This window comes from Lichenostomus cassidix, chromosome 3 (assembly GCF_008360975.1).
Source record: "Lichenostomus cassidix isolate B80296 chromosome 3, HeHo_3.0, whole genome shotgun sequence".
In the NCBI taxonomy this organism is placed as follows: Eukaryota; Metazoa; Chordata; class Aves; order Passeriformes; family Meliphagidae; genus Lichenostomus; species Lichenostomus cassidix.
In genome coordinates, this window is record NC_139483.1 from 56,430,968 (window position 1) to 56,503,056 (window position 72,089).

Below are 72,089 nucleotides of genomic sequence, written 5' to 3' on the forward strand. Positions count from 1 at the left end.
CATTGAGAGATAGGTCAGGGATTTGTCTTCTGGATTTACAAAGCACCTGCTTTGGGGAAGAGCTTCTGGGCAGAACTATAACAACATAATTCTGGTTAGAGCTGAGGCATAAAAGCAAAGTCACATCTGTGCAGCCACTTTGGGGTGTGAAATCTCATTACTTTTTCTTCTTTTAACATTGAAGACATTTTGCATTCTGACTTCCCCAAACTGTCTTTGCTCAACGCCTGCAAAAATGAAAGTATAGAAATACACAAGGTCTTTAGGAGAGGAGATAAAAAAACCAAACCAGCAAAGTCTGTTCCCAGATGAGTCTTGTGATAGCTCTGCTGGAAGGGTTCCTCCTTGGACCACTGTACTGGTTATTTATGAATAACGAAGAGAAAAGTAGACAAGAGGTCACTGTTGCACCTGGCCTTGCTTTGAACTTATCTCTTGCTCTCCTAAATGTGAAAACTTTATGTTTGGGATATGGAGCTTGTTCATACTGGTGGGAGAGAAAGGGAGAGGACTGGGAGGAATTAATAATCCTTTTAAAATTTCCTGATAATGAAGGCAGGAACAAACACCAAGGCAGGCAAAGGCAAAGGCAGGCAAAGGCAGGCAAACACCAAGCAGAATGAAGACATTTCTCTAATGATTAATCCACTGTTTTTTTTCCCCAAAAGCTTAAAAAATAATTGTTAAAACTGGACTAGTTTCTGAGTCAAAACTTCACAAGTATTTGAGGTGAATGGAGAGGTTTGGCAGAGGAAGCTGATGGGTTGGTCAGGTTTTTAGGACTTGTATTAGTAACTTCTGTTTTGTACAGATAAATGAGTATCAGACACTGATAAGCTGATAGCTGACCTAATAATAATTTTCAATATTTATGATATATCTTTTGCAATTGTCTCCCCATTTTTTTCCCAAGTTGAAATTTGTGAAATGCTCCATGCTTCTTCACTGTCCCCTGACAGGATGGATTCACTCTCCCCTGATAGACGGCAGTACTTAAAAACTTGCTTTATTGGACACATTATCTGCACAGGTAAGAAAGTGACTTGTCTATAAACTTAATACTGGCCAAGGAATGGGTTGCTTCACCTTGGGTTTTGGATTTCCTTCAGCACATAGGTGAAGGCTTTATCCTGCTGCCTATGAAATAACTTCTGAGCTGTTCTTGATATTTTTCACCTCAGTTTCACAATTTATAAATCTTAAAGGTGTTTCAGTATGGTTTTTTTTTTTTTTTAATCTTTTAAGGAACACTTTGTTCAGCCTTGTCTAGCATTGCTTTGTAAGAAGGTCTTTGGAGGTGCCTGGCTGCAAAGAGAGAGCATCTGCACCCTTTAGAGGGGCAAGAAGAAAAGGCAATGACTTTAGCCTCTTGCTGTCTTTTGTAGTTCAGGGTGAGCCAGCATATTGCAGTCCCAGGGAACTGTGTATGTCATATTCTGAACTAGGAAACTGGAAATTCATGCAGTCATTGAGATTCTTAATTTTGTAATAGAGATAAGACTTTGCTAAGACTATGTCAGTGGGAACATGTCCATTGTTTAAGATACTACTACTTTCTGTGTTCTTGCTACAGCTATACAGCTTGCTAACTCTGTGAAATAGTAGTGTACCAAGTAGTCAGAAAGAAAAAGACTTCATGAGTGAAAGATGAAGTGGAAAAAAAAAAGGATTTATATGTGTGTGTATATATATGCACATAAAATAAAAATCTATAGAATTACATAGTAATCAAATAAATGTCAGGTTATGTAAAAACCAACAAACAAAAATATTAGGGAAACAAAAGAAAAAAGAGAAAAGCAAGTTCCATGAAAATGAAGGATTAAGAGCAAGAATACTTGAGCAATAAGGTAAATTTTAAAAATTAGGTGACACATTACTAGGTGGATATTTGGAAAGTGGAGAGAAACCCATTAAATATACCTCTGTGCACCTGTAATGAAGAATACATTTCCACCTGATGGAAAATCTTACAGACCTTTAATGTCTGAGCAGGATGACAACAAATATCTATGGCAAATCTTTTAAAGCCAGTGGGCATAGTTAACTTGTACTAATCTAACATGGAAAAGTTGGCTGAAGAGATGACTGATGTACATCAGTGTGATCATTGACTGATTATATGTTTTGTCAGCACTATATTAGTACTGTTTTTTATCAGAGCAATGTTATAGGTCAAAATCAAGGGAAATGAAAAATCCTACAGCTGCTTGCAAATGAGGAACTCTCATTGATTAAGTGAGATGTTGTCAAGACAGTCACAAGAGTGAAACTGGGGCTTATTTTTAGCAACAGTCTAAGTTCATTACTGAGAAAATGTGGAGATAATACAGAAATCAGCAGACTGTTAAATTGAGGGATAGCAACAATGTGATAAGCAAGGCTGTTCAGCCATTTTCAAATGACAGTTTATAATCCAGGATCAAACAAAGCTGGACATGACTGCAGAACACAGGCTTTGGACCTGGAGAGGTGTCTGGGCAGAGATTTCAGCACCAACCCTCTGCAGAGAGTGGCAGCTAAGTCAGTGCTGGGCTGTGCAAAACAACAGGACCAGGGAGATAGCTTCCCCCTCTGTGACAGTGCTGAGGGGCTTTGGTTGTCAACAGAGGCTGTTTGGGAAACAGAAGAATGGGAAACGGAAGACAGAAGAATAGACGCATGCAAGTGATTTGAAGGCTGAAGAATATACCCTGCAGGTGGATATAGAAGGGTCTGGGAGATGGTTTGATTGAAGTGTGTCTTCACAGGAAGCACATGCCAGCTGTAAAAAGGCACAGGGGAGGAAGGCAGCCCAATGAATGCTAGCAGCTGGAATTTCCTGTACAAATTTTAAGGAGGAACAACTCATTAGTGAGATACATAAGCCTTCAGGACAAGCTAGGAAGTGGATTTGCTGCCCTTTAAATTCTTCAAATCAAATTCCATTGCCTTTCTTTTGGCAGGTTCATGAGTTTAGCACAGGGACAATTGGATGAAACTTGCATGCTATGTACTAGAGGGAACAACAAATAACCTAGTAGTCCCTTTAGGCCTTAAACTCTGTGAATAGAGTATGTGGATTTTTCTCACCAGCTGGTAAGAGTGGATGAGGAATGATCATATCTCGTAATGTATTTTGAGAAGTCTTAACTCATTAGTTCATATCACCTGAGATACTAATTTGAATAGTGATGGCAAATGGAGTCCTGGGGATATAAGCTGCTCCTGGTTCCAAGTGTGATTTTTTACCATCTTATTTTACATTGATTACACTCATGGACTGCTACAGCCAGCTCTCCTGACACATATTTTTTTAAGAATTCACAATTCATGAGGATATATTTCAAGTTTTAGAAAGCTGCTATTGTTTATTCTGTACGTTTGTATTCATTAGAGTAAAAAAATACTTTGAAAACCAGCAACTGACTAGTGCTATACTTTATAATTTCTGGCCTCAACTAGGAAAGCAATCAGCAGGACCAGTTCTAAGGCAGACTATATGAACTGTGACAGAAAAATGTTGTTGGAACTAACCATTTGGTGGGTTACTTTTTATGAATATAGTGAGAACTTCCATGACTTTTGGAATTGGAGGCAATTAATCATAATGACAATGTAAGAAGACAGGAAAGAAAAGGAAAAGAAATTATATTTCTGCAGATAGCTGAAACAAGTGGACACTGATGTCTCTTAAGCAATACCTCTTCTTGAACACATCAGTCCTGGAACTTGGCTCTGGGGTTTTTGCATGGCAAAGATACTCTACTTTCCTATTCCTAATTCCTAAAATTATTAGAAAAATGAAGCAAAGGTGGCATGCTTTAGTTTCTTGGTGCATATACTTGTATGGACAGCTGAAGTATCAGATTAATGTTGTTAAATATGGACCTGAGCCTGAATATTTCTGCATCTGCTTCCATTTGAGTGCATTGCCATAACATTTAACCTATTCAAGACTTGCATGACTTGTTTTTATACATGTCTGTATGCAAATAAAGATAAATGTGCTCCAGCAACAGAGGAGAAAATAATAAGAATCAAGTACCTATCAAAATGTACAAGATAAACTTAGTTTTCAGCATGGCAATGGGGTTCTGTAGGTAATTTCTATGTGTATGTGGAACTCCCCTGCAGTGCTGTTATGGATGTACATAAACCATACAACCACTAAGGTGGGGTTTCCCTACATTGTTTGGGGGTGTCAGTATGAACAGATATGAAATGGTCCTCTGAAAGCTTGACAGCAGCAGTATAAAAACATGTTTTTCAAAAATGTCTGGAATGTTTTGTGGTCTGATATGCTGGTACATTCCATGCTACTGATTCAAAGAAATGCAAACAAACAAGAACCCCCATCATGCAATTACTTACCCAGGTAAAGTTAAAGTGTTTCCAAGATGCTTCCATGCTAACACAGTGGAATTCATAAGCGGCTTTTTGAAGATAATTGTCAAAACAGTAAACTTAATGTACATATGTGTGTCTGTTATCTCTTCTATGGTGTAGCTTTACATACCATATGTGGGCACTTCACTATGATATTGCATGGCAGACCTACAGCTTCTCTGTGAACTTTTTCTCTTTTCCATTTGGCTTTCTATACTGGAAATGTCAGGTCCTGGTTTATCTTTATTGCCCTTGGCAGCTTTTGCAGGAAATTTGCAAGATAACATCACTTGTATCCAAACCTTGTGATATACTTTTCTTATCATTCTCAAGGACTGACAAAAAGGGATGAAGAGATAGGTTCGCACTCAGTGAAGCCACATGTGTTTCCCATGCACAGAAAGTACATCTAAGTCGGGGGCTTAGGTAGGGTAGGAATGCAAGGTATGTCTGCAAGCACTCCACAGCACACCAAACAGACACAAAGACAGCTTTTGTCTAAGTGAATTTGGTTGTTAACATCACGGTGACCATGCCTTCATATGCTGCTGCAGAATACAGAGGATCTGAAGCAAGTTTTGTCATAATTGTGCCCATGCAAACCAAGTCTGTGATTTTTAATGGGTTTCATTAAAATTTTGGTGTTTACAGCAGTATTAGTTTGATATTGCGAAAAATAATTTGTATGGTCTTTCCAAGCAGTAAGAGGAAAGCAAAATCCATATTTATGTTTGAGGTTGTTTAAAGCTAAGCACCCTACAGTCTTTCTGTTGAGTGCTACCTACAGCATTGTGTTGATGGAGTGCTGCTATCAGGAGACCCAAGATCCCCAAATATATTAAACACACAACATACACTGTCTCCTGGCAGTTTTAGGCATCTGGGTATGTTTAAGGGCATGACCCATATGCAAAAGGCCATTGTTTGCAAAGAGACTCTGGCACTGGTCTCTTTAGTGTTGTGATGCTTAATTGACTCTATTTAGTTTTTTTTAACTTACTCACAATTCTATGGTTGAGACCTCAAAGGAATGGAGTGGTTTTAGTCAGTGGGTGGTCAGATTTCTGCTTGTTTATCCAATAACTCTCCAATAAAAAATGTAAAAAGCTTTCATAGGTATGAGGATTTCCTTCTTCCAAGATGAACCTGGAAGAATACCCATTCCAAATTTTTCCTTTGTCATTTCTGCCTCAATGAGTCTTGACTTTTTTGTCTCATTGCAGGGCTTCTGTGGAGAGTTGGAAAGTTTTTCACCTCGGTTCCAGGAGATGTGGGTTTGCAATCTGTTATGCACAAAAAAATGAACTAACCCTTCAAAAATGAGCCCTAGAATGCAGAACTGAGCAGACTCATGTCTCTAGAGACAACTTGAGATAGTTAGAAATAGATTACTCTGTCTCTGAAAACTGCAGACTTTCTTGATTTACCCTGCATAAATTTTCTCAGTAAGTGGGTAAAATGGTACCCAGTGGCAGAATAATGAATTCACTACGGATCTCCAAAGTTTCAAGTGAGTACTGTGAAAACTTGACTATTTTCTCTCAATCTAAAATAGGTTTTTAATGTGCTTGAGATCAGTGAAAAGCATTCATGGGGCAAAAAAAGCTCGTCAGTATCAAAAATTTCATAATTCTTTGAAATATTAACCTTTGGCTCTGCTCTTTTCATATAGTTCCTAAGACTCATTGAATAGTGTTGCAAGTTGAAAAATTTACCCATGCATTCCTGAACACAGTAGCTGTGTAATTAGGTAATTGAGACATTGTAGCTCATAGCATTTAGGGTAACTCCCTCATCTCTTAAGATTAAATATCGAGATCTCTCTGATGGAAGCAATTATTTAAACCATCCATCTTTATGGTTACCTCAAAAAATGTTGAGAAAACACTCGACAAAAATGTTGAGAAAACAACTGTGTTGTTTGGAGGGGGGCTGTTTGTTTTCATCATGTGGCAGCTTCTCAATTGCACCTCTCTTTCACAAGAGCTTTTAAATTTGAATTATTTCTGGTAATATACTCCAAGAATAATAAAACTCCCCAAGTTGTATGCTTAACTAACTCTGTGAGAGGTCTGAGAGAGTAATTTCAAGCCAACTAACTGCTTGCTAAATCACTGGTTACCACCTTTGTCTTTGTCAGACCAAACTTCTTGAAACACATTTAATTATTAATAATTTAAGAGATGCAGAGAAAATGCAGGAAAGCCTAGGATATCTTCAGCTGATGGGACCAACACATGAAACATAGTCCAGAAATGGCTCTAAAGAACTTTCAGCATCAATTAATATGATAGATGAAGAGGAAGAGAGAGGTAGCACTACTTGCACATATATGAAGTCAAGAGGTCAGTGACAGAAAAGGGAAAAAAATATTTGTATTTAATTTGTTTCAGATTTATATGATTAATATGCTGTATTTAAAATCAAACTGGATTGCTTTGTGATGATCAAATAAGTAACAGAGGTAGGATGCTGAGTATTATGAAATTTACATAACAGCCACCTCCCATCACACTTTTAAAACACGAACCAATTTGTCTCCAGCACATTCCTGGATGAATAACTGCACTGTTGTCTAAAGGGTGGTAAGCTTGAAACACAAAAATGAAGGGGGAAAAAAAGCCCAAGATTGCATAGGAACAGTTTTCCTGCCTTCTGTTTCATTCTGTTTGACAATAGATCATATACCATCCCTTGCCTGCAGCCTACCATGAAAGTATTTTTTTAAAAGCTTCTTTTATTGAGTTTCAAGAAGATGAGAATGTCTATAGGAAAGACAGTGTAATAGATGAAGACTGGACAAAATCACATGAAGCATTATATGATTTAGATTTTATACTGCTCAACGAGTCACATCTTTCTTCTCCTTTGAGACAGATGTATTTTGAAAGGGATATATTAAGTTAAAAAATCTATGCCTTGCCTTAACTCTGAGTTTTATAACCTAACCTTTCATATGAGTGCTTGAGATTACTTTATTCATTGCAAAGAAAACATCCTTTAGGGATTACACTAAACCTTTCCTTTTGCAATCAGTGAGAGGGCATTTCAGATGATATCCAGTGATATTTATAATATGGCTTTTGTTGCTCTAACATCTCACCTATTCTGCTCCCATGCAAGAATAATATTCTGGCAAAAGTAGACCTCACCTCTGTTACAAGACAGACAATGGAATAAAGGAACTGCTTGGCTAAGACCTGGAATTCATATGGAAAGCTTTTGGATAAGCTCTAGGGAGGGGAAATACTTTCCTGTTATATGTCTCATTTCTACTAAGAGAATTTTCCAGGATAGGTTGGCTAGTAAGTCTCCTCTAGAGTAGTCAAGGACAGTAATGTGGACTCTGTATTCTTGTCTAGCCTAAAAGTATACAGAGAGCTGTTAGGCTTGCAAAGTGGTGTTGCTACAGTGCCGTGGTGCTGCCTTCAGCTTCACAAGAGCTGTATCTCAACAGAATTTACTATTGGAAAAGGACTGGATGTACTGAATGTACTAGAATGATGGAGAGAGTAGAAAAGTAACTCACTGTGACTATAATTACTCCTGTTCATGTGGACATAATGCATGCATTGAGTATATCAAAACAAAGGTGTACAGAAAGAGCAAAATGAAGGATTATAGGGAGTTTGAAATCAAGGTAGAACCATTGCATGGAAATTCAAGACTATAGAGCAGTTGATTTCAGTAGAATTAACTCTGTACCCTTTGTATATGGGTTACAGTAAGCTCAGCTGCCAAGACACTCAGCTTTAAGGATGTAAATTGTCCCACTGACATGGCATATTTGTGCAGCTTTAGCTGAACATATTACTAAAGCTTTGCCAAGCCACAGCTTTACTAGGGGTCTGTCCACTGAGAAAAACATGGTTTTCCATCTTAGGAATTAAGCTCTCTCCCAGAGTGTGTCTATTGGTGGCTATTAGTGGCTATTCTGCTTAGTTTTATATGCAATGGCATTGTGTTGGGTTAGGTAGATCCCATCCTGTCCTTCTGTCTACTTGTGTGTTTGGTTTTCATGTCTTTCCACAACAGCTTGCTGCTCCTTTAGTTGTGAAACTGCAGCTCTTTGTGAAGCTGCCTGGGAAACTGAATCACTGAAGTGATTGAGGAGAAAACATAGTGCTCTGTAGTGAGAGCTTCTCCACACCTCTGTTTGCCATTTTGCCCCGTGAAGTCCCCACATTAATACCCATATAGCTCCTTAAAAGCCACAGAGAAAATGATAAATATTTTAAAAATTTCCTTTAAAATTTAATTGGCGGTAAAACTGAGACTCCTCAGAGAACTACACCTATGCCGCAGTAAGAAGTATTTGTGTTCATACTCCGAAGATGACAGCTATATCCTTCTACCCTGAGGATGAGTTTGACCCATTTCCTTTAACAGAGAGAAAGCTCTTGTACCCTTCTTTCTTCGGATGTAAGAATAGAACAACTCGCACCCAAGAGATGTGGGTTTTAATTCTGTAGACTCAAGTTTTCCATGGCTTTTCTGCCTTGCATTTCTCCTGCCGAAGCACAGAAGGCGCTCTTACACTGCCGTCTGCCTCTGGGAAAAGCTGTTCCTAGAGCAACATGCTGCTTGAAGTGTTGGTTTTGGCCGAGTAAAGCAGCCAATGCTCCTGTCCCAGGACGTAAGGCAGAGCCGATAACAAATAAGCAAACACATTAATCTGTATTTCTGCAAAGGTAAATAGCTCTCTGCAAAGGTAAATAAAGTTATTTGCATTTAGGGAAAGAAAAAGTCCATTGAGAATACCATTGTAAAAGGCTGTGGGTAACTCTAAGCCATGATGTCTTATCCGTGTATGAAATCCTGCCAATCAATCTATGTTTATTGATATGTTTTCAGCTGTTCAAATTGGCTCCCTTGCACTGGTTTGAATTGTCTGAAATGGTTTTGATAAGCACATGAGAATGCAATGTAATATGTAGATATACATGTGCATGCATATGCACGTGCACATATATATGTGTATGTATATCTGTGTATACACTGAAAAATAACTCTTCCTTACACTCATGTTGAGAGCAGTAAAAAAATTAAAGTGGGTTAGAACTAGTTTTGGCTTGTGACAAATCTTGATTCAGTCTTAAGTGGGTTGGAAAAGCAGTAACCTCCCACTCTCCCTCCTGCTCTCCTGGGACACACCCTGAATATGTCTGCAGAGCAGCACATACCCGTGAGCCAGATCATACCAATGGAAGATGTAGTTAGAGGTTGAATAAAAACACCAAACTCTCCTCTCCTCTCCTCTCTCAGGACATTTGACCAATGACTCCCTCTTTCCCATGCTTTTCTTTTATGCAGATCTAGCTCACTTTCTTTTGCTATTCTTATTTCAATCAATTTTAACTCCTGGGTGTGTAGTGCTTACTGGACTCCAGTTTTGCCCTCTCTCACTGAAATGCTCCTTATCCTTGCATAAACTGAGCTAACTAGACATATTTTGAAATTTATCTGTTTCCTAGATATTTTTATCCCAAATCACTGAGAATCTCCAGAAGAGAAGGACAATCATCCTTCTATGTGCAGAAATGGGATAAAAAGATTAGTGAAAAATCATTTTATTCCTGGGCCATCATTTCTGAGGGAGCTCTAGCCCCGAGTCTGACTCTTCCCCTAATCCTTCTTCCCATGAATCCTTTATTCCCAGCTCTTAAGAAAGGAGGGTCCCATTTTGCTTTGTAGGCTTCACCTCTGGTTTCTCTCAGGATTAGACGTGAAGGTAAGATTGTATCTCATATCCAATCCACGTGGGGAAAAATCTAAACATCTGCAGGACTTGGCACCCAGAGCAGCTATAAACAGAAGAGTCATTGCGCATGCTGGTGAGCTCTATCACTGCACACCATCAAAAGTTGGCAGGGAAGTAATGGAAAATGAGTTAAGTGTCATTCTGCCTTTCCGTAGCTTGTCATTATGCTTTCTCGTCAGAGACATTAGGCAAGTTTAGCATTAGTCAACTGGTGCTTGATATTGACAGGGGCATTCTCAGGTACACTAATCTTTTTTGGTTTGCTGTCCTTATTCTTTACGAAACTAAGAATGTGATGCACAGATGAGCATCTTGGAACATATCAAATATATGCATCGCTTTGGACCATCAAATCTTTTTTCATGTATTTGGAGCCTTTGAAAAGAAAGTGGAGAATAGGAAAATGAGCAGTTGAACAATAGATTCGGAGAGAAGCTGCTTGTGAAATGAATACAGATCTGCATAAATGAAGAGGGGAACAATACGAAAGAACAAAACAAATGCATCTACCACAGAAAGACTGTGTTGTGATCATGCTAATGAAAAGTATCACAATTAGCACTTACACTAGTCTTCTGAGAAGCTATTAAACCAAATTGAAATGGACCTCTCTCCTTCAGCACTAGTGAAGTGAGGCAGCTTTCTTGTAGGATGACATTTGTTCAGTGTAACAAAGTGAGGAAATGATAAACATAGGTATAATCTTTTGCATTGTAACAAAGCTATGGAGTACAACAGGAAGTGAAATCTAAGCATACCTGGGGATGAAAAAAAGGTTTTAAATATTAGGATCTTGTGTGTTTTCTAATGTTTTCAGATCTTTCAACTTCATCTTCCCAAAATGTGGGATGAAGATATGCTTTTTTATAAAGCAGGAAACCCAAACAGATTCATTCTTGTTCATATGACTCCAGGAGCTGTTGTTACTACAGAAAAAGTATATCATGGATTCAGGACAGCATTTACAAAGCTTGGTCACACTGGGTCATGTGAAGTTGTGATCTGGTCACACAGCACAAATCAGTGGCTGTTGAGTGCAGAGGAAGCTGCCTGGATGTCTGAACCAACAACTTTTTATTATAGTAAGATGTTTTTAAAAGTTTACAGTAGAATCTAAAGAAGTACAATGATTATATCAGACTTTTTTTAAAGAATATGCACTTTTGTCATGTGCTTAACCTAATCTACATTCCAACAATGCTTTGATGATATATTAATTTTGCTCAATTGTCCATAAAATATACTTTTAACTTGAGATGTTGATTTTTCTCCCTCATCACATTTTTTGACGTTGTTGTAAAGACCAAGAACAAAATTTTTTTAAGGCACAAGTGATAGCTAAGAACCTCACTATCAATGTGAAACTTGTGAAAGTTAGGTGTGCAATTGCCATTTAGTTTTTTGGGAATTCTGGCAGAGATTGTAAAACAGGCAATAGTTTCTGGCAGACAGCAGATTGCTCCCATTTGTTGTTATTTTGATTTGTTGCACCCCATCTTCCAGCCTAAAGAGGAGTTTAAGAACAGTGTATGTTCTTTGGATGTCTTTATAAATAGCAAAATGCAGCAAGGTAGCACGTGAGCAATTGTGAAGCACATCACAACCCCCACAATAATTGTTAGCAGGGTGTGCTGTAAAATTGATTGTGTGAACTTGCTGTCAAAGGAGATGTCTGCAAACTCCTGCCTGACAGATGCAGATGGACCCTGAATTATAATGCAGTAATGTGGAGGAGGTTGTGGGCCGTGGAGACAGACATAATTGTCTTTCAACAACATCCTACCAAAATATTCTGAATTTGCTAATAACTCTCTGCTACTATGTGCTTGTAACTTGAGAAGGTGATCTGTAAGAGTGCTGCACTCCTATTCCTATGGATTTCATAAAGCACAAAGTCCTAATGTTCATCAGAGGTCCTGGCTTTATTCATCGTCTTCTGGCTCGCTTGGAGGGAAATTCCTCTCCCAGTGCTGTGGGGATATAGACACTTTGCTTTCTGGCTATGTTTCAGCAACTGGCTCTGTGCTCAACAGCTGATTTGCTTCTTCCTCCAGTGCTGTGTCTTGTGCATGTTCATCACATGATGTTGCCAACTTGTTTTCTTGCTGTGTCTCCTGTTAAAGTAAATGCCTGAAGAATAGTTATATTAAGGACCTTTGACATTGCTAGATCAGAAAAATAACAACTGATATCCATCTAAGAGGTACCATTTTTTTTCCTCCATGTTCAGTGGCTGGCAAGGATGCTGCCCACTGTGAAGCTTCACGTGCTTGGAACTGAAAGGGTACGAGAATTTTTTTACCCTTCAGCTGTGTGTCTGTCTATGGTCTTTGCAAGGGATGGGCTATTGAATGGGATCCAGTGACATTTCCACTCAAGGAACAGCTGAAAAAGTTTGGGCCTCCCAGGAAATAAAAGCTGAGTTTGGTTGAGGTGAATGCTGCCTGCATCACTAGCTCAAAGGGGGGACATTTGGCTCCAGACAGGCGGCACAGGTTAAAGTGACTAAAACATCCTGAAGTGCTATGGGAAGTTCTGCTCAGCAGCAGGGAGGCGATGGCAGCCGTCGCTGACCTATAAACAGGATGAGGGAGCAGCAGCAGCAAAGTGCAGAGACAGTCGCTGGCGCTACGCTGACAGGCAGACACATAAACAAAGGGAGGGAGGAAGCTCTGTTTATATCTGGAAAAGAAACCCCAAACTATAGGATGCAAATGATGGACGTACATGGCTATAAATAGCTACAAAAGCATAATGGGACTTAAAAGATTTAGTTGTGCCATAAAGACTCCACGCAGAACGGACTACTTAAACTCACTACTTTTTATTTAAGTGATGTGGTTTTTTTTCCTCACATATTTAGTATTACCTATCATGCTTCAACTGGGCTTTTCAAACAGGGCGGAGAATATTCACATAAATCAAATAAGAACATTGTGTTCTTTTATAAAAATGAAGCAGCTAAAAAAAGTTGGGAAGCTGCCAGACTTTTCAGTCAATTGTGTAAGAGACCCAGTCAGCAGTAGTTTTGTGTTTGGGTATGATATAGCATTTTATTAGATTAATAATAATACTTTGGAAGCCAAAGGGTAAGGACAACATAGCAATATTTTTTGTGTTCTCAACATTTGGAGATATTAATCAGATGTCAAGTGAGAGTGTCATTCCCCATACATTATTCTGCCAGAGGAAATGTGGATTGGAAACAGTCTGTATGCAACCACTTTAAGATGCAGATTGGTATTGTCTTTCTACTTGTTGCTTAGGTACTTAGGGAACTTCACCTTCAACTTTTGCTGAGCCACCGGATTCAGTTCAGTGGATTTTTGTGCCACTTGTGATAGTTAAGAAGGTTGTGAATGGTAATAGGTAGAGATATTTTTATTACAAAAAGTTTTTCTGCTGAACTTGGAGTGGTGATATAATGCTGACAAAGTACGTATACTTAAAACATTTGTGGGAGTGGTCATTTGTTTCTTAGTGGAATTATTTGTGCTAGAAAATAAGAATTGTATTTTAAAAACAAACAATTACTTGGAATAATATGCCTGCTGGCACTTTTTTTCCAGATAACAGTTTGGTGACCTTTGAGGAATTTTGTCTAGAGGTCCTGCTATGCGTTACTCTGCTTGTAGATTTTAACTTTCCATTTTCATTTGTAACACTCAAACTGCTTCCACAATGGCCTTTCTGGGCTTTCTAAAAAACCTAATGGGCATTATTGTTTATACACACAACATAAAAAACCTGTGTTTAATACTTTCTGATATTGTGTGCAGACAGGAGTATGTGAAGAACAAAGGAAGGTTTTATCCAAAAGTCGAGGAGAGGTAAACATTTTTATGCCCTCGAGTTACCTGCCCTAATAGATATTGCATAAGAACTCCAGTTTCATTCAGGGTGGCACTGTAATTTCCAACTTGACTGTCAAACTCATTTCTTTCACAGCAGGGCATGCTGTGCTTTCTGCACTGTGCAATTTCCACAGCCGAGTTTCTTCACTCAGTTCAGAGAGGAAATGTCAGAACCTCTGGAGCAGTGGGCTTCTCCATCCTACAAATGTCCTCAGCTTGTCAATTCTTTCTTTCATGGTTTCAGGATCAGGCTAGGAAGAAGTAAGACTTTCACTGTTAGATCTCGACCGGAGGTGTTTATAACCAAAAAATTAATGTCAAGTGAATGTCTTTTCTTTACCACTGTCTTGTCTCTGATGGAAGGAGAGTGTTTTGTCCTGTCCTATCAGCAGTTCCATGCTCTGCAGTGCAGTCACTGTTGTGTAAGCCCACTGCCTGAGCTCAAGTGCTATATTCCTTATAATATTCTAGGGAACAAGCCCACTTGGGAAGTGGGAGACCACTGCCACAAGCAGCAGCATTACCTACTAACCAAACACAACTTGCAGAAATGTTTTTACAACATGTAAATTTATGAAAGGCACAGACTGGCAGATATTCCCCTTCTATGATGTGCTGGAATTTTTCAGGGACTCAGTGAGTCCCTGCTTGCAACCTTTGGGACTTCTTGACACAAGTCAGTACTGACCAAGCTCTTTTCTGAGGAGTTCACCTGGTGCTGAGCATCTCTGAATAGCTCTGCCATGTTTCTCAGTTGCCTGCTTGAACAAGCCAGTGTTTGGAGGACTAGGCTGACCACTGCCATTAAAATAATTCCTGTTGCTCTGCTGTTGAAAGGAACAATCCTGTTGCAGTGCAGATGTAAACTGTGGTGTTTGCATCATACTTAAAACTTATTTTAATTCCCTCTTTGTCATTGCATTTATTGCCTTAAGCTGTCTTAGAAAATTCAAAATATGAGAGAAGAGAAAGTGCAAAGAAAACGCTCTGAAAATGAATTAAAATTTTCTCTTCTGTTTTTCTCAGATGGAGGAGTCAGTGATTACGTGCTGCACTGCTTGGTGGATAGGCGCCTGGCTATAGTAGGTTAAGAGGAAATCAAGGGTGGTGCTGCTAACATTCCACCCTTAGCTCCCTATTCACCTCTCATCATCCACCCTTGCATTTGAACTCAATCATTTACCCACCCACCTAGTTTCCATGTGAAATTGTGCTCATGGATGCCTGTCCCACAATACACAGCGAGACTTAAGAAGTTTTTGTAATTTCCAAATTTTTTTTGAATTTCAAGTGTTTCCAACTTGCGAAGTCCTGATTTGGATCCACATCTGGACTCCATTCACATGTGTGTAATTCAAGGATCATAGCACATTGAAATAAGAGGTTGATCATGCATCAAATCAAAACTTTCTTGTGGTTCAGGGACATTAGATACTGGGATTTTGGTATAATTCTGTGTCTACCAGGAAGGAAAGGGCCAGAAAGGGAACTGATAATGATTTCAATGGAGTAGGACCTTGGGCCTTTGTGCTCTGCGTGCCCTGCAAGCTCTGCACACCCATTAAAACTGATGAAGCATTAGAGACATGCCTGGTGCCAGACAGAGGTCAGTCCTTCCAGGAGCACTTGCTGTATTTTTATGCCCTGTCATCTCCTACCTGTGTCTCGGCAGAACTAGAGCAGCTCAATGGAAAACCAGACTTTACACACTTTATCTATGTTACCCTCTTCCAAAGGCATTTCACTTTCCCTTCTCAGTCTAAGCTTCCCTTTCTCTTTGTTTTGTCTTCTTTCAGTTTTTCTCCTTTTCCTTCGTTCCTTTGCTCTATTGGAAATCTCCCTCATGCCAGGAGAGACCAAGATGACTTGTATCAACAGGGCATCTTGCAGGAGATAAGCACCAGGTTGCTTTGAGTATTTTTATGGTACTTGCAGCATGGCCTGCTTTACAATCAGCTGTCGAGAAATGCTCAAGAGGATGTGCTCAGCAGCAGCTCAGAGCATAGCAGCCAGGTGAGATTACTGGTGCAGAGCTGGCCAAGGCTCCCTGCCTAGGGAAGGAAAGACAAGTTTTATTCTGGGCTGGAGAGGACTCTTCAATTCTGGCTGTTTTCTGGTGTCAGGACCTCACTGAAATGTGCAGGAGAGGAGCTAGGCAGAGGTGACAGCACTGGTACATTTATATCAGTGGTCAGAGCAAGCCTGGCTGCATGTGAGGCAGCAGGGACTGGCCTCTGTTTCTTTCCTCTGTCTACTGTGAACTTGCATTTTACCTTACTGCTAAGTCAGAGGCTGTCCCAAGTTCCTAGGTTGTAGGTTTGTTTTCTTGCTCTTTCTGGTCTAATAATTGTTCTATTCTGGTCTAAAAATTAGTGGAATTACTCCAGGCAGAGCTGTCCCTTTACGTGTTTTGAGAGAGTTCACTGGACTCATGCTGCTTTAGGTATATTCAGGCTGAGGAAAGACCCTAAATCTAAGTGCTGCTCAGATGGATCAAGGATCTCAGCTACTGGCAGGGAGGTTGGAACAAGGACAAGGTCCTTGTGCATTCACTTTGAAGACACTAACCTGTCTGGGTTTTGCCCTATTACTACAACTCATGGAGCTAAAAAGCTGTTTAGACACATGCAGTCTTGGCCTTGCTTTGATTTTTATATGCCTGGAGAATTTAATTGCTAGAGGGTAGTGAGTAGCTGGTAGAAATGCGGGGGACTCAGATTCTCCAAGCCTATGGATGGGGTCTTGAGGAGAAAAGACAACAGACAAGCCCTTTTGTATTTTCTGTGCCGGGTGAAAGAAAAGTCACATACTTCATCGCTTCACAGTTAACACAGGAAAACTGTTTCACTAAATGGCACATCCTCCTATTTCTGAGGCAAAGCAGAAGAATATGAGTGAACAGAAACAATGGAAACTGCAACAAATTAATAAATATCATTCTGACAGAAGGCCTGGACTTCAGAAGTGTTTACTTGATCCTTAAATCCCTCTGCTTTCATCCTGATCCTCTCCCACTTTTTTTTTTTACCTAGCAGAGCCCCAGCTGTATGGAGTAAGATAGAAATTCATCAAGTCCTGTCACACATCAGCTGTTTCTGCAGAATTGTAATTGTCAAAAAACTCTTAACTGAAAAAGCATTAACTTAAGTGCAGTTTCTTATTCTGACACTGAAACTTGGCCATGTGTTTAATGCTCATAGCCATAGGAGGGTATTTCTGTCACAGGAAGCGTTTAAAAACATGACAAATATTAAACCAAAGAATGTGACAGAAAAAACCCCCAAAATAAAAGAAGCAATATCATAATTTAGGAACTGTCAGACTGTTCTGTGAAGTTTTGGTTCAAACTTTAGTCTTTCTATTAACAAAACCATAGTTCAAATTTTGCTTGCCATTTCTTTTGATCAATGTGAAGTGCTCATGATCCACCTGATTCATGTATATTATAAGCATGGCCCATCATATTTTGTAAGAGCAAGCTTTCCTAAGAAAACTATTTTCCATTGCTTGCTGTAAATATAATGTTGTTAGCCAGTCTCCTCAGCCATAAAAAACTGCTTTTATAATGTATGTTGAAACTATTAGGATAGAATAAGAAACCAGATGGGTTTTTTCCTCAGAACAGTTGAAGCTGAATTGTGGTGATTAATGTTGCTGTTAGTCTCATTTTGCCATAGATTTTGTGCCTCCTGACTCAACAAATATGAAAGACATGTAATAATCTCTAGCATGTGGCACTTCACAAGTTCCAAATCTCCTGAACTGGGAGATTTTCTGGAGTGACCAAAGTAGTAGATGAACATCACTGACTCCCGCAAATCTAACTGACACCAGCCACTTTATGCAAACTCAGTTACTTTATATAACTGTGCTAAAAACATTCACAACTAATAGGCTGCAACATTCTCTCTCCTTTGGCCAACAATGACATAATTTTTTTAAAATATGGCTTGCACGTATTGCTATGTGACAGCAGAAAATTATACTCTGTCATTGTCATTATCTGTTGTCTGGCTTTTTTCTCTCATGTGCAGTAGTTTTTATCCACATTCTATTGTATATTTTCAAAAGCCAAAGGGAAAACCACAATGGTTGTGTTAGACATGCCTTGCTGCAAAGAAGGCCAAAGGTATCCTGAGCTGTGTTAAGGGCAGGTGATTCTGCCACTCTACTCACCACTGGTGAGTCTGTACTTGGAGTGCTGGGTCCAGTCTGGGGTCCCCAGTACAGAATGTATGTTGAAACTGTTAGAATATCCTTGAAGACATTCAAAAGCCATTTGGACATGGTATAACTGACTCTAGATAACCCTGCTTGAGAAGGGGGTTTGGACCAGATGACCTCCAGAGATGTTTTCCAACCTCAGCCATTCTGTGTTTCTGCCTTCAGTAAAGCTTAAGGAACAGAAGCTGTATTTTTGTCTTCAGTGAGATTCACAAGCATATATTAGGTAAGAACTGAAAAAAAAAACTATCAATACACAGGTACCAATTTTAAAATTTTCTTTCTTTCTTTCTTTCTTTCTTTCTTTCTTTCTTTCTTTCTTTCTTTCTTTCTTTCTTTCTTTCTTTCTTTCTTTCTCTCTTTCTCTCTTTCTCTCTTTCTCTCTTTCTTTCTTTCTCTCTTTCATTCTCTCTTTCTTTCTCTCTTTCTTTCTCTTTTTCTTTCTCTCTTTCTCTCTTTCTCTCTTTCTTTCTCTCTTTCTCTCTTTCTCTCTTTCTCTCTCTCTTTCTCTCTTTCTCTCTCTCTTTCTTTCTCGCTTTCTTTCTTTCTTTCTCTCTTTCTTTCTCTCTCTCTTTCTCTCTTTCTTTCTTTCTCTCTTTCTTTCTCTTTCTTTCTTTCTTTCTTTCTTTCTTTCTTTCTTTCTTTCTTTCTTTCTTTCTTTCTTTCTTTCTTTCTTTCTCTCTTTCTTTCTCTCTCTCTCTCTCTCTTTCTCTCTTTCTCTCTTTCTCTCTTTCTCTCTTTCTCTCTTTTTTTCTCTCTTTCCCTCTCTCTTTATTTCTCTCTTTCTCTCTCTCTCTTTCTCTCTCTCTTTCTTTCTTTCTTTTTTCATTTTTCTTCCTTCTTTCTTTTTTCATTTTTCTTTTTTTTTTCTTCCTCTATCCCTTCCTCTCATTTCCTCTTCCCCCTCACTCCCTTTCTTCCTCTCTGTCTCACTCTCCCTCTCTCTCTATCTTTTCACATATGTTGAGGAGAAACTTCCTGAAAATTTTCCCGACACTCCATCAAACAAGTCACAGGGAGCATCTACTGGCCTTCTTTTCCCTGTTTCACTGTGACCTGATATTTATCTCCTATCAGACTGTTGTACTGTCCCATGGAGACCACAGTTAACTTTGGCAGACTTTGTATCAGTGACTCAGTCTGCCCTGGCCCCAAATCAGACTAGAAACAGGAATGTCAGGCCCCTAAATTAGAAATGATAAAATGATGAAAATGAAGAAAGGAAAAGGGTTAAAAATATTTATTCTGGGTAGGAGTCAGAGAAGTCTCTGACCTTGACCTCTTTGCTTACTGGAGAGGACACTGTACTCAATCCAGTTATGAGATACAGCTGAAATGCAATGTAAAAGTGATTCCAAATATCTGTTGCCAGGAAGCAGATGACACACTAAATTGCTCAGTAGATTGAGTACTTAATTCAGTGATTTCCTGCCGCAGGAGTTGCCAGTGTGCAGCCATTTTGTCTTTTTTGGCAAGGCAGCTGCTTTTGGACTGCTGTCTCCAGTAGTCTTTCCTAGGCTTCCTGTTGTAGGAAGGCCTGTTTCCTGCCATGAGATTCCTGATTAGGCTCTGCACTATTTTTGTCTGCAAAATGCCTGTGTAGCAGGTTGCTTCTCTGTATTTGATACTGATTTGTGGGAAGTGAAGCCAGATCACAGTCTGGCCACAATAGAGCATCCAAATCCTTTGAGAAATCTAAAAAAATGCTGTCGCTCAGCTGAAAAGAACTGATGCTTAATGTAGCATTCAGAGGTACAATGGAGATCCAAGTATTTATTTTTGTAGTGAAGTTTGATTCTGTTTGTTTCTTTTGGTATTGGAAACCAGACCCTATCAGCTGTACATTGTCTTTTTTAAAGCATCTCCCAAGGTTAGTTTTCTTCCTTCATTGTTTGGAGGATCTCTTGGTCCAGGTTCTCTGTACCTCTGTAGGGATAAAAATGTTTTCCATCTCCTACTCAGTATATTGTAAGCTTAAATTTATGTTTCTGCTGGTAGTGGGAAAAAAGTCCTGACATAACTGGGAAGATATTGCAGCTGTATGATTAACTTCTTTTGTCATGGGAGTGTGTGCTCAACATCAAGTGCTAAAAAGGATTAAAAAACCTTTTATCCCTCTCCTAAAGCCACAATACTGAGGTTCTATTCCAGGTCTGAACAAGCTATGAGATAGTATTGCTCCAGTCTCTGAGATATTTCTACTACACAGTCACAAATGGCAAGAAATAAAAAAAAAAAAGCTTTGTCCTGACTGCTCATGGTAACATGGACATAGGAGGGGAATTGTAAAAACAAATATAATTTATTTTGAAATATTGTTTAATTCATATGTTTTGTTCATACACTTTATTCCCCCCATGTTGGAAAGTTTTGCACATGGCTGGCCACAGGTACCCTGTTGCAGTATCTGACTATAGGATAAGGGCCCTTGATTTCAAAGGCAGGGAGGAAACAGTTCAAGAGGGTTTTTTGTTTCTCTTATGAATGGCTCTTCAGTCTAGATCCTTCTTCTGTATGCAGTCATGCATGCCTTTTGCTTGCTCTTGACCTCATGTTTTCCACATGTAGGTGTGAGGACATAGATTCTGACTTCATGATGCTGGAATTCATGTTGACATGGCTTTACAATGTAAGAAAACAAGGTACTCTTTCCTGTCAGTTACACAAGACATTCTTTCTCTAGGTTTTTTCCTTCTTCCAATGATTCACTTTTTTTTTTTTTAATTTTTTGCATAGAATCACAGAATTGTTAAGGTTGGAAATGACCTTTCCTCAGATAATGGAAAAATGTAATTATTTTCTGGGTGTAAATTGACATGAAAGATTTTTTAAGTTTCTTCAAAAAAATATGAGGAAATCAACCCCAACAGTTCTTATCTGATATTTTAATAAATGAGAGGCTTAAGCAGAGGCCAGGAAATTTGAAGTTAAGACTGATCCAGGCTGTTGTGTCTGTAAGAATTTGGTGCTGTTCTGTGGCCCTGGTGGAGCTCTGTCTTCACTTTAGCTTTCTTGAACACTTTATAATGTTGTCTGCAGCATTGCTATGACTTAGACAGTTTTGTCGTTGTTTAAATATAAATATTGGCTCTTGCATACTTTTGATACTCCAATTTACTTTTGTCAGGAAAGGATTAGGCTGTATTTCAGCAAGGTCTGCTGTCGTCAACAGCCTGAGAGTCCCTGTGGTTGTGTCAGGAGCACACAGACACACTCAGTGATTTGTACCAACTGCTGGGCTGCAGCCTTGTGGCTTTTCTCCACAATTCCAAGCCTGTTTATGCTCCTGCATTTGCAGCTGACCTGGACTGCTAACAGCAGATGTTCTCAGCTTGTTTGTGATGGCTTTTTAGTGAAAAAATATTGTCTTTGAAATGTAAATGAAATCCTTATAAATTAGAGGATCTGAGTGTATATTTTTCTAGGACGGGAGTCCTTGCAAAAAGAGCTAAAAAATTTTCTGTGGTAAATGGCTCTGGGGAGTCACAAGGTAAACAGAAACCTTCTCTGCCATATGTTGTAGCTCTGAGCCTAATATACTATATATGAAGGACACAATAAGGCCTCTGCATTCATTCTGATATTTAGAAGAGCAGACCCCTTAAAGGGGTTCTAAGCTGTTAACTGTCAGATCAGCTGCAGAAGTGCCTCCCATCTGATAAATTAGAAACACCTTTCCTTCTTTTTCTGCTTTGATGTTCTAATGTTCAGCTTTAATGCCAACATGGTTAAGGCAAAGGAGGTTGAGCATAAAGCATCCTTTTTGCTATGTTGCTAGTTTCTTGGGCAGTCAGTAATTGACTGGTCACCAGACTCCCACCTGCCTTCTTGTATCACTTGCTCCCCAAATCCCACCCCCTTGCCAGCCAAGCTTTGATGGTTTGTCAGAAATCCTGTCAAGTCTTTCTCCCTTTTCCCTCATTGGCTCCAAAGGGAGAATGCTCCATAGGCTTGGGAACTATGGGCATTGCTGCTAGGGGAGAGCAGCTGTCAGGGAGTCCAGGGCACGTGCTTTTTTGAGTTACCAATGTGCCATTAGCAAACGTACATCAGGGTTTATGTTATTAGAGCAGAAGCTGAACATTGTCCAGTTGATCCATCCTATACCAAATGAAGAAGGTCTGGATGAGATTACTGGCATTAGCACAGACATTTCTCTTTTAAACTGAACAACTGACAGGGAGCTCAGAGGACTTCAGAAAAATCATCGATGAGTAAAACCAGAATGAGACAAAACTGGGAGAAATTAAAACAACAAAAGATTGAAGGACCATGATTACTTATCTGGTTGGGTAAAGTTGTATTATGAAGAAGGCAATTATTCTTACTTGACAGAGAGGAAGAAGGTAACAGGGTAAAATTGCTGAAATGACTTAGTGAAATTGTGAGAGGAAAAATACAGCCTTCTGAGTCAGCTGAGTGCTCTTGCTTGTGAGTGCAGTCCTATACTAAGCACCAATCAATATTTTCTGTTTCCTACCTTCGTGTGCCTGTCTAATCTCTGCTGCTATCTTAGGTTTGGCTTCCATCTCCCCTCCTATCCATCTCTATTAACGTCACTGCCATCCACCTGCAGCTATGTAAATGTTAGCTCTAGCAGCAGTGTGCTCTTTAGAGTAAACGACAAACTACCTGGTTACACAGCCAAGGCTGGCTCTGCAGGAAATGTTAATCAGAAGTACTTTAGGAATCATGGATTTGATCCCCTGGTTCAGGAAAATGGATCAGTGGCTGCCTCCTAAGTGACCCATGACAAGACAGTCTGGTGAGAGTCATCTCTTCACCTAACTTTTGATCTTTCATCTGAAGATACTGTGACATGGTGAAATGAGGTGAGGTCAGTGTGACAGTGTGACAGTGACAGGTTTTCCACTTTTTTTGTTAAAACCAGGGCTCAGAGTTTCTGCCTCTTTCTCCACATGTCCTTCAGGACCACCAGTCTTGGAATTTCCTGCAGGTCTTTGTCTGCCTCTCATTGCTTCCTTGGCACTCCCTTTCTCCTTCTGTACCCTGTGTTGCCTGACAACTCAGAGCTACTCTACCCCTTGAACTTATTATTTTGCCACAGCCCAGTCCTGATCTCTTGAAGAATAGAACATGACATTTGTGCTCTGTTTTTGATGTTGGTCAGTGCTACAGCCAAAGCATGTCTCAGTTTAGGTGTGAGCTTAGAGTGATGTGGCAACTTGGCACTAATTGTCCTGATAGAAACACATGCCATAGATATGAAACAGGTGATTCTGCTTTCACTTAGGAGCGATGTTGTGCAAAGCTGTGGTTTGTGCACATGCTGGTGTTTTGGAGTAGGAAACAGGCAAAGGAATTGTGGCTGGTGATTTGATTGACACGGTTAAACAGGTAGGCATCTCTGTTTTCAATAAACCCTGTGCAGTGTAAAGACAGAGTAAACTGATTTTCTGTGCTTCTGAGCAGTGATGACAACTGCATCTTTTCTGCTTCAGAGAAAAACATGTTCTGTGGATCTCCACAGGGAGCATTTGTGTCTGAATTATGAGACTTTTACTATTTAACAGTGATTTCTGGGCTTGAATTTTATAACCTCTTTACTGGAACAAAACAAGTTTAAAAAATTCCAATATTTGTAAAAAAATTAATAAAAACTCTAATTCCTTACACAAACAAAAAACCTCCTATCAATATTTTAAAGAGTAAATGCAAAACCAGAACAAATATTTTGATTAAAGTGCAAACTATGCTGTGTTAATCAGTATTTTCTGCTTGCTGCCTTTGCAGACTTGGTACCTGCCAATATCTCAAGCTTTGCTTACACACACACACATACACATACACACACACACACACTCTTAATCTTTCTCATTAACGTCACTAATCTCTACTTGAATTCCTTGCAAGCAGAAAGACAAAGTGTCAGTGTGCAGTGAGTGCAAAGAGTGCTTGTCACCATGGCTAAGTGTTAACGTAAATCAGCAGAGTTAATATGTAAGCTTATTTGATGGTTTCAAATGTGAATGAAGTCCTAGCTGGAAATACCACTGCAGATCAGCTTTCCGAATTCTTGCATATTGCAGAACATAGAGGAAGTGAAGAATTTTCCCATTTGATTTTTGTTTTTTTCCATGAAAGGTCTGATATGACCCACATTGCTTTCTTTCTCCCTAGCCTTCAGATGCTGAGGAGCTTTGGCAGTCACAACAGAACAGGCATTTCTTTAGGACAAGTAAAGAGGAATAATTTCCCGAGTTTTAATGGGCTGTCAAAAGACTGCAGAGCAATCTTGATTGTATGCATGCATGCTGGTAGATGGTATAAGAGGGTTTATTTTTCTGTGCAGCCCACTGGGCCTTGAGAGTGGGAACATTAGTTTTGAGAACTGACTTTATGGGAATTGGATCACCCTTAATCACAATGTGATGTGTTTCCTACTGACCTCAATGTATGACTTTAGAGTCCTAAAGGTAAATATTTGTATGCATTTTATATAATTATAAGGGTATCAGAACCTCAATTTCACTTTTTCCTCAAGAAAAAGCATTTGTTACAGCAGAAGTCACAGGTGCTTTAAATTTAGGTTTCTGTTCAGGTTGCCATAACTCAAAGGAAGGAACTCCCATAATTAATGAACCTGGTCAAGCATCCAGTGCTGGGAGGCAGGGGACAGAGTGACCTATGCTGGCTGCAGGCAGCACAGATGTAAGGCAGTGAAAGCTGGAGGGGCAGCTGTAGTGCATACAAAGCACTTTATTATAAATATGGGCCACAACAAGACCTGGGTACCCAGGGTGGGTTCGGAGCTCAGTGACACGCTTCAACTCTGGCTCAAAAAGATGGGAAATGGGTTTAGAAAAGCACTTCTTCAGGCAGATGAGGGCACCTGGCAGATCCAGGGCTGCTGACATCAAGCTGTCTGCCAGAGATGGTGGCCAGCAGGGAGCTGGGAGAGGAGATTGCCACACTGGACACTGCTGCGGTGGCTCTGGAGAGGATGCAGTGACCTCTGGGGCTGCCTGCAGCTGAGGGTGCTGAAAATGAACAAAACCTCGATGTCTCAGAGAGACTGTGGTATGGGAAAGCTCCAGCAGGACAGGACCAGGCCTAGGAAATGCAAGATCTTGCTGCCCAGTTCTCTAATTGCAACATAAATAACAGTCAGTGTAGTCATGATTAAAAAGTGTCGTTTTAAAAAAAGAATCCTGATGTGTAAATCAGAAAATGACATTCAAGTATTTTTGTAATATACATACTTTTCCTCCCATGGTATTTGTTTGTCACTGCTAGGTAGCTTATTATCACAGGGTTGCTGGCTGTCACTGACATGTATTGAATCAAGTCAAAGAATAATTTTAATGCATTTTAAACATCCTCTTTTTATCTCTTTCCTCCTGGCCCTGTAAAAAGTTACACAAAGTTTAGAGATCAACATAATGAAAAGTGCAGGAAGATGGTCCACTGTGGACTAATGTTGAATGGTAGCTGAGTTTTTTACAAACTGGGGGAGATTGTATAATTATTCACATCATCAGTAATCTCTGGCTTTCACTAGACCTGTGGAAAAAAAAAGATAGGTATTGTGATAATAGCTGCAAGTTCCCCAGACCCCTTTCTTAACGACTGAACCTGACACCTATTGTCCTGCTTTCCCTACTCCACATAGTCCTAGCCATGCCCCCAGTTTTCCCTATTGGTTCCTATACCCTAACCCCACGTGGCCCTGGCCACTCCCTCGGGTTTCCCCTATTGGTTCCTGTACTCCTAACTCCGCCCCTGTACCTCCCCTCTACCCAGAGCTCACTGGGCCTGTGTGCTGTCCCTGCCCCTCTCTGTTTCCCTATAAAATCCCTGACCCTCTGCCATCTTGCTGTCTATGCTCCATGCGTGTCTATACAGCACATGTCTATGCTCCACATGTGGCTGTGCATGTGAGGCCTTCGCCCTCGAGGCATCTCTGCCTCGGGGAGGTCGTTGGCCTCTGCTGCACCATGCGAATAAACATCTTCCATGGACACAACGCATAGACCCTCCTTGCCTCCTTTATCACCGCCGGTTGTGGACACAGATGAATCAGAACTAGCCTTATGGTTCTCTGGCTGTTGAGAGTGCAGTGTCCAGCCCTGGGACAGAGGGTTTGGAGCACTGAGGTGGTGAACTGGGCTGGGTAGAGAAGCTCTAGGGTAAAGTCTGCTGTAACATCTTCTAAACCGCAACAGATAGGTGCTGAGAATAACTTTTTTTCCTGGTTAGATGTAAATAAAAATAATGGTCCCAGTGATTATCAAAGTAATTCTCCAGTGAACAAGTTTCAACAATGATCTTCAGTTTGTAACATTAACTTTTGTCCTTCAGGGTTGTGTAACCAGTGCATTGGCATCTGGATCTTGCACTGAAGCACTCATTCTCTTTTGCAAAACTTAGCTCACATTTAAAAGTGAATTTATTTTGTTCTAGTTCTTCAATAAATCATTTTCCCCCAAACATGAGTAAGCCAGTGCTTTTTAAAAAGCTAAGAGAAATATTTATGAAAGATCAAACAAAGGAAATACTCAGAGATCAGTTTTCACTTAAACAGCTCAATTAAGAATTTATAGTGACATATATTTTGTATTTTTCTTGTTGTATCATGAATAATTGCTTACCCTCAAGGTGTGTGTGTTAGAAAGTTGTACCTTTGTTTGGGGCCTTAGAGGAAAGTACAAATCATTCAAAGGTTTCTTTTCTCCCAGGCCAGATGGGAGAGGTGTCATCCCAGCTCCTTTAGACATAGGGTAAAATCAAGTACTCTGAACCATGGCTAAGTCAAACACGGACTTTAAACACTGTTTTGAAGCAGTCTGTGATTTGAAACAACTAGCCGGACTGCACTCTGGAAGAGAGTAGGGAAGCAGTGTGACACAGTCACCTGTCAGTCTCATCTCAAGGGGGACACCTCGTTCCTCAAAAGCAAAGATGGTGCTACTTCTTCCCAGCTGAAATGTCAGATTTAACCAGTTGAAAACCAGCTTAGTTGGTTGAAACCAGTTTAACAGGACGCTAAACCAGCAGAATCAAAGGCTTACCAGGACAAAATCTGAACCATTCATGAAATGCAGATAAAGCTAGTGCCACCTGATTTTGTTTCTTAGAGGAAGACACTGCCACAAGCTATGTTCAGGTGAGCTTATTATTGCCTATAACTCTGCCCTGGGTTATGTCACCCAGTCTGACATGGAGCTTGAGCTGTTTTGTTTTTCAAACCACATCTCTGGGTACTAATTACATGTTTTGCAAGCCATAGACTGTATTTCAAACTCATTTGACTTATGCTCTGTATGCAAGTCTCAGAACTTTTCCTGTGTCAGAGCTTCTCCTACTTTGATCTGTCCAGGTAGCGACTCTCCACTTCTGAAGAAAATTGGGTTGGTTGGAGGAAATGAGCATTTCTATCTTTTGGTCAAGGAGGTGTTTCTGAGGAATACAGGTGTCATGCAGTTGGAAAGTGGTTGGTTTGTCTTTTCTTTCTGCCCATGCAGCAGAATTGAGTCAATGCTGTGCTCCTTGAGCAGTGTAATGTTCCACAATGTAGTGTAGACTCTGGGTATGGAATATTGAAAAGAGGCAAACATAGGCAGTGAAGATAATTCTGGTGACATATGGGTCAGATTTTCACACACACAGTGAATTTTACACATTTGTGTATTTACATTCAAGTAGATCCTATGAAACATGACAAAACTGTATTACATGACACCGTAGATATGATGTCACTCTGATATCTATCCAAAAGCAAGAAAAATCTTCTGCACAACTCCTGAAATCCTAACAGAACATTTTATTGTTCTAATCAAGCTACTAATTCTGTACTTTAAAAGCTGCTACAATATTGTTTTTATCATTATGACAAAGAGATAAATGTTGCAGCTGCTAACTTGTTTCAATGGAATCAGTATGAAACACGGACAAGCATTGCTGGTTTTGTTGCCTCACGACTGAGTTGACCACTCTCATCACAAAGGTCAGTCTGAATTTCTTCTGCTGCTTGAAGCATCCTTTTTGCTGTTTATAGAGGTATCACAAATGAGAGAAGAGGGGCAAAGTATTAATTGCTTTCTGCACAGTTGGTGAGGAAGTACAAAAAGCAAAAAGATCTCTCCCAGACATCCTGCTAGATAATTGGCCACCCACCACTGCAGTCCTGCTTAAGGTCTTCCCTCCTACCCTTGTTGAATCAAACAAACAGGACAGCAGGATGTATATTTCTAGTTACTTTCAGCACAGCATCATCTCTGCTGCCAGTGAGAGTTAGAAACACATGGGAAAACAACTTCTGCTCAGGCATTAGGCTCACACTGCAGTCCACGGGGTAAGTTGGAGGAAATGTATGTCTAGGACTTAGAGGCACTCCACTTGATGGAAACAGCTTCAGAGCTTTATCTGCAGTGAGCCTGGCTGCCTCATTACATGCAGCATACCACCATTAAAGAAGGGGAGAAGTAGACCTATTCATACAGGAGGCAAATGATTCAAAACCCATCTGTGTATTAACAGCTATGCAAGTGGCTGACTGAACGACCTGTCTGTGAAAAGTAGAGGTTTCTGTCTCTAGCTGCTCCATACTCCCCAGTAAATAAAGTCTGAAGCATCTTTGTCACTTCATTTATTACAGTTAGTCACCATAGTAACCAATAAAGTTCAGACTGAATTCCATGGAACTGGTAAAACTTAAATGAAACAAAGAAACAAAGAAAATAAAGAAATCCTTTGGATTCCAGATGATTTAGTTTCTCTGTATTTGTAAAAGCAAAACAATTCCTTAACACTGAAAATAGTAGTTAAGGCCTTTATTTTAATTTTGACCCAGTCTGGAACATACTGTGATTATTCTGGGGCTACCCACATTTTTTTTTTTTAATTGAGTGTCCAGCAATCTTACTTATGTACAATAAACAGTGGTAGTAGGTGCAGTATGAAACCCAGGAACAGTTTTTGTTACAGGCCTTTTACAGCCTGAATGGAAAAGGGAGGAGAAGGCATAGAAGTACAGTTGGAAAAACAAGGAAACAGCAGCCATCTACATCTTGACAAATTACTTTTATAGGCTTTATAGATTGCAACAAAGAGATTTCAGGAGAATCCTGAAGAGGAAAGCTTTGCAGAAGTCTGTAGGGAGATTTCCAAGGCATGGGATCAAGTTTGGAAATATAACTCCTAGGTGTCATAACCTGCTAGATATAGTTTTTGAACAGAAGGGTCATAAAGTCAGTAATTAATGAGAGGTGGCCCATAAGATCACTGTGTTACAGAATCACTGAAGCGGGAAGTGTCCACTTGAGGTCATCTAGTCTAAAACCTCTGTTCAAGCAGAGTAAGCAAGAGTGGTTTGCTCAGGATGGGGTCCAGGTGGGTTTTTAATATCTCCGGGAATGCAGAATCCACAACCTCTCTAAGCAACCCTTTCCAGACTTAGAATAATAAAGCATTTTCTAATTTTTGAATTAATTTTCTTGTATTGTAGTGTGTTTCCACTGCCTCTTTTCATATCACTTGATACTGCTGAGAAGAGTCTGAGAAGAGGTGTGATGGTCTGTGAAATGCTACAAAGATAGAAGAATCTGTCTACTTCTATGTCAGAGGAAAAGAAGAAAGGTGAAGCATTTCTGAGATGAACACAGGTCATAGGAGAGCAAACTGTATGAACAGAAACGTGTGGAACAAGAAATACTTGTCCATGGCAGAACTGAGGATGCTAATGTGGGATGTGAGAACTACTGAGGTGTAAGAAATCAGAGAAAAATGTTAGCTGTGTGAATGCACTGAAAGAGTAGCCCTTAGAAAGCAGTCTGGACCACATGGCTGAAGTGCATATTAGCTTTTGATCCATCTGATATAAATTAAGTTGTGAATGAACTTGCTTATCCTTCCACTGTGAAATCCACCACATACATTGAAGATGGATGTTTGGATCCAACTACATGACCAGACATGGTAGAGCTGCAGGATCTCTGACATGCAGCACTGTCTTGTATTCACTGACTGCTCACTGTCCAAGTCACTTTGGCTTGCTCTTTCCAGCTTGCCAGTGAATTGTTGCACTGCCTCATGTGATGCCTGATGATTTTTTGTCTTTTCTTTTTATACCCTTTTTATACATTTTTATACTCTTTCCCTTCCCTTGTACCCCCTATACACACTGCTTGTACCTTAGCCCCACGTATTTATAATTCTTGAAGTCTGGTATTTAGCTTAGTTTGGGGGTTTTGCAAAGCAGGAGGACCAAACATTCACAGTGGGAGGCCAAGAGCTCTATATTATCTCAGAACTAGAGGCTCCAACCTTGGATGGAGTCTCTCTCTCGGGAGCGTATTTTGTAAACTAGGCTGTAGTCTCTTTTAGTGGGAGTAATTAGAATAGGGGGACAATTACTTCATGTACTAAGTCTCCTATTAGGGGATTTTAGGTAGATATGGTAATTTGCCAAGTCCACAAAATTGCATACGTGTGGTATGGGGTGTGCTTCTCAGCATGTTTCCACCTTTGACGAGTTGTGCACCTAGGATCCCATTAAAACCAAGGTAATAGCCCTTTTCCTTTTACTGCTATGTCTGCTTCATATTTCTACCAGCTGAAAAGGCAACACATACATAAAACAGCCTGTGAGCACAATATGGGAAGGCAGGTGCCTTCAGGTTACTTCCTCCCTATCCTGGGATATATGTCATCTGTACACAATATACTTAACCATCTTGAGCACCTGGGAGTATTAAAATCTGAGATTAAGTCAAGATAAAATTAGCATCAAGAGTATTCATATATATGTATATGTATGTGCATGGCTATTTGTATATATATCCATACATGGTGATGACTGTAATAATCTATTACATATTAAAATAACTTTTACATATTGAAATAGATTTTTTAGATACTCTTATCTTGGTATTTGTGAAACTTGTTGGGCTCTTTTGGCATAATTTCTTTATTATCCTCACTGCCAACTTGCTTCTAAATGCAACCTGTTTCCTGTCTACATTGAAATTTAGCTGATTTATTATAACTCTTCTTTTCCCTGGAAGTTGCTGATCAAGCACTAAAAGAAGTGAAGGTAAGAGTGTCTCCCCAACACAGGATTTCAAGGCAAGGCAAGGGGAAAAGGAAGGGAAGGGAAGGGAAGGGAAGGGAAGGGAAGGGAAGGGAAGGGAAGGGAAGGGAAGGGAAGGGAAGGGAAGGGAAGGGAAGGGAAGGACCAGGTATGTGCCATCAGAGAGGTTTTTTCCTAGTTTCCATGAGCAGAATCGCTCTTACATTTTCAAACTCTTAGTTGCTGAGCAGTTTGTCTGCTGACTCGGATGAAATGCCACAGCCCTGTCTGATGAGCTGCTCTGTTCAATCTGATTTGCTCCATTCCCACATGACCTCTGGCAAATTGTCAAGGTGGTCTTCATGTAACCAGAATTTGAAATGTATACAGGGCTGCAGATCTTCATAAGCAATACTTCCAGCATGAGTTTAAATATCACCAGAGGAACTGTGGAAGGAAGCAAGCAAGCAAGCAAACATATAAACCCAGCTCAAATTCAGCACAAACCAACTGTCAGAGCAGAAAAAAAGTTGGGTCCAGAAATGTCCAGTAACAGTAGGTACATAAGCTGAGTTATTCTGCATTGAATGAGATTTTTTTCCTATTTCATAAAACTGTGTTTTGACTGTAATGAAAAATAGTTTAAGTGCAGTAGGCCCCCTTTTTTTCTTTTTCCCAATAAAAATATCAATGTTTATATTGTTCTCTGTACCCACAGAAAATCCTAGTTGACAGACAGCCTCTATATTTTATTTAAAATAAGGAAGATGAGTTTTGCTTTCATGGTCCTCCACATGTCTTCCTCAAAGATGATGGAATTACATGTATGCATGAAGGGCAAGAAAAATGACTACTTGTTATAGAAAGAAGAGTGATGGGTTTTTTTCTGCTAAGAAGAAAATACCAATCTATTTTTGTTTTTATTCTTCAGTCTTTAAAGGGGGGAAAAAAAAGCTAAGCTGATTTAAATTAAATTTTACAAAGCATATGCTCCTGGGCAGAAATCTTATAAATCCACTTTCAGCCCAAAGCACATTTTTATGGTTGAGTTATAATAAACCCCACAGAACAGGGATTCCACTTGAATTGCTTACAGAATATAGTAGCACGAAAGGTATTATTGTTATAAAGCTTCACAGTAATGTTTGAATTTAGTTGACAGAACCAGCAGGGCCGTTTTTATTTAGTTTGACCTCTCATCACAAGAACCTACCAGAAGTTCAGGCCACAGAGAGTAAAACACAGCCAAAAAATCAAAGCAGAAAACTGATTAAAACGATAAAGTGGAGGTTAGCTTGTCCTAATGCTATAATACATTTGATGCATGAAAGCTGCTATTCTGAGCATTTTGGCACCGGAAAATAATGAAAAAAATCAAAGCATTTGTGAAGTAAATTACCATTCATCAACATTTAAACGTCAAGGTGATCTGCAATGGATGTGGCTTTATTACAAACTTGATTTATAAGATACCTGTTATCTTTCAGTGAAGCTCAGTTTGCAAAGTAGGGTAATCTGTCTAGTGGTTACACAACATGATGTTGCATGGCAATGCACACATATAGGTGACAAGGAGTGTTTGAAAAAAGAATAAATAGGAGAGAAGGCTGGGCATTATCTGATGATTGTGAAAAGTGCATATTAAAGGACTAATGATAGCTCTTCACTATTGGAATGAAATGTTTACATAAAAATGTCCCCATATAGATGCCTCTTTATCCTTCAGGTAGGTTGCCAGGTTATTTAATGACCTAATTGCTCTTTTATAAAATTCAAGGCATGATCTTTATTTCACGTAAGTGAAATATGCAGGCTACTAAATTTGGAAGATTTTTTCTGTGTTATCTAATGGAAGCATCTTAGTCTGGCCCTGGGGAGGGGGCTAGGGTCACACAGGAAAAGGTGTCAGGGGAAAATGTAGACCATGTGGCTGCATCCAATAATCACCTATACTAGCTATTCTCCAAATTAGAAACAGTGCAACTGGTACAGCTCCAAGTATCAACAGCAGCAGCTTGAACATAAAAGGCTTGTCTTGCATCTCAAATATAGCAAATCTGTGCTTTGGTCTCAGTAGTAGAGATAAGACAGTGCTTACTTTTCTTCTATAGTCATTGCTACATTCAAAGTAAAGCATTGAAGTTAGGTGAAATTCACCCTGAGCAATGCCTCATACCCACCAGAAGATAAAGACATTGTGATGGCAATTAATTTTAGTAAAGGAAATATGCTTGGGGTAGCTCATGCACATGGTTGTAAATGAAAGATAAGAAAGAAGGGGATGATGAGGTGCATGGAGAAGTGTTCTTTTGTGGACACAACAGCAGCTTTTAGTAGAAAAACAGATTCTGACTCACTGATGTGATATGAAATAGGAAAGTGACAGCAAGTTTGAGGGTGGAACAGGAACTGTAATTTGATCACCAGGGAAGGAAGGGGCATTTCTTTGCTTCGTGTCTGAGGAACCTTTCAAACTGCCAAGAAAATGAAGAAGGCACAAGAGATGGGCAAATAAGTCTCAGGAGAGATGTACCAATGTCATGTCCTTAACTGGGAATCAAAAAGGGTCATGGGATCAAAGTATTCTCAAACCAGAAATGCATGAAGTGAGACATTCACATATGTCTCTGTGATAAACTGTTTGAACAACTTCTTTCTGTTCTTTGAAATAATTCTGAAGTATCATGCAGTAGTAAGGGTTAAATAACACAGTTGTGATACAGGGGGTCTGCTTGACTGCATCTCTCCTACTAATAAGTCAATGAATATGTACATTGAATAATAGTGAAAGAAGAGGATGACTGGTGCATGCGGGATGAAATCCTTATCCTTCATTAGGGGAAGAGCTAGCCAGTTCTGTTTTCCTGGTCACTGAGCCACAGAAAACTGCTGGTGGAGACTTTAACTGCACACAGGTGACAATTTAAAACCTGCTGCAACAAGTATGATACCTCTCAGTCCTTGTCATCAGCACTTATCCCAAAATCATAGAATCAAAGAATGTTATGGGTTGAAATGGGCCTTAAAGGTCATCTGGTTCCACCCCCCCTACCATGGGCAGGGACACCTTCCACTAGACTGGGTTGCTCAAAGTGCTATCCAACCTGGCCATGGACACTTCTGGAATGAGGCATCCACAACTTCTCTGGGCTACCTGTTCCTGTGCTTCACCAAGAAAAGGTCTGCTCTCCTGAAGGCCAGGGCTGTGAGCTTGCTGTGCAGCCTCCCTGGTGTTCCTAAGTATTTTGAACCTCACCAATTCATGGTCATGGCAGCCAAGGCTGCACTTGAGCTTCACATTCCCCACCATTCTCTTCTTGTTGGTGAGTACAAGATCCAGCAAAGTACCTCTCCTTGTTCTTCTGCCACTTCTTCCTCCTGGTTCTTTTGCCACTTGGAGAAGGAAGTTATCATCAATGCAAGAACTCCTGGACTGCTTGTGCCCTGTTGTGTTGTCTCTCCAACAGATATTGGGGTGCCTGAAGTCCCCTATGAGCACAAGGGCTTGGGACTGTGAGGCTGCTCCTGTCTGAACCAGAGGAACCAGAAACTTGCAAGCTCTGAACATGCTTTTGAAACATTTTTCTTTTTCTTTTTTTAAGCTAATAAGGTTTCTCTGAAAGTGATTTTGACCTCCTTTGAGGTATTTTTGGCTTTGTGTAGTACAAGACAAAATCCAGGGCTTGGCATAAGTTAATAATATATGCAGTGATGATGTGAAAACTAAGTTATTCAAGTTATTCAGACATTCTCAACATGCATGATTATCCTCAGAATCATGAACAGACTTCTTTGATAATTTCTAATTCTTCTAAATTTATTTAGGGATTGCTGGAAAAATACTACATAGGTTTAAAATAACTCTTTTTTGGTATTGACAGATGGAGATGGGATTTTTAGTGTTCTGGGCATTCAGCATGTTTCTTTTATTCACTACATGCATTAAAATTAAAATTGGAAATTTTTTCCTCCTTCCTGCCTCGTTCAGGTAGATACCAAATGAATTGCTAAACTCTGGGGAAAATCATACCCCTGTGCATCACATACACTTGTCTAACAAGCTTTCCCATGTTTTGCAGTGAGCATCAATGAGCAAAAGCTGATATGAAGCATTGCAAGAACAATAAGGCCCTAGTCACAGTCTAGCTCCTGTTTTCAGATCCATTCAAAGCTGCTTCCTTGCTGTCCCAAGAATAGGATAGAGAGACAGCAGTACATAGTGCGAGATCAGTTTTCTGGAAAGACAAGGATGTAAGTTGGCAGGTGAAAAACAATCAGCTGTTCACTCACTCCTGCTCTTTGCTGGGGCTCTGCGTGGTCAGAGCTGGTTCAGGGAGTACTGCAGGCTGGCAGAAAGCACCAGCTGAGTCTAGGGAGTCTCTGCAAAACCCTGGCAGTGGGTTTCCCAGACTCCTTGGCACAGCAGCTTTTTCACATGTGCTCTACAAGCCTAAAGTGCAAAACCATTCAGGTACTTTTTTCTTCTGAATGTCCTAGCGTCCATCCTTTGACTCTAGGGGAAAACTCTTTGATGAATCTGTACTTTCATATACCTTTTTGCGATGCTTTTAAGAATTACTGACTTCATCTGCTGTGCTTAAAGGCAGAGATTCATTGAACGTGTGTCTGAGAAACAAGCCTTTTAAACCTCTGAACTACTACTGCAGATAACCAGAACATACTTACAGCCATTTGTCCTTATTGTATTAATATTTGAATACTTTGCCGAAGGATATTATTGAGAAAATGCCATAATCTTAGTGCATTTTAATGCAATGAAAAACTTTAAGGAATCTCCAGACTGCTCCAGGGTTTTCTTGAATAAATGTAAAGAAGAGCATTTCAGTCACAGGGAGATATAAGGATACACCTGCTTGCTTCATTGGTCGTTGTTGGGATTTTAGATTTTTTTAATTGACTAATTAAAATGAAATAAACTTCTGTCTTTTCAGACATTTCATGTTTTGCGTTGTGTGCAGTTAGGAATGGGAACTCCTGGCACCCACTGACCAACAGGCTGTCTGGGAGTCTGTATTCAAAGCAGAACCCTCAAAAAACCAAGCTAACCCATAATCAGTCTGCTCTATGTGTGTGATTTAGATTGCAAATATTTCCACCATTCCCAGCACAAGAAACTATGCAGCATGTATACACAGTCACTGAACCTAACCATTGCTGTCTCTCAGTTTTGTCTCTATATACACCTTTCCTTGTCTGAAGGAAACATATTCATTGACATGTGGTTTAGTGGGCATGATGGTATTTGTTTGAAGGTCAGACAATGATACTGGAGGTCTTTTCCAACCTTAATGATTCTATGGTTCTATGAAACACGGAAAGCCTCTCCTCAACAGTCATTTAATTTCCATCTCTTCCCCCAGCGAAGCATTGCAAAGTCATGTTACAGCAAATTAATATCTAGGCTTTTTTTAAGCATTGACAAGCCTAAGTGAAATTTTGACAGCAAGGCAATGTTATACCTCATGCAGGTGTTGGTGATGCGATGTAGAGAACAAATACTGGCCACTAAAACCAGCTGAGTTTAACTTTTCATCTTGAAACCCTGATGAATAATGAATCTTTTCATTGGCACTTGCAGGCTCAGTGTCCTGTGCAGATCCCATAATGGCTTTCCTCCTCCCCCTCACTGCCTGGCTGGGAGAAGGAGACTCAGCAACACTAATCTTTGAATCTCTGTTAATTAGTAACTAGTTTCATGTCACAGGAATCAAATGTCTTTAACAAACTCTCCAGAGAAGTGACTATGACTCCTGTGCACTTGGAGACCTGTTCCATGCATGAAAGGCCCCAGCAGGCATGGGGCTGCCAGCAGCCAAGGGTCACATTGCACCGCTGGGAAAAGAAGGAAGGAGAAGGAGACAAAGGAAAAAAAGACATATTACAAATACATATTACAAATAGACTGTCACAAAAATATTGCTTCCCTGTCTGTAAAAAATTATTGTGGAATGAAAGGTTTAGAAAGAAGGCCTGGAGGCTTATTCATTAGCTGGATGTTGGCACAGAAATGCTGGCCCAGGTACAAGAATACCCAAACCCTTCCGTGAAGGAAGCGCCAGCCTGGGGCAGGCACTGCCTCTGCATAATCACTTGTCAGCAAAGTCTTCATGGCTTACTGGGCAAATGGCCTCCCCTAGACCCCAGAGACAGGGCCTTTTCCTTTTCTCTGGCCTCACAGAAATGCAGATACATAAAGTCACCTTTCCTTTTGACTACTAGGCACTCTGGTAACAGTGTGTCCCTGAAACAGGGGAACCAGAAACTTGAAAGCTCTGAACGTATTTCTGAAACAATATACCTGGCTTTTTAGTTTTTAATGAACAAAACCTCATCATAATTTTCTTATTTCAGGAAGTATAGCTATTCTTTTTAATTGTGCCTTGAAGCACCTGAAAGAGAACATTGAAATTCCCTAGAGACAGAAATTTTGAACTTAGTCAACTTTGCCTTCCATGCTCCAGCTTCTGCAGCAACTGAGGCAGAGAAACTGCAGAGAATAACCTTTGTCATTGCACATTTTGTTCATACCAGAAGAAAATGTGCCGTGAATGACTGAAAGAAAAAAACCTGTAAGTAAACAGCAAGTGACCAAGCATCTAGTAACATTACCATGATGCATGAGAGAGATGGATCTGTATTAAATTTACCATTTTTTCCTCACTTCTGGCATTGCTTCATCCCTTCTGATTGCTGGTCTTTGCAACTTTAACATTTTAATTTGGGCATAATTTTTGCTTTTTGAACAGTTCTTTGAAAGCACATTTTATGATCTGAAGGAATTTTAAGCCATCCCATTAGTATGCAAACAAAATGAGAGACAAAAGTAGGGACATAACAATGCATGTCTCAAAATTAAGGCATGCATTTGTGTTAAGTACTGCTTAAGAGTTTGTATTCCAAACTCATGGTTTTTATGGTGGAAAAATGATTGGAAAAAAACCAATGGTACCTAATAGAGTAGCACATAAATTGCAAAGGGAAAAAGTATTCTCTTATCATGAAGTTTCCAGATGGCAACAAGATTTCTAGTATCAGGATGAGGGGAGTAGCACAGTGTCCAGTATGTGAAGAGCTCAGCACATTAATATGCTGAGTTTAAACACAAAACAGACTTGTTTAATAAAGGAGTTCTGAAATAGGGGATGTCTTCTTTCTTTTGCAAAATCAAGTAAATATGCAATATATAACTTTATATCCAATATATCCTGACTAACAGAAAATGTTCTTTTGAGAGATGATGTGAGACTTCTGAGAGGTATCATAGATTAATTGGTTTCAACTGCCTGGTATGAGCTTACTGCTCTTTTTGTATTCATCTAAGCATGACTTTTGTGTTCAGTGGAAAGAGGGAGTGTTAATTATTTATGCTACTATAAATCTTTAATTGCTGTGGTGTCTTTAGTCCCTTTGTCATTTGGAGCAGTGGAATAGCTCTTGCTATGGTAGACATAAAATGGGATGTGACTGAAATGAAAGCTGTTCTTTACTGGCTTGTACAGGTAATTTTGGTTTAGTGGGCCTATGATACCTTCAGTGACAAGCAGTCACTTTGTAAGCAAGCAGGGTGTGTGCTCAGGCTATTTGCAGCACATTAAAACAAGACATCCTGAATATGGATAGGATTGTGTATGATTTACTGTGTGTCCCCTAGTAACTGCAAAGACACATCCCACAGCCTATGAAGACCCTAAGGCTAGGCAATAACACCATTCAAGCAATCTCTCCAGGTTCAGTGGGACCATCTGTGCATTCACTGTCAGGCCCACAAGTAACTATCTTGTTGCATCAGGGCATGCTCTGATGAGGGATTTTTCAGCCCTGTTTTGTATAGGACTCAGATATCACCAACCTCATTATAATAAATGGAGAATGAGATGAAAATAACAAGTGAAAAAGGCTATCAAGCTTTTTGACTTGGCTTTTATTTTGCAACTATAAATGAATACTGCATAATTCATGCAGCCTATAGCTAAAGCTAATCAGGGAAGCAAAGATGGAACACAGTACATTCATACTCTCATTTATAGGAAGTTGTTGGCCCTGTTAGGGTGAAATTAGATCTGCTATAGCCCAGGTGGTTCTCTCCTGTCCTGTGTTAGTCTTTTTCTCATCACTTCACAATAATTCTTCTGTCTTGTTCTTCCAGTATTTTGCGATTTATTAAGGATAAACTCGCTTTCTTCAGAGTAGGGCCTCTGCTCAGATCAGCCGTAGCGTCTTTCATCTTTTTGTGAACAAAAAGACTGTGCAGAGCTTCCTTCTTGAGCATATGCATTTCTCTGACTCAGAACCACTTTGACATAGCTTTTGGCTCTGGACAACAGAGCCATAACTATTACAGAAATTGCTTTCCTTTTCTGCCACAGACTTGTGGTGACCCATGAGACAACTTTTGCCTATATGCCAGAAACACCTTGGTATCTAGCATTTTTCTTTTCTTTGGAAAGAAAATATTATGTTTTCTAGCTTAGGCTGTGATACTGTGACAATTTAGGCTGTGTTAGTGTGATTTATCCTCAGACAGGGGCAATATATGAAACTGTATAAAACTAACAATTGTTCTCTCTGGGGACTCAGACATTCTACTTTTTTCATTTTGTTTCTTTTTTTTTTTTTTCCAAAATGATAATAAAGCACTGGAATAGACTGACTGGGGAATGGCTGAAAGTGCCAGGAGGTCCCTGAGAATACCCTAGGGAAAGGCTCTGAGAAAGTACCTCGTGTACCAGATGCTTGACCTGCCTTGGGAAGCATGAACAATCAGTGATGTGTTCAGCTTCCTTCCAAACTTTTTTTCTGTTGGTTGAGTTTGTACATCGCCTTTCTCTCCTCTATTCTGGCACTTAGAATTGAAGATGAATTCCCAGACTGGGACATGAAAGAGACAGCTGTCATTGATCAGCAGCTGAACTTTGCAGTTGTACCTTACAAGCAGATTGTGGTGGCTTTGAGGCATCCATCAAACTGAGAGTCCATCTCTCTCAGGTACACTTCATTGTGGCACTGCTGGTTCAGCTTAGTTTAAATATGAAATAGTGTAAAAGCAGATTTTTAATGGTTCACAAGTGGAATATTTACTGAGCTAAAATTTGTTATTTTAGCCCAGACACTCTTATCTCACTTCACTGAAATACATGAACTCTGACAAAGTTGAGCCAAGTTTTTATTTAACCATTGTCCTGGCTCTGGCCAGGATTAATTTTTTGCAGTGGCCAGGAGCCAGAGGTTATTCTATGCAACCTCACATCATTGCCTGGGGTAGGGAAAAGGAGCTCTTTTCTGGGTAGAAGGGTTCCTGGTCCAGTCAGGTAAATGTGGAGGGGGGAGCCATCTGGTTTTGCCTGTTGTCGGGTTGCTGAGGGGTGAGTTCCATGTGAATAGTTTCTTTCTTGTATCCTCTGTCATGCGTATTGTTGCTGTTGCAGTTCACTGTCTTATTTCTGTTTCCAATAAATTGTTATCCCATCCTGTGATCTTTGCCTTCTGTGCCCCCAGTTCTCCTCTCCATCCCACTGCAGAGGAGAGTGGGAGGGGCAAGCAGGGGAGCAAGGGAGCAGCATGTGGCTTGGAGTTTTGGTAGAGGCCCTAAATTGGGCAATATAATTCCTAAACTGAGATGGCCACTTATTTGCAATGTACTTATTTATAACAGCTCTTAGGATTGAAGTGCCATATCAATTTCAGGATGTCTTTTGGCTGTAATCGTCAGAAGATCTTTCTTTATGGTTAGCAAAAGATTTTTAAAATCCTGCACTGCATAAATAAGAACTTGTTTCACAAAGTGTAAGAGAAAAAGTATCTCTAGGGAAGATCTCATAACTTCTTTAACAGTTTCTCTAAATTAGTCTGTCTTTTGTCTTCATTGTCCAGTGATCCTTCATAATTCAATATTGCAGAAGAGTGGTTCCTCATTATTGCTGTAAATATCATACTTGAAATTGTAATGGGAAAAGCTTCTTCAAGAACCTGAGAAAGAAAACTGAACATGTTAACTTGGAAAATGGACATACAAATTCGAATGGCTAATTAGATGAATATTCACATGTTTTCTTCAGCTTTGCTCATAAATATGTAATGTTCTATTTGCTAAAGATGTAATGCATCTGTTTTCTCTGTTTGCTGTATTAGTTTGCCAAGCAGGAGGAAGCACAGGTATAGAATGGCTTTACCTCATATTTTCCCATTCCATAACCTTTCTATCAATAGCTTTTGCTTGCATTTTCATTTTTTTCACTTTCTTTTTATTGTCATAATCTGAAAAACCCAATACATTGAAAAATTATTGGTTTATAATTGATTCATGGCATCCTTCACTAAGACATTGAAGTCCAGCAAATTCTCATGGTTTATGACAATACATTTTTTTGCAAGAACAGAGTTCTGATTTTAATAGCAAAATGATGGCTTGAAATGTGACTGCTTTTCTCGGTTATCCCAGAGGGATCTGACGATTACAGTATCTGAGCATACAAACCTCTCACAAGAGCTTTAGCCAGATGTGTTGCCATCTTTTTCTAACATGACTGCATAAATGGCGTAGTGCAAGTACTCTGTGGAGGACATGTGCTTCAAAGTACAGTCTTACCTTTGGCTTAAAATTTTACTGTCTAATCTTTTTGGTTTTTTTTCCCAACAGTGTCTGAAATCTGATTGTTAAGAACCATCTTACTCTGAAATCGTTCTCTTACTGCTCACACAAGGTCTTTATTCAAAAGGAAGATCTCAATTCAGCGCTCACATCCGGCTCCCTGCTACAGTAGCAGTGCTTTCCTTGAGCAGAGGCTACATTGCTGTCTGGAGTAACAGAGGTAGTATGTTGAATGTGTGCAAAAGAGTAAGGAAGAAGGTCAAATTTGGTCACAGATTGTTAAGTCCTTCTCTGAACCTTCATAGAACCATAGAACAATAGAATATCCTGAGCTGGAAGGGCCTCACAAGGATCATTGAGTCCAGCTCCTGACCCTGCACAGGACAGCCCCAGAAATCACACAGGGAACAGTGTGCAGGTGCTTGGTAATGGTCCAGTAGTGACCCTTGTTCCTTAGAGAGTATGGTTGGCTTCTTGGACATCCCTTATGTTTCCACAGGAATGTAGACAAATAGTAAATTTCAATTTTGACCTTTGTTTTGTGCCTGAAATAGAAATAGAAGACACAAAAATAATCATCAGACTTAGCAACACTGTAAATTTTGAGTGAAAAGAGGAACATTGTTTTACAGTGCAGGATCCAGTTCCTTTTGCTGGGAGATTAAACAGAACATTTCCTGGTTTATTCCTGGGCAAAAGGAGCTCGGTAGGAGCCCTGGTCTTACATCTTATCTGAATGAGTTCAGCTGAAAGCCAGATTTGTTCATCACAGTATCTGTATTGTTGTGTTCATTCACAGCACTGAAAGGACCCCTGCTTTTACGGCTTTTTGTGCATATGTTGGAAACTTTTGTTTCTTTCAGTACCTAGACAATGTTATGTAATATCACAGCAGCCTGTGCAATGTGGTGCAACATTGTGTAAGGCTATTACACTTGCCCCTTGGCATGACAGAAAATAAAAATGGGATTTAAATTGTTCCCTTCATACTTGAAATATCCCAAGGCGTATTTTTGAACTAAAATTCTAAATTATATGAAGAAAAGCTGAGCAGGTATTAGGTAACCAGCGACATCCTGGACATAGCAGCAGAGAGAAAGGCTTCTGCTTTCTTTACAAAAGGAGAATTTGTGGGCCAAAACAGATCTGTTGTGTTTGAAAGCTCTTCATGGACCTGATAATACGATATCTTTGAAGTTCATCATGCTATTTTGCACTAGTACAATAGGAGTGGAAGCTGTGGTCAGATCTGTGTATTTTTAGATATATTAAATTCAATACACAACAATTATTTTGATTCTGCTGAAATATTAATGCATTGTGTATGTATTACTTTCATAATTTGATGTTATATATTATTTTTGAGAGCTATGAGTCATTTTTAGAAGAAGTTTATTTATAACATCTTAGTCATAGGACATAATGCAATTATGCCAAGGAAATGAGATAAATAGGAAGATTAAGTACTAATCAGTTCAATAAAGTTAAATTCAAATTTTGAAAGTACAGTTCCTATCACCTCTGTCCCCCCAAATATTTCAGAGTAAAATTTCTGCAGTAAGACCTGAGATCTATAAGCTATAAAATATAACAAATCTTTCTTCCTGTTTTTCTTCTGTACTGTTGCTCTGGTGTTTTGGATGAAGGCTTAAGTCTTTTCCTGGGATCTGGACAACTGGCCCTGCCTGAGTGATGGTTGGACAAGATGACCTATAGAGTTCCCTTCCAACCCCAGCCATTTTGTAATTCTATTAATAATCTGGATTATTTTATTTTTCTTGCCAATGATTTTGCAAAAACTTCTACCCTGTTACTGTTTCAGAAATACTGCTGCAGCTGTCAGTGTTGACTAAAGCTGGTGAACAGCTTCCAAAGCATTTGTAAGGACTCTCACGGCTGGCTGAATGGCACTGGAGCATTTTTCTCAATTTCTAGAAAGCCCAGTCCCAAGAATATATGGCATAAAAACTTTAAACTGTTACAAAGAGATAAGACAAAAGATCAATCTAGTCCTTTATATTTTTTGCAACGCTGGACATAAGTAAGTTCTTCAGGAACTGCAATAACAATATAAATTTGTTTGAAATAGCCCCAGAATAAAAGGTGTCTTTTCTATGTACACATCCAGTTTCCTGGAGAACTCTGCTAAACTATACCCTGACTTCTTTGTGCAGTGATTTTTGTAGTTCCAGCATCTGCTGCACAAAGAACCAGCTCTCACTCTATGTACCTTGCTCTCATCATCTTCATTTGATGAGTCCTAGATTTTTATTGAGAGGAGGTAAAAACCTGATGCATCTTCACTCTCCCCAAGGCATTTGTCATTGTCACTGTCATTTGCCTTGTCGTTGTCATTTGTTGTCATGAATTTTCACTTCTCTAGACTGAAGGGTCCCAACCTACTCAGACATCTTTGTGCCAAACCAATTACCTATCTCGAGAAAATACTTGTTGTTCCCCTTTAATCTTTCTGATTATTAAGAAAAACAAGTGACACAAAGAGTGACAGAGAAAAAGAGGGAAAAGATAAACAATCTCAGCCTCACATGGGCCTGGGCATGTGTTTCTCAGTGACAAACTTAATTACATGTCTCAATGCCAGTATGCCTGTCTTTCAGACATTCCTTGCACTATTTGAAAATACAGCTGCAAATGTTTTCTGTGGCACAGAAACAATTCAAAGCCCAACTTTTAAATAAATGGGCCACTGAGTTTGTGAATGCCTTTCAAAGCATCTGAGGCATGGCAATGTCTGGGATTCTACACTGAAAATCAAACCAACTTTTCAAAATGACAAAAATTAAAAGATTGGCCGTGCTATATGAACATAGCTGGGAGGAATAAAAACAAGATTTTATCAAAAGATATCTCAATGTATACAAGCTCACAGGGGGAACAGGTTATTTCTTCTTTTAACTTGTTGGGTTAAATACATTGGTTAAATAAAGCATATGTAAAAAAGAATAACTTTAATTTTTGGTTTCAGTTTATCCTGGAGTACTATAATAAGTGATTAAAAAACTATGTTCTTCCATAAACTGCATCTGCAGGAATTTGATCAGGATTTATCCATGATTGTTTTTTGCTGGTGAAAGCAAAAAGCTTTGTCTTGGAAGATGACATATGGAGATTGACCAACATGCCCTGATATTCTGTGTAGCACTGGTTAACATGAAGAGCGGCACTAAATGCAGTAATTAGACACAATGCAGACAGCTGAATGCCCAGTTTTGGTCAATAAAAGTGATGTATTGATAAAATGAAATTGCTTTTTGTGTATGTCTACCCTAACTAACTTTGTACTTATTCTAGTTTGCTTCCAAGTCTTCTGGATGAGCATTAGAAGCAATAACATTGCAGTTATTGATGTTCCAGTGCCACCCATTAGTGCCATAGATGTTACAGGGACATGGTCTCTAACTTTAGGAGTTTACAGTGAGACAAATCAAAAATATAAATAGGAAAGAAGAAGTGTGAAAGACAAGATAATGGTTGTAATAAAAACAATCTCATACAGTTCTTTAGTGCACAAGCATACATAATTCATATGCATTTTCTCCAGGTCCTGTAATAATATCTTTGGTTGTTCTTCTTCCATACTAATGAAATTCCACAGATGAAGCAATAGATATTTTGTAGGATGGACACTAATAAGAGGGGTGAAGTCCCACATATTTTGGGAAGGCAAAGAATTTGGAATTTAGACTATTTCTTTTAGAAATACAGAGCACAGTTCAAAGGTTTCCTGCATATGAGGTGACTGATGTAACTTAGTATGGATTTTAATTTTTTTTTTAATTAAGAAGCAATTTTAGTGAAAACTATTGAATTTTTTCTGGAGTGCTGAAGAACATGCCTGCAAAAAGGGGGAATGAACAGTATTTTTTAGCACAACATTATTTCTTGCTCTGTCCAGTTATGCTCTTCAAAGATTTCTGAGGAACAAAGAGAGAACTAACTTTATGTGAAAGAAACATTGGATACAGAAAACTGATTAATACCATTACAACAGACAAAACATGTCAATTAAGGATTTAAGTGTGATCTTCTCTACTTCTGTGTCACAAAATTATCACCTCTCTGCTTAAGGAGTCCACAGGATTTATTCACTGGGGCTGATTATTTGTGATGCTAATTATTTTAGAGTAGTGCTGCATGTCCATGACTCACTGCTTTGGAATGAAAAATTCATTTTGTACAAGAGAAATTAATTTTATACAAGAGAGCCACTGTGCAGTGGGGTCTGGCAAAGAGATAACACGATGTTTCTGTGTAACAGATTGGTGCAGCACCTAATTAATGGGGTGAGCTTTTAGCTTTTATCACATGAAGTCCTGAATCATAAGGACAAGAAGATGTACAGATGAAGCCTGAAGAATAGACGGATTCAGTGATGAGCTACAAAAATCTTCCAGTTCTTCCTGCTAAACTGAAAGATCAGTCATACCAGGGCATAGGAGGTTAAATTTAGTGAATGCTATTATGGTGTGGTGATTTGACCTTGTCTGAATGCCAGTCACTTCTCCCCCCACAATTCACTTGCTCACTTCCTCTTTGGAAGTCAGGGAGAGAAAATAAGATGGGCAAGCTCATGGGTTGGCATAAAGGCAGTTTAATGGGAAAAGCAAGAGCTGCACAGAGAAGAAAAGCAAAATGAGATCTATTCTGTGCTTCCCATCAGCAGGCAGTGTCCAGCCACTTCCTACAAGGCAGTACATGTAGTGGTTGCTTTGGATGACAAATGCCTTAACTCCCTACTTCCCCAGCTTGATATCCTTTCTCTCAACTTCTATTGCTGAGAACGGCACCATATGGTATGGAATATCCCTTCGGTCAGTTGGGGTCAGCTGTCCTGGCTGTTTCCCCTCCCAACATTTTGTCCACCTAAAACCTACTGGCCTTTGGTGGGAAAGGCTGGAGTGACAGCCTTGATGTTCTGCAAGTACTGCTGAGCAGCAGCCAAAACACCAGGGGTGTTATCAGCACCACTCTAACCACAAATGCTCTACACAAGGAAAGGTACCTCCATCCCAGCCAGACCCTGTACAATTATGGAAATGCAAATGCATATCTCTTTTACACAAGTGGGCTTGTACCCAATGATGTACCATGGTTATGTCCCCCTTGGTGCAGAAAAGGTGATAAAGCAACCACTCAATACTTGGAATGTACCTGCTAGGCCTGAAAGAGAAGGTAAGTTTTTAAAGCACTGTTTACACTTAACCCAACTTGGACAGTGTGAAGTCTCCACCTCCCTCAGTGTATCTGACAGCTTCCTTAACAAATTCTTTCTACTTAGGCTCATAAACAGGTTAAACTCTGTATGTGTTCCATCAGTGATATTGCACAACACTTTCCCAAGTTTTAGCAGGGCTGGTAAGCTTTGAGCAAAAGAAGCCGGTTAATTAATATTGAACTGTCATGGATTACTACAATTATGATCTGTGTAATTGCAAAGGGTTTTATAATGAGAAAGCATTCTTTAACCTCCTATTGGTCTAATCATGTATTCCCAAGACATAAATTTCTCAGCACTGGTAGATTTTTAGATTTATATCTTGATTTAATTTATATATTGAACGCATGCTCTTTTCCTGAAGTCAATTCTGATCATGTGGGCAGCAATCTGCTGATAGGACAATATTGATAAGAATATCAATGAGAAATGTATTTGATGTTTGGCTTTTCCTACATCAAAAGAACTAAAAAGCTCATGAAAAGAATATACTTATGAAAATAAAATGCATTTAGCAAAGCAAATTATACTAGAAAATACAGAGCATCAACTGTAGAGAATGGAAAACCATGACAGAGATAAACAAAGAGCTACTTATGAGCTGTCATTAGTGTTGGAGTGTGGGAGAGCAGTGCAGATAAATTCTTCTGTTTTTTACATTCATTTTTATTCAGTAGCTTTATATTTTGGTGACCAAATTCCCAAACTGTATTAATTATTCCAATGTGACTCAGCTAAGGCATGCATTTTTTAAAAAGATTTGATAATATCAACTCTTGTGAGCTATTGTCCAGATACACATGGGTGCAGTGGCAAACATCACTTGTCTTCCTGTAATTCCTCCACAGCTGATAATCTCAGCTGCAGCTTGACTTCTGTCATGAAATGGTCCATATATACCTACTGAGTATGACAGCTTACTGTGAGAAACTTTTGATCAGATGACTGCTATATTGTTACACAAAGACAAGACCACTTTTTTAAAATCGGGCAATTATATAGGGAAAGGGGATTTGGGTGTATCACAATTGTGTTTAGGTACCTTCTTTTTCCCTACAGCCCTAGTAACACACTTAGTTAATATGTAGTTGGTTTAACTTCTTGGATATGGAAAAAATCCAAACCTGGTGGGTAAATGGACTAAAGGGAAGAGCAGACTGAGCCTACTCACTGCATTAATAAGCTGCAATTGCTTCTTTGGTGGGAGTAGAGGAGCTTCTCTGTGACTTCACTGCACTCCACTATGGGCAGCAGCCTCTGAGTCACTGCCTTGAAGAGATAGTGACTTGTTTTAATTACCCTCAATGAACCCTGCATTTGCAGGAGTGAGTCATAGCCTAATGCAATTTCATAATAATTATATAAGAAGTATTTTGAAGTGATGCCTTGTAGCTTTGCCTATTTTATTCATTCTCCAGGGTGACTGGAGAACATGATTCATTTTAAATGAGCTAGTATATATTATTTACTAGTAATAATTACTTCTGTTATTTATAGACAGAGAGTGTGCACAGCTCTATACAGATTGACATTATGATAAGGTTCATGAGCCCAAGGGTATGCAGAACATGGGTGCAGACATCAGAGTGATTAAAAATATGGTGGGTGAGATTGGTGCTACGATAAGCAGACAGAGCAGCCCTCTGAAGAGTGTTTTGCTTACCTTTTAGTGAATAATGTGGGGTCAGATTAAGTGCTCCCAATCATGCACAGGGGTAAGGGCCAGGGGAGTGCATGGAGCAGAAGGGGAGACAGTGCTGTTTGAAATAAAGTGTGTAAGAACTGGGGATAAAGAATTTGAACCTCTTTCCTTCTCTTTTACCACTGACAAACACTATTTTCTCACAGTTGGACCATTTTGTGGAGCACCATCAGGTTGGGCAAAGCGTGTTTGCTGGACAGGATTCCAAGAACTTGCTAATTGGAGAGCATGCTTGTTTTCCACTTGGTACTGGGAAGGACATCTTTTATTAAGCAGCTGATTAGTCAGTTCTCTGGTGACAATGTGCTATTAGAAGGAGACAATGTGCAAGGTTTACCCTTTAAAATCCTCACTAGGGATTTTTGTCTTACACTTTTGAGGGAAAGTGAGGGAATTATCACACAAGACAGTGGCAGTTATGCTTGGGTAAGAGCATGCAATTCCTGTATAGGATCCTGTTGCCAGGTAGAAAAGAATGGAAGGTTGGGTGGGGTTTTTTTGAACTGCAGAGCTAGTTTAGACATGTTTGTGTGCTGCTGGGGAGGAGCTCATTTATGAAAAAGGAATTTTCTTTGTTTTCTATCCAGTTGCCCATGGCCTTGGGCTACCTTCCTTGGGTGGTGCCTATCTACTTACCATAACAAGGCTTGGACTTCTTGCTCAGCTGGTGTTTGCTTGCCCAACACCCTTTGCACAGATAGAGACTTCAGGGAAAGGTTGGTTAAGAAAGTTGGTGTAGGTTACTCATATCTGCAACTAAACCTAATGAAAGTCCTTTTCACTATAAAAATGAAGCAAATACTGACATTGCCCCAGGGTGGTTCAAAAGCCCTCGTGTCGTAATGGTCTCTTCAGGGGAAGGAGAACCAAGGCAAGAGTAAGGTAAATAGTAGAAACTCACACAGAAATCATGGCTCTGCATAAAGATGGGAATCCATGTGTCTTCAGTCACAGGCAAAGTATCATAACCACAAGACCATTCTTGCTCCTGTACAAACAAACAGCTTGCTTTCATTTCTTTCTTGTCAGCAGTTATGACAGACAGCTCATGCACAAATGTTGGTGGCAGAGGATTTGCTGTAAGAAACGTGTTTGGAGCGGAGACTTGAAAGATGAATGAGTCATTGGGTTCACAGGAAAGAAAAGCTTTTCCATTTATATGAAGTCTGTTATTGCCCAGTATGTCAATTTTATTTCAGAAAGGATTTGCTGGAGACGGGAGGTTTAAACTGTGAATCAAAGTGCATGCAGGTATTGTGAGAAACAGGAACGAACAGACTACTTTTTAAATCATTCTGTCAATCTAATCTGCCTATCATTATTATGAAGTATGTCATCTTTCTTGGATTTAATCAGGGATATTTCTGAATCCCTTATTGCCATGGTGCCTGTGCAATAGACATGGCAGAAGAAAACACTGACAAGTTTCCGGAAGGGTTTGGTCTAACTGTCAGCAACTGGTTTTGGTAGTGGTTCCAGATTTTTTAATTTTGTGGTGAATCCTTGAAGAATATATTGATGAGGAGTGTCTCTTCCTATGCTGAGATCACTGAGCACAGTAACATGTACAGTTATATGGCATGATACATGTTATATCTCCGGCAGAAGGGAGTCTACTGAGCATTTACTGAGTGAGATGGTGTGTCATATTATTTAACTCGCATCAGACCTGACTAATTTGGCCACAAATTTCTTGTCTGCAAAGAGGTTTTTTTTTCCTCTCCTTGGAAGTGACTGTCAAGGATATAGAGAAGTGGCAAAGACTGTATTGCCAGTGGCAAACACTGTTGTTTTGAAATCCCATCTGATGTTCAGGGAGGATCAATATTAAAGCATGCTTAATTATTTTCTTGCTAAATTTACATGCTGGCCCTGAAAATTTCAGTTTCTGTCAGAGCAAGTTAGAATTGCCGCCTGAGTTGTCCTCTGTCCCTCCCCATGTCCTGGCTAGATTTGATACATGTTCTTTTCTGAGTGTTAACAGCAAACATTGCAGGAATGCTTGTAATAAAGATGCTTGACACATCAAATTAAACTGCATAAACCCAGCCCTGCTTTTGAACTGTTTGCTCCCAAAAGGGGGGCTGTGGCCACTGGCGCCTGTGGCCGGATGACAGCTCAGTTATACAACAGCAGAACAACAAAGTTGACTCCTGAGGAGCCTGGTGCTTTGTTCTACAAAGACTGGGGGGAAAGAAGCAGCTGCTCTGCTGCTTCCGTGCAGTAGCTCCATTGTTAGATAGACAATACTTGGACACAAAGCAGGCACAACTTTTGAAGCCTAGGGGTCCAACATCAGTCTCTTACTTTCACTGTAGGAAGCATATGACATGCTATGTAAAGAGGCACACGCAACTGGCAAAAGCTAACGGTGCAGAAAAACTGGGCTGATGTGTAAATAATTTCTTTGACAATGTCTTTGGCTGTGTTTTTAGAATTTCTACAGACCCTAAGCACTAAATCTATGCATGTGAGAGTGGCCAGCCCACAACGCTTAGAGTATACGCAGACATTTCTGAAAGAATTACCTTTTCAGTTTCCTTAATATACACAGGAAAAAAATCTGCAAAGGTGGAGTTGAGCTAGAAGAGGTCATGGAGGGAAGAAATGTCATTGAGTTTTCTGAGGATATTCTTGAATTATATCTGATGTTCTAACACAGTGATCCAAAAGGAAGCATCTGCCAGAAACAGAGAGTATGAATGTTTTCAGAAAAGTAAAGCACTGCTAATTTTAAGTGCACTGAATAAAGTGCTTGAGAACTGAAGCCTGAATATGTTTGTCCATTTGTTTACCTTGGCTGAAGACAAAAGGTTGGTTGGAATACTTATGAATAAATTATGAATGAATATTTTTGTTAGCATATGCCATTTCACCACTGCCAAAACAGCATCACAAAGGAATATTGGCACTGCTGAAGTTGGAGAAAGATGCAAAGAGTTAGAGATGCAAAGTATGAGAAAGAAACTTTGCTTCTCCTAATCTAAGGAGACCTGAAAGTAAAGCTTTTCTTTTAATCAGAGCCAGGGTTTGTAACAAGCTTACCCACATGTTTCAAATTTCAAACTGAAAATAGGCTTTCTGAAGCAAATGTGATTTACTAAACTGGATGAAGAGGATTGGTTTCAATCTGTGCTTCCATGGAATTGGAGGATTGTTTTGGATTAATGTGCTTTTCCAATAGTATGGATATTTGAGCTGGACCAGTCCTCTAAAATGCTGAAATTCTGATATCTCTGAGAGCATCAAACATGTTGGTGAGGCCACTGTATAAGGTGTCAAGATGGGGAGAAGCTCTGAGACCAGGGAATACATCCTCTGTGGTGACCCTCTGCCCTGATTTCATTGCAACTTGCACTGCAGCTTCTCCTGTGCACTTGGACTTCTCTACCATGGCCCTGGCACATGCTTCTCCCAAAGACCCAAGCCTGGCAACACAGACCCTGCTGCAGGAGACAGTGGTGGTGTATGGCAAATAAGAGCAATGCAAAGATGGAACATCAAAATGGGATGTAAAGAAGCAGGGGCTGTATTCAGCCAATGGGATCTGACTGGCTTGAATGTAGGGTTTGCTCCCAAACTCTTAGTTTTAGAAACCTTTGGAGTCTGACACACTGTGCTGTGCTGGGTTCAGCTTTTGCTTTGGTGTCCCTTGTTCAAGGTTTGTAACTGCATGTCCTCCCTCGCTGTTTGCCCAGGTGGAACATTTACATTAACCTTGGGCAAGTTACAGAGTGACTTAAACACTTCCAGTTTCCCTAGTAAACTATTTCTGGCACAGAGGTTGCTCCTGAGGTTATTATAAACAGGGTTGGGCTGTGCAAGTGCCTGGACAATCAGAGTATCTTTTTATGAGAACTCAGAGTTCTCCTTTAGAGAATGTTTTCCTTGTGTGATGACTACCTCACAAACAGGCAGGTAGAAGGAAAAGCAAAAGGCACAAAACTTCAAAACATGAAAAGTTACATCACCATGAACATCAAACATCCAAAGAGAACATAGCACTGTAAAGTCATGAATCATTTGAATAGAATCAAAACCTCTCCCTGAACCCATGGGGATGACTTCTTGACATGGTTCCCTACACAAATATTTGTAGGAGGAAACCCTTCTGCTCAAGTCTGTCCATCTAATTACAGGTTCTTTGTGTTAATACAGAGAACTAAATATCTCTAGATATTTTCAGCAGCTGTCATTTAAAAACCTACCTATTCATTAAAAAAAAACGAACCAACAAACCAAAACAACAAAAAAACCCAACGACATCAGTTTTGAGTAGTTTTTTTTGAGGGTTTTAAATTGTTTCTCTGCTTTCTTCTGCTCCCTTTCCCCCTTTAACTTCACTTAGGATGTGAACTGCATATTAGATTTCCACTGTACCCAAGAAGGACAATAAAACTGTTTTGCTGTAAGATCTGTTAGGGTGAGAATCAAACTGATTGGTTTCTCATGTTTGATTGAAATGCCTAATTAGAAGGCTGTGGCCAACTTCAGTTAAATTTTTAGATGGATTGCCTGGTTTGGTTATTACCTGCTATTTAAGGAAAATGATGAGGCCTTTTGGCTCAGTCATTATGGTGGTTTTTGTTCACTGATTTGATACAAGGAACATGTATATCAACAGAAAATCACTGAAGCCTTATGTCGCTTCAGACAACACCTGGGATGTGAACACAAAGTTCTTGGAGGTGAAAGGAAAATGCTTTTTCCTTGCTTTTCAGCCATTCCTCCATGGACTGACAGGAAATCAAAGTACACAATGCCCTCCTGCAAAGGGGCCCTTATGTTTGGAAGGGACAAAGAAATAGGAAATATTATCTATAACATACATTATTGGTTAAGCATACACTAGATTTTCCACGTGGATCGCCACTAAGACCTTAAAATGCATTGCAAAATTCAAAGTTGATTTGTCCTATCCCAGCACTTTCCAAATGATGCTTCTCAGAAAATAGGCCATTCAGTTGCACTCTTTTTGTGCAAAAGCATGGGAAAGTATTAACAGAGTTACAATCTTTCAGAACCAGTCCAACAAGCAGTTAATTTTGAAAGCTCACCCTCCTGACATTTCAAAACAGCTAAAAAAAGTTGCACCTCAAATATGACTAATCCTGAAATCCATGGAATGACTGGAATATTCCATCGTAGGAGTAAATCTTGTGAGATTATCTCCTTCATGTGAGAGGCAAGTCCTAACGGCTACAAAACAAATCCCTCCTGTTCCCTGAGTTGCTCTGTTAATTTGTGTGCCAAATGCAAGGGAAAGGATGCACAGTCGAGCTCTTGCAGGACAATTTGGTACAGTTGTTGGGGAAACATTTTGCTGATAGTGTTTCCTCTGGGCAAAAAGACTAATCTAAGTTGTAGCTACCTTGCTAGAAAACAGCCTGGGACAGAGATTGCAGGTTTTAAAGTCACAGTATGACAGTGGCAGGATTTTAAGTTTTTGTGAAAAGTGCAAATTCAGTGGCTTGTAAGCAGATATTTTCTTTGTGATAGCTACTTAAATTTTTTGCCGTTGTTTGTACATCTTGTCAGATGGACTTGCTGAACACCAGTGATGCTTATCACTGGAGCTGCGTGTCACCCTGCTTACAAACTGTACATAGAGAGCAGCGTTAGAGCTCTGCTTCAAATGCCAGGTTTGCTGTGCACCATAAAGCTTGAATGGTGGTGTGTGTGGGGGACCTGAGGCAAATATATCCTCTTGTATCCTCACAACCCAAATTCACTACTCCCTTGGTCAGTCTTCTCTGCAGCCCTCGCTGGATCTGCCAAGACCACAGACAACATCTTTGAATTTCTCTGTCACCTTATTACCTTTCTGGATGGAAACTGAAAATAGTTTTATAACTACCAGCTTTACACACAGTGCTCATTTGGAAGTTACTGGAACACATCCAACTTTCATCCTACTGGATGTTCACCAGATAGCAACCTCTGTGGCTGTGTCTGGACTATTTTTGTCTCAGAGCCCTGGAGATGAATGGCTCTGTATGTTATTACAGTTTTACTGGGCCATTAAACATTACCCCCAGTAAAAGTATCAAAATTCTGCATTGCAGCCTTCACCCCCATAATTATATTTGCATTTAATTTAGCCCAAAGAGAACAGGGATTACTTTCTGTAGTACTGTGGGGCTCTTTTCTTGAGAAAACTTGAGGGAAACCTGTCCCACATGCATGTTGTATTTACCCTGGTCTATTTGTCTGTACTCTCTTTTTTAAATCAGTGTTGAGACTAATTGAATTTTGTAAGTATTCTCATGGTGTCATCAAATTAATGCTGCCTGTCAGCTGATAAATTGTACCTTCTATTGAACATACTGCTAATTAGTAAAATGTGATGCTTAAGCAGCATGTCAAAGCAGGTCTGACACCACAGATCCATGAATCAGCATGAGGTTCTCAACCTGCAAAATAGTTCATAACAGGAAGTGTTTAATTTCCATACGATTTATATTTGTGATTAACAAAGTCATTCTCCCAGGGACCTCTGAACTTAAAGATAGACATGACAGATTAAGAATAACTTCTGTAAGAAGAGTTTGGACCAGATATACACTGCATTAAAACCTCTTGGTTAGTGCCAACATGCTGCATTAAATCACATAAACCCGTGGAAAACACATGTCTGGCTTACAAAACCTGTCTCAGGGAGAGAAGACTGTTTTGGTTTTATATAAGCAGCCATTCCCACTGGATTAGTTCATTGCTTAATGGGTTTCAAATGGAAGCAAGGGACTTAGCTCCAGTAACTTTGTCTGAGGAATACTTTGTTACCTTAGAGGCTATTGAATTTCATTAATAATAAATAATCTTTTTGGAGATTGCCTTTAGGTATGCTGCTTGCATTGTCAGCTGCCTGTGGAGGGGTAGCTGATTAGTGAAGAGGGACTACTGCTTATTTCCTCATTCCTTGTGGTAGTCCAGGATCCTGAACTTCTACTCTTGATCGATTTGTTCTGACAGTGCATGGAAATTACAGCACAGACTTTTCTAGGGCATTCTCCAGTTTCAAAAAAAGCATTTTAATAGCTTTATTGGTCTCCATGAATGTGGATATGTCCTGGTAATTGGCTGCTGTGCTCCCAAAATTGCATTCTAATGTTCCACGGTATGCAATTGACTGAGAAGTACTGTATAAATTGGAAGGATAATTGGATTAACTGCAAAATGACAGTGATTAAGATCCTAGCTGGGGTTCTGGAGCCTCTCTTTTAGCAACAACTTCCTCTATGACTCAAAGAAAATCAATAAAGGCTAGGTGTCTCCATACCCTTGAAGACCTGGCCTTCAGATTCTCTGTGCACCTTGCAAAGGAGGGACCACAGCATGATTCCACTGGGGAGACTGTGCTCACATACTGAAGTTACAGAGTGTATCTGCTCCATCAGTCAGTGGGTGAAATTAGGCTAAATTGAACACAAATCCTGAAGCTATCAAAACATGCAAACTCTGAACAAATGCTGGGGCAAGTAATTTCTAATCCATCTGTTATACATCTATTTTGTGTGATCTTGTATGTTAAAAAAAAAAATATCACCAGCTATCATTCACCAGACGCCTGCTGTCCTAGAGTCGGCTGCTGCTTACAGCACAGCAGCCAGCCATGGCCAAAAAGTGATGAACTGTTTGTTCATGTCCTCTCTGAGACTTTTAAGACTCGATGCATTTTCTTCTGTGCTGCTGTGTGTCTGCACTGTGTTAAATGACTGGACAGGAAAGGGGTTACATAAGGTTATTAGGGGATTGGGTAACACTAAGCTACAATTTCTCTTAGGAAGACCCAGCAAGGGTGCTATCTATCTTGGTGGCTTCTTTCCTAAGCCATGGCCAGATGTGGCAGGTCAAAAGAAGGAGGAATATACTGACAAAATGCTTAGGATTTTTTTTGTGTATGTGGGAGACGGGTTGTGTTTGTTTGGCGGCATTTTTTGTTTTTTTGTTTTTTTTTTTAACTGAAGAGTGGGGGAAGTCAATATAATTGCATGAGAAAATATAATGATGAGAACCTAGCACTGAGCCAGTGAAATATGCCTGGTCTGACAATGCTTCTGTGAAATGACACCTGTGCTCACTGTTATATGGCCTATGCTTGGTTTTTGTTCTTTCTGCAATCCATCCAGAAAGAGCTGCCAATCACATGTTACAGTGCTGTGCTTTACAATGTACTGTGTAGGTAATTTTTCCAAAGAAATCAACAGTAAATAAGCTTGATTTTTCTAAATCAATATTACTTTATCATATCCAGATAATTTATACTTTGTAAGGGTAAGCGTTTGCAAATTCAAGCCATTTAATTGCTGATCAGTATTCCAGCCTTATGTAAAATGATTTATGAGTTAACAGTCAGTGAGAGCCAAGTGCTGCTTTCATTTCCAATCAAGGAGGTTATGCTTGGCAGGCATCATAGTTCTGTTATGTTCAGCCAATGAATACTTTTGTACAAACCTGTACAAAGTAGAGTAGAACAGGGAAATAATGTTTTGAAGTAGAAAGCTCTGTCTAGAACTGTCTGGCATATGAGGGAAGGTGAAAAAATAGTTGCTCAAATTTCTTTTTCTGTCACAGATGTCTAGGTACCTCAGTTTAATATGGTAGCACTTAATGATTAACACAAAGAACAAATAACTTTCCTCAATTCATCCACCCTGCTTGGATTTCTATACTTCCGTGGAAATGACCACATGCACACGTGGGCTCCTGTAACAGCAAGCTTTGAGGTTTATTAAAAATCAGAATTCATCAGTCCTGTGCCAAACCTTTGGTAAGGACCGTGAAGAAAATTTTTAGATACTTCAATCTGCTTTTCCAGTAATGTCCATCTGGGCAAACTTTTGCTGTGTCTTGCTTTTTCTCATACTTTTTTGGCCTTCATTTAACTTGGGAAGCTTGATTTTCTGAAGGTATATTTGAATATCTCCTTCCATTGTTTTTATCCAACAGGGATTACAGAGAGTGGATGTCCTGTGATACCAATAGAGGGTTTGCAATGTCAGGCTTTTGGAAACTAAATTATGTGATCATTCAAGGTGTTTCAATGAGCTGATACCACTAGCAAGATGTATCAAGTGCAATCATGTATGCAATACTAGAGGGTATGTATTGCTACCTTGGGTCTCAGTCATTTGAACTATACAGTCTCGGTTTTCGCAAGCTGATTTTCTTTTTTTTTTAACTTTATTTATTTATTTTAATTTTTTTTAAGGGGAAGCATTCTCAGTACTCCATAAATCACAGAATATTCTGAGTTGGGAGGGACCCACAAGGATCATCTGTTTCAAATAGAAACCTGAAACAACTAATTTCTACTCCCTGTTGATTCCTGTTGTACCTATTGGCATCTTTTAGCTACTCTGGATCACAATTTCTCCGTTGATAAAATGAGGTAAAGATGAAAGAATGAGACAGAAACTTGACACCATAATTGTTATTATTGCTGCCAAGTTGTTTAGATCTGAGGATTTCTATGTTACTGATATGACTGATATGAATAATCATAAGCATTTAGTTTTGAACTTAACACACTACAGAACACCTTGAAAGTTCCAGATCCACAGTTTCCTTCATGCCAACAAGAAACCCCAAAAAACAAACAACCAAAAATCCCAACAAAACAAACAAAAAATGTTCCACAACTAAAAATTAAATCAGATTAAATAAAAATCCAGTTGAGATAAAATTTTTGGTTTGCCGCTAGGGAAAAGTCCCGGAGCAATCTGCCCTGACTTTCACAACACACCTGAGAATGAGTCACTCTGTTTTGATAATCTTGTATTACCAAGATATTTTCTTTTGAATTGCAACAACAACTAAATATATTCAAAAGAAAGCTACATCTGCTAGGTTTTCTTTTCCTTGGCAGAATTTAGTAAAAAGTGTGCTACATAGTTGGCTCTCAGACGGACTAGCTGATGCCTGGGTGCTTAACTCTAGTCCCTCCAACAGGGTCCCAGTGTAGGACAAACCCCAGGGAGGCAAGATCAGAACTGGTCTGGCTTCTTCCCTTCCTGCTGACCACTCTCACCTGGTACTTTTTCCTGACCCAACTTGCTTCATATGGGGCTTTGAGGGATATTCCTGAGAAAGGCCACCAGCTGAATGTCAGCTCTTTTCATAGGCTTGCTGTAGTCTTAACAAATTATGCCTAAAAATAGTAAAAATAACAATAACTGTCATATTTTGTGTGTGTGCCTTCAACCCTAAGGACATGAAAGCCAGGCACCCATTGTGCTGACTTAATGACTGTTATAATGATTGGCATGAGAAAGGAACATCACAGTTCCTTTGATACTTCTGGAACAAAGGCACACTTTTCATCCCTGAGTTTACTTACAAGTCTGAAGGATGAGACCGAACAGTGCAGAGCTGGCAGTGTCAGTGTGGGGGCAGGGTGGAAGGGAGAAACCCACAGCTTTTATTTCCACACATAAATAAGGCTTGTTTTTATTAATTGTCCTCTGAGTTGAACCATGTGCTGTAGCACTGTATCACTTCAGAGTGATTTTGTTTCAACAGAAAAAAGGTATTTTCGAGCTTTAATCCACTCACAAAAATATTACCAGAAAAGCTCCTTCTAATATGCATGCCTCAGGAAACAAACATTTATGATCCCTGATGGTAGAAATGTGCCTACTAGTACAGGCATGTTCTGCTTTCCCCTGTCTTTGTTTGGATATTTTCCACTTCTTGTTTTGTCCTGCTTGTGGCTGCTGGTGCGACCTTATTCTTACACTGATCTGCTTTATCATGCCCCTTTGGATGAACTCACTTTGGATGAACTCATTTGAAGGGAGCTTCAAATCTCAGCATGCTTCAGCTCTTGGATTACACCAGCATCCATTTGAGAAGCAGACAGGCACAGCCCTGGGGCTTTGGGCACAGTCTAGACCTGAGATGCAGTGATGAACTAGGACAGGGAGGATGTCACAGGTTATGAAACTCCAAAATGGTAAAAGATGTAAGTGGAAATAGATGAGGAGTAGGCTGCAGGTCAGCTGTTGCCAAATATGTACCAGATTGACTGCTCAGCTTGTTTCAAAACATTGGGTTCCCCTTTTAGAGCTGAAAAATAATTAAGCACAGAAATCTGTTCTGTTTTCTAGAAATGGAAAGGAACTGGAAGATCAGCAAATTTAGTGTTCTTAATAAGAACAGAATAACTACTATTTTGAGTGGAAGATATTAGCTATGATATTTGACTTGTTTCCCAAAAGGCTAAGAAACAAAAATATCTTTTAATTGCCACAGTTATTTCCATATTTTACTGCATTTTCTTTTTCAGTTGCCTCAAGGTTCTGTTCTTTGCCAGCAGTTGTAGGGCATGGGTAACACAATTAGTCAGCAGATTAGAGACCTATTGCTGATTTAGCATCTCAGAAAAAAATGTTACAGAGTGCAGATGTAGTATGTTGTTTAATTACAGCAACATTGAATTGTTTCAGTTAATCACTGAGTGAACATACTCTAAAGTTTCTAAATCAAAGGTATATAGTAATTTTCAGTAACCCCACCATGGAAAGAACTTCCAAATCACCATGGCTTAAGAGAATACAGCCTGGCTATACTAGAACAGACTTGAATCACCTGCATACTGTGTTTACTTTCGCTCAGCTACTTATTTTGAGTCCAAGTGCATCTCACCAATCTTTAGCCATTAGGCCATGAAGGCAACAATTCTTCAATGCACGTATCCTGAGCAAACCTCTTTAGAATATTGACTAGATAAATGAAAAGCACTAGTCAGTCTTCCCAATACCAGCCAGGGACAGAGACATTCCACTTTGGGCAGATATCCTGTCTACCACTGCAAGCAGCAGCAGCATAATCATACCAGCATTTGAGAATTTATTTCCAAATTAACTCACATAACTTGAATACTAACTTTCCAATTGCTTCCAAAAAAAGCCCTTGCTTAGATGCTATTTATTCTCAATGTTTTAATGGTGAGTTTTAGCAGAGAGAGATTAAGGTATGACCTCTGGTATGTATTGCCATTTATGGTGACTTTTAGGAGAGACCTACCTTTTGGACAGAAAACAAAATGAAAGAAATGCTGTACCAAGACTTTTCCCCACCTTATCTCTTTTTCTAAAATTTTATTTGACCATTTGCTATGACAGCCTGAATATGAATATTGTTGATTAAAATAACCAATATTTAAGGTGAACATTTAAATAATAATCCCTTTAAGCACCTCAAAAGAGGGGAATGTAGAATTTCAATACTCTTAGGTGTTCATCACTCTTTGTGTTTAGTGTTTGCATTTCAATATCTCATAAGGAGAACATTGGAGAATAAGGTTATGGAATACCCTGCCTAAAGACTGAACTTCTTGCTAGTGTTGCTTTAGGGCATTTTGAAAAAGAATACAATGTCATACTGTGCCAGAGAGTTTCCTGATCCTGACCACTGAGAATTGCTGATATCACTGTGTTACTGAAATAGGAATTATGGCAAAAGGCTTTGAGGAACCTCTCTGGTACCAGTGCCTGACATGGCAGCCGTGCTGAACATGGATTCTTCTGGCTTCATCCACCTCACCTCGCCTTCCCTTTCTTTAGGGTCCAAACAAGGCAAATTTCCCCTTCTTTTTACTGAATTGTATTTTTAACTTCACACGCAGTCTTTGATTTCCATTCTGGATGTGTCAAATAATTTCTACCTCCTTCTTTCCTTCCTTTCCTTGCATTTTTATGTGGGATAGAAAAGAGTATTACATGTATCCCTGGAGTCGCCAACACTGGAAGGACACTGACTTGTTGGAATGAGTCCAGAGGAGGGCCACGAATTCGATTAGAGGGATGGAGCACCTCTCCTGTAAATAAAAGGCTGAGAGAATTGGCTTTGTTCAGTCTGGAAAAGAGAAGTCTTTGGGGTGACATAATTGTGGCCTTCCAATACCAGAAAGGAGCCTACAAGAAAGATGCAGAAGGGATTTTAACAAGGGCATGTAGTGACAGGACAAAAGGGAATGGTTTCAAGCTGAAAGACATTAGGTTTAGATCAGATATTAGGAAAAACTTTTTTACTGTGTGGGTAGTGAACCACTGAAGAAGATTGTCTAGGGAATTTGTGGATGTGGATCCCTGGAAGTGTTTAAGGGTTGGTAGGATGGAGGTCTGGGAAGCCTGGTCTAGTGACAGGTGTCCTTGCCCACGGCAGGGGGTTGGAACTATGTAATCTTTCACGTTTCTTCCAACCCACGCCATTCTACTATCCTATGATTCTACCATATTCGGAAAAAATAATAATATCACAAGAAAGCTCACGCTGCATCCTTGAAAAACCGTGCCTGTGGTCATCCTCAGGAGGAGGAGAAGGTACGTTCAGGCGTTCCAGCCCTTCCCGGTGAGCCCCACGTCCCTGCGATCCCCCCGGGCCAGGCGGGTCTGGGGAGCGGCAGCGGGGCGCAGTCCCGGCAGCCGCCGGCAGGGGGCAGGAGGGAATCGCCCACAGCCGCTGGGATGCGGCGACAGGCGACAGGCGACAGGCGACAGTCGCCGCCGGAGCCACCGCGGGTCCTGCGCCATCCCGGCGCCGGAACCCAGCCCCGAACAAGGTGTCCGGGGACAGCACAGTGCTGCGGAGCAGCCTCACGCAGCATCGAGAGGTGTGACTGCCGAAAGGTCTCCCTGTTCTTACCAGACAGCCTCATACCCGTGACCTTCAGGAAAGCGTATTGTCAGAATAAAACCAGAAAAAGTCGATTTCTCAATCTCCCTTGCAAAAACCGGCATCTCCTTTTCAGTCCTCACCTTCATCTTCTGCTTGTCATCCCCTTTGTGCAAAGATTGATCATGATGGCGTGACGTGATGCTAAATGGGGGATAAGTGGAATCTCTTCCAAATGAGGTTTGGCTTTTTATTTTCCCAGTGTGTCATCATGTGCCCACTTCCTAAAAAGCAACCCACAACAGTGATGTGGATTGCTGTCACTGTGATGAGTAAGACCAGGAGAGAAAGCGCAGGGCTGAAAATAATTTGTAGAACTGTAAAAATCAGGCTTACAGTGCTAACTGAGCCAAAATCATGCAGAGTAATAAAAGACATACCAGATGCTGTAAACAGCCTCCTTTTAACATTTGCAATGAATAATATTAAAAAAACCCAACTGATATTCATCATATGCTAGTAACCACTTGCAAAGCCTGTGGAGCAGAAAACTTGCTCCAAGTGACCTTTTCCACTTTGCAATTTGGGGGTTTGCCTTGTGCCAACATCTGGAGCAGCCAGCAGCAACTATTTGCAGGGCGTGTTGCCAGGCTCCCAGAGATGTCCCCGAGAGTGGCCAGGGTACAGGCAGACTGCCCACTTGTGTGTGGCACTGCCAGCAATCCCTCCAGGGTCAGCCAGGATAGTCTCTGGGCAGCTTGGCACCAGAGCAGAGCTGTCCCAGTGGAGAATCAGCTTCACTGGCTCTGGATGTGCATAGTCTGGATGACCTCCTAAGCCCACAGTGTCCAGGGGTTTGAAGGGCTGGGGGTTGCTGCAATGGTATTTTTAACTTCACAAGCAGCCTTCGTTTTGCATTTTGGATGTGTCAAATAATTTCTAAGTTTATGACATTGTGGTAACCTACCCAAGGTTTAGCCAGTCAGGCAGTAATTGTGGCAGGAACACTCAGAGCAGGTCATTACACTTGTAGTTTGCCGGGCCCTCAATTCAGCTTTTGTTGGGGAGAATGAAAATAGAGCTTCTGCCTTGAGTACTACTGAGCAAGACAAACACCACTGGATGGCTAGAGATCGCCCATGAGCTTGATTTTTAAGAGGGTTAGCAACACTGTGATATTGTTCCCATGCTGTGCTGATATTTAGTCCTGTCTGATGCTAGAAGTGACAGTTTCCACAGCTCAGGTAGCTATAGCCTGACCATCTCTGTTTATGGCCCCTGCTTTCCTTGTGGAGGCCTTTGCTTTGCCTTTGCTTTGCCACTCTGAAATGCTTCCTCTCAACTCTTTATTGAGATTGGAAATGCTATCCTGATTGCTTTATGTACTGAAATATAACCTCTTCATCTCTGTTTGTTCTTTTTCTTCACATTTTCTCTTCACCAAATGGAGGTGAGAGGTACCAATCTGTTTCTAGCCACTCACTTCTCAGATCCCCATATTTCCTGTTTAGTTATTTTGAAAAGTTCAGTATATGCTTGTGCAGAAAATGCTGAAAAAATGCATGGCATGTGTCAAGAGCCATAGCTTGGAGTGGCATTACCTGGGTCTGCACCTGCTTATTGGCAGTCCCCTGGCAGGTGAGATTTAAGAACACCATTAACTTGGATTCTTCCAGGTAGTCTCTGGGCTCTCTGCATTGCCATCATAAAGCCACAGCTCAGATTCTCCCCACACTGCTGTGTAGTGGAGGATTCGTTGTCCACTCATAAAAATGCTGAAAAAATTAAAGTCACAGAAGCCAGGACTGAAGATTTTCCTGCTACTGGTACCCAGAGGCATAGCAAGAGATTTGGCTGCAGCTTTTGCAGCAGAGAGCCGAGTGAAGGAGCGTTTTGAAATGGGAACCGTCTGGTAGCACGAGAATTGTGTTTGGCGCAGCTCTCCGTAAACTACACCCAGGCATTCCGGTGTGGCTGAGAGGAAACTGGAGATGGGTCTGTGCTCCCTGTGACTGGGAGCAGCAGGGAGGGAGGAAGCAGCGTTGGGCTGGTGGCTGCTGGAGCGTGTTTGTGCTTTGGCCGTGGGTGCTGCACGGCTCTGCTTGCAAGCTGCAAAAACAACCAGCTGGCCTCTCATGGCTGTTGTTGTTGGAGAGGTCGGGAAAAGGGGATGTGTCCATTTCGGCACTTAAAAGCATTTGCCATCTCCATAATTCACCTCACTGTTCTTGCTGACATGATTAACTTTCAAACGCTTGTGCGTGATTGTGTTAGAGTCTGTAAATATCGGAAACTTGCCAGATTCTGCAAATATCAGAAATAATTTCCCAGAAATCTTTTTTCCTGAGCTGGTTGGTTAAAGGTGGCATAAATTATACTCTTATTGCTTTAATAAACAGGCTATTAACAGATGTTGTGATAGCACAGCAATGCTTTACACAGGGATTCAATTTATGATTATGCCATACTGTTTTATAATGACCTGAAATTTTATATTGAAGAGGAACACACATTATTTTAATGATCTTGATGATATGACTGCTTTATAAAACTTGCTACAGGCTCATCAGTTCAGATGCAGGTATGATTCATACTAGGCATAAGAAAATTACTTAAGAATAGAATGTCACCATTAATAATAATAATTTTTCATATGCTCTTTAAACACAGTAAAAAGAGCATCTATTGTTTAAGGTTGACAATGCCAGAGGATTTCCACTTTTCCCAAGTGGATAGAGCAGTTTTCTACCATTTCCCCATGCATCTGCTCAGCTCAGCAGCAGCAAGCCTACCTCTGCAGGTGACAGCTCAGCTGCCAAACCTATTATGCATCATTGCACAACCTTCCATGTCTGCCTGCACAGAGCTGTGGTATATGCCTAAGTCCTGGGATAGTGAAGCTAGGTTAGCTCACAGCCAAGAAAGACTCTCCATCTCTGGAGGCTGCATGAACCACTGGGACACCTCAGTGTCCCAGTGGTTGGTCTCTGGATAGAAGTGATTTTTTGAGTACTTCCTCTCATTATGTTCTATGATATTATAAGAGTTTTGATTGTACTTGAGCACCTGCCTGACCAGTAGACATGGCCTGTCAGGATTCTTACTGTAGAATATGGCTTTTTGTCTTTAGTATGAGCCTGCTTTAATTAGAAACTGACTGTAACATTCTCTTCATTTGCACCCCTAGGTTCTATCATCTGAAGCTGTGCCTGTGGAGTGCTTTCCAAGGCCATACCTGCAGACACTGATTTTTGCAGTCATCCTCTTACTCTTGTAAAATCTTTACATGCAGAGGCTGTATGCAAACACAGGGTACTGGCTGTAATGTAGTTACAGTACTGGATACAAATAAATCAGTTTCAGCTGCGCTGCACTGTAGCCAAGAGTTTCCAAAGCATATCTGGAACGCAAGAATAATATAATTTCAGTAGAATTTAATGAGGCTGTAACTCTAGAGACAGGTAGTGGGAATAACTGTAATCCAAGATCAAGGCCTTAGTTTCCTGTATCCTAAAATAGATTCATGGCTTCAGTGGATGTTCTCCTGAATATATCTCAAATAAAAGACATGTTTGTTTTTACATTTTTTTCTCTGATGCACTCATCATATCGCTTTCTTATCCTCGTCTGTTCTTTGGCTTTTACCCTCCTTTTATGAGATCCTCTCATGCTCCCATATTACACTGGTTCACAAAAGTTCACTCATAAAAATTTCAGTATTTATTTACCTTGTGCTGCTATCTTATTATAACATCTCTGAATGTACTGTACATTCCTGATTCCAGAGTAGTATATGGTGCTCGGAATGCCTGGGTGACAAAGTCCATGCAGGTATCTGGGATTACACACACACACAAACACACACACAGTCATTTTACAGGATTCTTTTCACTTACACACCAGCTACTGAAGTGTTTTAGATTTTTCTTCTGTTTGCCATAATTCTTTTAAAACTAAATAAATGTGATTGTGAATTATGACACATTGTTTCTTGTGTTCATTAGAATAAAGATTCCTTGTGAAATCCTATGTCCTGTTATTGCAATTGCTCATTTAAAGAATCACCTGCAGTTTTTTACTTTGTGATTCTTACCCTGCTCTACAGCTCAAGGTATACCACCTTGTGGGTGGCACTGCAGGAGGACTGGGACTTTAAATGATATTTGACTTTTACTTTACATTACACCTCATATAACTTTTACCTTTTGTTGCTTTCTGTGGGCAGCAGGGTGTCTGGGACACAGGCTAGAGGTCTGCATCAAAATGGGCATAAATCATATAAATATATATATATGTATGGTTTTTTTAATGTTAGATTCTTCAGTTTTCCTTTTTCATCAATTATTCATTTTTTGCCTTCAGTTAGATCCACTCTTTATGCCCCTTTAAAATTCAAGTGATTTGAAAAGGTCTCTGATTCACCACTTGCACCACTTCAGTATAGTGCCAGTGTCATTTGACTTGTATATGAATAGTCACAGTTTTCATTGGAAAAATGAGTGCAAGAGCCAGGAGGGAAATGCACTATAACCTCTCCCAGGCCACCTGCCTGCACTGGGGGAGGTAAGGAATTCCAGGACAAGCTGTTTTTTAAATCTAGCACAGCAAATACATTCAGAAGACATTACTTTGTAAGTTATTCCAAATGTTAGATCAGTTTGTCCTCTGAAGTAATAAATACGGTGCTGCTACTTTCAAAATCCATCTGCCAGCAAGACTAAGTAATTAAACTCTCTCCTGCTTACTCATGTAGCCTCCCTGAAATGCCCTGAGGTCTGTCCCTCCTTCCCTTCTGTTGCAAGGCCCCTAAAGGTCACCTGGCACAGGTGGCTGCAGGTGGCCCTGCAGTCAGAGACAAAGGGTCTGAGCTGGCCAGGCTGCTGGCCTAAAAGAAACCCATGGGATGCAGGAGCTGTGTATCCCCTGACAGGTGCCCTCATCCAGGTGCATCAGCACTGGTGCTGTGGTAGCCAGTTATTTTGCAGCTAATGCAGTTAATTCCCCACCAGCCTCCTGAACTTTGTCTCTTCCATATATCTCGGTGAGCTGATGGGGATTTAAACAATATTTGACTTGGAGGTACTACAAGGCAAATGCACAAGCCATCAAAGGCATGTTTTATAATCATGGCTTAACATGATTCTTTTCTTTGGCATTTGACTGAAAGAAAAAAGATTAAAAAATAGTTTTAAAATCCTTATGATTTTAAGCATGCAGAATGTCCCAGCCCCCTATCATTGTGAATCCATTTTCCCATGTTGAAGGGGGAAAGTTTACTCGGGAGCAATAAACAGGTCCCGTGGGACTGCAGCGTGCTACTGCAGTCATGCACAAAGTGAGTCGGCCAGGAAAGGGATGTCAGCCAAGAGGCTTCAGTCCCACACTTCAAAGGACAACACTCATGGGCAACAGCTCTATTTTCCTTTTTAAAATGCTCCGATGAGCACTTTGCTACATTGCTAGTGATGCTGCTGATACATAATGTCCTATGCACATGGAAATATAAAAGGATGATTCTTGTCTTACCTACATTGCAGTGGTATCCCAAAAAGGTGGACTACTTCACATAACAAATTTAAAATAACTGTGCACCCAACCTCATTACCAAGCCTAAAAAGCAGCAGATGAGAATCAAGTTAGTTGGATACTAGTTCCTGAGAAAAGGTCATTGCTTCTCTGTGTCTCACTGTTTTGACCTACTTAGAGGTTTTTTAAACACTCAAGCACTTAGGGAAAAGCCTACCTGGAGAAATCTATGTGGAGTGACTTACCTCCATATGAGGTAGGTCTGCTGAGCCAACATCAAGACTAACACTGGAGATTAATAGTGGGTGGGAGGTGCACCACTGTGGGGATGACATAACAAATGTTCCAGACCAGCCCTGTAGCCACCCCCAAACCAAGGTAACAGTGCACAGGGAACTCTTTCTGAGCTGTTTCAGGGCATTATCTCTGCCTGGATAACCCCTCTGAAGTGCTGCTCTGGCTCTTGAAACTTTTGCTAATCCCCATCCCAAGACAGCATGTGAAAGAGTATGTTCCCACTGCATGTGCAGCAATATGCAAGTAGATTCAAGAGCCTGAAAGACAAAGCCAGCTCTCCCTAGTATGATGCTCAAACTGAGGTGGATTCACTGAGGCTGGGAGGTAGACTAGGATTCTAATGCAAAGCCTATATTTCCTAGTGCAAAGCATTCAGTAAGGTCCCCCTGCAGTGGACAGGGGTGAAATGGATTGGATCTTGATTTATAAAGTGTCAGCCTCATGGGTAGACAGAAACTGGAATTAGCACCCACTGGGTTGTGCAGCTTCATGGGTAATCTCGGCATCTGTTGTTGCAGGTGCCCACCGAAAAAACCTGAGTTCGAGTGCATGTGGACTTATGTGTGATCTTTAGCACATGTATGTGAGACTTAGCTATTGAGATATCTTCTTCCTTATCTTTTCCCTGCCAGTTGACAGGTGTAAGCTACTGCTCAAGAAATAAGACTTTTTATCTGCTGCTCTTTACCTTGCCACCATGACTGCAAAACTTTATTTAACTCACCAGTGTTTGCACTTTTTCATCAGAGACCTTATGATGCGCCATCAGTTTTTCCTCTGCATTATTTAGAAATCAAATTGCACGGTTTTCAAGAAAAACAATTTCAAATGGGAGAATGAATTACTATGAACCTATTTCTAACTTGATCAAGTATTAAAAAGTTGACAACCTTCAGAATTCAATTTTCATCACTGAGTAAGATTCCTAACTTCCTATTATTGTTGGGATTTAGAGTTTGTAGCTGCAATAAGTTCAATGCTGGTATGCATTCAGCTGCTACTTTCATGGCAATACCATGAGCTGGTGACCGTTCTCTTCTCCAGTCTGAAGCAGATAAGTCAGTGTGGGATGATCAGCTAATATATTAATCACAGTCTTGGAGCCAGGGCAACAAGAGAAGTAGGGTCTTGGAAATCTGAAGGTTGCTACTACGTGACATTTCAAAAAAGCACAAGTTGGGTAACAGTGGGGTTGCCTAAAACTACATTACTTAAATTATTAACAAAGGTGAACATCTTTACATTAGATTTTGCATCTTTACATTCTGTATTAAACAGCTCTTGACCTCTGCTGCTCTCCAAAAGTAGAGAGTTATCCAGCTCCATCCAGGGATGGAGATCTGAACTAAAACCACTGCCCAGCCCATGCAGTGCTCAGCTCCTTCACCACCTGAATGGCAGCTGACACCTGGGCTTGGCCTTCTCTTCATGCTAGCATTTCAGAGAAAAATCCCTCGACAGCTGGTCTTGGGTACTACATCTCTTTGTGACTGAGAACCGGAGCTACAAGGATGATTTTTTGTGTTTGAGAGCTAATCTTGCTGTACCCACAGTCTTAGTTCATCAACTAGCAGTGTTTCCATATTCTGACAAACCAACATGAGCAGGCAGTAAAGCACTTGTATCTTTCAATTTGGTAAGATAATTTTCTACTAAATATTAATCATGTGCTATAAGATACCCCTTCCCCTTAATTGGTACTTTCATCTCAGAAAAGTGTGAAAGGCCACAACTCCCATGTATTCAGGGAACAGATATTTTCTCAACAGACTATATGATAGATCGGCAGAGCTACCTGGCAAAGACAGCAGACTTCCTGAATTTTCTGAGAATATTCTTACCCTTTTTGCATTTTACTCCATTGAAGATCCTCTTCAATACTGTAATACAAGAGAGAACAGTATTTCATGAAGAGATCTAGAAAACTTTTCCAGAGGGAAAAAATATGAAGAAACTTCATCAAAGGCTCACTATAAACATTTTCGTAGAGCTGAGCATGATTCACCATGTTTATGTCTCCTCTTGGAAGTTTGTGGGGTAAATGCTTACTAACCAGGCAGAGGAAGCATCCAGCACACTATTTATCTTTTTTGTCTTCCTTTATCAGCAGACAGTTCAAATTAAAACAAAAACTTAACTTGCATCCTTAAAAAAAGAAAACAAAAAGCAAAAAAAAAGGACAAAAACCATGATGCCACAGTAGTTTTGCTAGTGTTACCAGAGGATCAGAAATGAATATAAGCCTAGTTAAGGCTGAGTGTCATGGCCTGAGCAAGAACTTCCCTGAATGACCACATGATGTAAGCTATTACACTTGGAAGCATCAATAAAAATACCAGGTCTGCTTTTTGCAGCCTAATTAGTAAATCAGGGTGAGCATTGATCAGAATGCATAGCAGCTATACTGTGAAATTCTCTGCTATTACACCAAAAGATTACAAGCTGAGTTTTCTAACAATGCTCATTTCTCCCTTTGAGCGTGATAAAGATGGGTAGAAGAAACATCTTAAAAGTTTTAGCTTGATTCAGAACTCAAAATAAGTTATATTTTTTCCTCTGCCTTGCAGAAGAAATTGCACATCTTTGCACAGAAAATGTTTCTCCTAAAGATGTGATTACTTCACTGAGAAAGCATTCTTGCAGGATATGTGTAAAAGCAAGTTGATTTTTCAGAGTCATTGTAGCGGCACAGAGAGCAACATATTATGAAATGAAGTATTATCTATTAACTAAAGGCAAGAACTAGAATCACAGCTCTGGAAAAACATTCTTGCCTGTGCTCCCTCACCATAACCAGAAGGTTAAATGAGCTCCTGCTGTTCTTGGTTTACACCCTCAAAATCAAGTTTATAATATTCCTTACTTTCCTATGATAAAATAAGATTGGTAACATATTTGGGTACCTGAAAGTAAGCAGCAACCTTTGAAGAGAAACCCAAGGTTACTGGGGTGCAGCACACAGCTACTGGTGATGTAGCCCTTTGAATGGATGGGGATGTGCAGAAGGGCCTCCTGCCCACCCTGTTCTCCACCATGGTAGAGATTACTGCATATTGCTAAAGCATGAGAACATTTACCTTGACTTTTTTTTTTTCTATTAAGGGTTACTGAGTGCTGAGGGTGATTTGGAACATCTCTGAATGTGCTGGCAATGAGAAGTTCAAAGGGAGAAATTCAAAGGAATTTCTTTTGCAGACAGGAGGGGGACCATACTGCCAGGCAATTGAAGCCCCACTGACCTGGTGAAAATCCTGCACAGGCTTGTTGACCTCATCAAAGCCTCCTCATTGGAGAAGCACGTTAGTGGGGTTCTGCTTCTTACATCACTTTTTTAAAATAGATTCTCAAATTATCTGGTTTTGCATATCTTTGTTTGCTCAAGAACAGTCTCTTCTCAGCTCCTCTGGATTTTGCATTCTTTGGCATTACCTTCTCTTTTGATAACCAAGTAGAGCAGAAACCAGGATGCACTCCTTGTACATATTTCATCTTGTTAGAAAGATATAGTCATTTGCAATGAAAGCAGGCCTACTGAAGGGTAATTGAGGGCACAATGTATGAACAGGTATGTTCTGAAGATGTCACCATTATTCTCTGAATAAAGGGTGAATAAATGTTCCTAAGAGTACTTATAGAACATCCCTCTACAGTCAATTTAGAGTTCATCATTAAAAGGGTAATTTTTGAGGGTTTTTCTGAAAGCAAGACAGGAGGCTTTATGTTCTCACCTGGACTAGTCACCTCTAAGCACCCCAGAACTGATTCTTCAAGCACAAAGAGAGACACTTTTGGCCTATCCTGGAAAATTCATCATCAAACACAGAAAGAGGAAAGGTGTTTTTTGTAAAATTAGTAGTCTCTGCAA

General features: G+C 40.0%; 1 long non-coding RNA gene across 1 annotated transcript; it reads left to right on the plus strand.

Moving 5' to 3' along the window:
- Positions 1 to 19,043: 19,043 nt before the first annotated feature.
- Positions 19,044 to 31,090, plus strand: LOC146439778 (uncharacterized). The gene is made up of 2 exons (XR_014850899.1): positions 19,044 to 23,565; positions 29,675 to 31,090. It is a non-coding gene; the product is annotated as an uncharacterized LOC146439778 (long non-coding RNA).
- Positions 31,091 to 72,089: the final 40,999 nt, after the last annotated feature.